The 72,089-nt window shown below is 33.7% G+C and overlaps 1 protein-coding gene and 2 pseudogenes across 1 annotated transcript; all 3 read left to right on the forward strand.

Annotated features, from left to right (window-relative positions):
- The first annotated feature begins 7,000 nt into the window (after positions 1-7,000).
- LOC143576150 (glutamate receptor 1.4-like) lies at positions 7,001-17,603 on the forward strand (annotated as a pseudogene).
- A 6,338-nt stretch (positions 17,604-23,941) lies between these two features.
- On the forward strand, positions 23,942-34,367 carry LOC143576146 (uncharacterized; annotated as a pseudogene).
- Positions 34,368-45,387: 11,020 nt separating this feature from the next.
- Positions 45,388-50,296, forward strand: LOC143576147 (PR5-like receptor kinase). Its single transcript, XM_077060315.1, has 5 exons — positions 45,388-45,443; positions 45,520-45,576; positions 45,653-45,661; positions 48,846-49,277; positions 49,360-50,296. Exons 1-5 carry the CDS (start codon positions 45,388-45,390, stop codon positions 50,294-50,296), a joined length of 1,491 nt encoding a protein of 496 aa, XP_076916430.1.
- Positions 50,297-72,089: the final 21,793 nt, after the last annotated feature.

Here is a 72,089-nt window from a genome sequence, read left to right on the forward strand (position 1 = left end):
AATTTTATGTTTTCATGTGCAAGGCACATGAGGGTATTTTTATAACTTTACATGTTTATTTAATAATTGAAACTAAAAGAAATACTATATTTATAAATAATATCTCTCTCTCTTCTACTATAGTGCTACCCACCTCCACCACAGTCAACCGACGTCTGCTACCCACCGCCACCACCACACCAGACTATCCATGGCATCTCCACAATCTACCCTACACATCACATCATCATCATACTCAGTATATCCCACGAATAACAAAACTATGGTAGTGTTTGAGCAGGGTAAAATGTAAACAGTTTTACCTCTACCATTTAGGAATAGAGAGGCTATTTTCGGTGAGACCCCGGCTCGATCGTAGTTTTGCATCAAGCCTTGGACATAAGGCACATAACACTCAACCATCGGGACACCGTCGATTGGTGCATGTACCCTTGTCTTTCGGCCATCAATGCCACCACATGATTCCTGATTAACCTTCCACCACTTTTTAATGTTATTTTCACGATATTAGTAAAATAACGTCAAAATTAGTGCAATTTCACTTTTGCCCACCCTAGGGTTCACACACATATACATTATATGCGCCCACCCGACACCTATAACTTAAACCATTGTTCACCATCACAACCTTTTATTTACCACTATTCACCACCACCACTCATGTATTAGCCTCATATCCGCCATAAACCATTAGACTTTGAATGAAAATAACCAACACCCTTTAATTTCTTCAAATACATCAACCAGATACACACCCTAAAAATAATTTGTATAGTAACCTCATCCTCCCCCTCAGCCCTCAATACACAACGATACCACTACATCGGCCAACCACCGGCACACCACACCACCAAACAACCACAATAACACCACTGCACTTAAGTTCCAAAATTAGGGTTTCCAGAATGCCTATTAGGGAGGAAATTAGGGTTTCCGGATAGCATAATAGGGATGAAATTAGGGTTTCCGGTGAACCAAAACCACCACGTCGTTAAGACCTGAAAGCAAAACCCTAATCGAGGTTTTGGTACACTTATCGTGCCTTCATTCGTTTGGTTGTTGGTCTGATTGGACTTCCAACCATCGTCTGATACTAAAATCATCACCAAACGCCACCAAACGGGGCTTATTTTGGTCGTCGAAAAACGGGAGGGGTTGTACCCACTGCTGTCATCGCAAATCAGCATCCTCAAGATGCCCAAACCCCATTACTACATACCAGTTTCGTGTCTGCCCCGGTGATGGTGGTGATGACGGTGGCAGGTGGTGGTGGTAAGTGGAGGTGACGGTGGCTCGGAGAGACATAGTTTAGAGAAAGAGAAGAGATAGGGAGAGAGAGTGTGGGATGGTTATTCATAATTTTTTTAGTTACTAAATAACCATGTAAAGTTACAAAAATACCCTCATGACTTGGAAAATTTTAACCGGGTTAGGGTTAAATTACAAAACGTGAGAGAGTTTTTAAATATAAAGGATATCTTATGTTATTAAGTTTGCTAAAGCACTTCCGTTGAAAAAACGTCCAAACACAAAGGACTAGTTTTGCTATTTTTCTTTTTTTAATTAACCCATTCCGACCCTAACCCCGTTCTGACCCTAACCCGTTTCGACCCGACCCAACCCATTTGTCAACCCTAGTTATCCTTAACTTTGGTCATCCGTATCATATTTGCCCATCAATAAAGAATTTGGCTATAGCCAACCAGTGAAATGTTATGATAGTTGATGGTGGCGATTAAACCCCTTATTAAGAAGCTCCATGGTTTGTTCTAAACAACAATTCACAATTTCATTTTATGAGAATTCACGTCTTGTGCTTAAGAAACACTTTCTGACTTACGACTAGAGATTTAGTATAGCCGAAATACTTTAATATCAAATGAGTCAGATGGATATCCGATTATTAGAAATTAAGGAACCTAGAAAAACTATAGTTATGGTTATAGAAATCCCGCCTAGGTGCCGATGAATTGTTAACCGGCATCCCACCAGCTTGTGGTCGATTAATCGCTATTTGGGTAAGATTGAAAAAAATATACATTAAAATTTGGTATTGTGTATATTTGAAAAGCTACATACAAATTCCAATTCAATTCATCCCTATTAATATCGATTAATCGCTAGTGTCTACCTCACCACCCCAAATAAAACCTAGTGAGTTCTACAACACAGATATGAGTTAAGATTCCAAGTCTTGTGGTTATGCATGTCTGGTCATGAGGAAGATTCCAAGTCATAGTTGGCTTTCTGGTCGACATAGGGTGATACGCATGGGCTCTATTGGTCTCATGTTTGAAACCTGCTTCAATGGAGTTTTCTATAGTAGTGGGTTTTCTCCTTGACGGTGTTCCTGGAAATCTGTCCTGGCGCTTTAAAATTAATAGGGACGTTAAACTCCCATCTCAGAAAGACTCACTCGAATAGTCCCAAACGATTTAAAATGGTAAAATAAAATTCCTAGTCAAGTTCGTTTGATAAAGCGCATACCTATAACAACATATTTCATTGACCATAAAATTGAACGAATCAGAAAAATCAATAGATCCCAAGTCAGTACGGTTTAGAATTGGAAATAGTCTATACTTACTTCTTAGACTACCCGTAACGGGCGATAAAGTTGGGCGATTAGGGCAAGCACCCCCGCCCCCTCATTTGTGGGGCGATAAGGGGTGGGGGGGAATATATTTATCGTCGCTCTTCCCTTTCCATTTTATTATTATTATATTGGATTGTGTGTGTGATATATATATGGAGCTACAACATCATTACACCCTAAAAACAAAAACTCACCATTTGCTGACTGGGCGCCACATGGCGCAAAACGCTCATTTATAGCCCTCCACTATATATAGCCTTACATAATTGTTAAATAACTTGAAATACTTCATTTATCACTTTTATTGATGATTATTCTTGTTATTTGTACTTGTATCTTACTAAGAAAAAATCACTTACAACTTTTAAAGATTATAGAATACAAGTTGAAAAACAACTACATCGTCAACAAAATTTATAAGATCATATAAAGAGGTGAATATTATGGTAGACATCATTATGATAGGCTTTGAAGTTCTAACATAAGTGATCATTTGTTAAAAATTTGTTGTAGAAATCATATAAGTTGGTCAAATGACATGAGAGTGATTGGTAAGGTGTGGACTTTTGTGGTTTCAGATTCGAAACCTGATTCATGAGGGTTTTCTCAACATGACGGGTTTCTTTCTTAACGATATTCCTTTAGTCCTAGCTGAAACCCCAAACAATAGTAGGTGAACTCATTTTCACACCCTCATTGGTTGATGAAAATATTCAGCTTTGGTTAAGTGGGTCCCCTTCGACAATGCAATGTACTAGGGGCGACTCCAAGAAGGGACAATGTAGACGTCAGACCGAGGCACAAAATTTTTTAAAAATTACCGAAATTATATACATATATATATATATATATATATATATATATATATATATATATATATATTTCTAGAATACCTGAACATTTGTAAGTCCACTACCGTGATAAACCCATTCTAATATCATGATTTTGCTAATTGTTATGTTTATTACTCTACTTTAATCGTCTTTTAAAAAACATTGTTTACATTATTTAGTTCGTTAAGGCATATGAAATATATTTTTTTTGGCTCGGCCTGGATATATATGTTTCTCAAGGCCGCCACTGCAATGTACAAACAAGTTGGGAGACCCAAATTTAACTCATGTGTAACCGTGGTTTCCCAATGGCTGCGGAAATATACATAACTGAATCAAACAAGAAGAAACATCCAATAGAAAAAAAAAAAAAATGTAAATCATAAAGAAACTTATAATCCTTAGAAATTAAATCTTTCACAAAATGGTACATTGTAAGTCTCAAATTAATAATCTTGTTGGTTATGAAAAATTGACTTAATATTACAGAATTCTCCATGCATATTCAAATTAAAAAATACAAAAAAGTCCGAGTCAAGTACTTGTGATAAAGTCTATACCTATGACTATATATATATATTTCGTTGACTATAAAAAGTAAACGAATTATTATCATCCAAGATTCCAAGTCAAGTACGATTTGCAATTTGAAAGTCTAATCAAGTTTGCCGTAAACATTGGAATAAGAACAAAAAGAAATATGACCGAGTACTAAAAACCGCAACACAGCCCGGCTTCAAGAACGGTTAAAAAAATTTGGACTGAAGTCGAAAATTTTTTGGGTCTTAATAAAAGGGGTATCTTGTTGGGGTTAAACAATTTAATTTTTAAATAAGTATTAATTTTTTTGCCTTATAATTTGGTTGTGTAAAAAACTTTTGTTTTTGTAAAGTATGGTTAAAATGCGTCAAGTGAGGTTGGAACCCATAACCTTCTGGTTGAAAGTCATACCCCTTTGCGACTATACCAGACTAGTGGTTGTGTAATTAAGTTTAAACATTATAGATACATATTTTTCATAAAAATATATTTATATAATTTTTTTTGCTAAAAAAATCTGGGCCTACCAAGGTGTCGAGCCAGGGTCTGTCAACCACCCGACCCTCCCTTATAGTTGGTCCTGCCGCAACACCCATAATAAGCCAAAGATGATACGAGAGGAACAAGATTTATAAATAGTTTTAACACGGATCTCAAACCTTTTGAAGGAAAACGAGTAAATTTAAACTAAAAAAACACATAAATTTACACTACTGGTCAAAACATCCGGGTCCCTATATAAGTTTCTCCTATGTCTATAACGTATATTACGAAATCACCGTAGCTATTTACTCATTTTTCTCTAGAACGTTAATTTTGGTTGCTAACTCTCTCAATATTGCAACATGAATTGTAGTTTAATGATGAAGTTTTTAGTTAACATCAAAAAACTAATTATTTTAAATATATATAGACGAGACCTTTAAAAGTTCTCTGATCGCTCTTCACCCCCTCTTAATCCACCAGATTTCTTTATTTGTAAATGGATGTCTCTCATGTGTTTGACTCGAATTTTTGGGTATGACTCTTACCAAACTCATATAGCCCTTAAAAGGGTTATAATATCTCATTAAATTAATAAAAATTAGTCTCACCAAAGATTTGATATGTAAATCCTATAAAATAGTGTTTGGATATATTAAAAATTAAAATCATATTTTTTTAAGAAAAAAAATATTATTTATAATTAATAAACAATTTTAGTAAAAATAATAATAATAAGTTGGTTATGGGTCTCACCAAACCTAGATAATTTTTAAACGATTTATAACATCTTATCTATTTGTGAAACTCTTTCATCATCAAACCATAATTTAATTTCTCAATATGGATTTAGTTAAATTAGTGATTTTTTTAACTTTAACTTAAATGAAAAGTTTCACAAAATAATATCCAAATTATAACAAATGAACATAAACGAGCAACTATAAAAATTAAGTAGATAATACATTCAATGTTTCATTAAAAACTGAGCATAACACAATATAAAATGAATCAAAATAGGTTCAAGTATATTATTAAATTCTTACAATAAACAAACTAAAATTCAAAAAAATGCATTCATAATATTAAAAACGAAATCAATCAATCAAGCCCTTTATATCCTACCACATAGCACGCTATCGGTAGGGTCAGGGGAGGGTGAGATGTAGACAAGTCTTTCATATATCCGTGAGAATAGAGAGGCTGCTTCCGAAGAGACCCCCGGCTCATAAAGCTACATACAGGTAATCAGAGTAAATATAGATCCTACAAGCAAAGATACTTAGCAATACATAGATAGCAAACTACCAAAAAAATAAGGAATCTGAAACCTACTCAGAATAGGACATAAGAATCAAAAAACAGCATCAAATAAAATATATACATAAACAACAAGGAGCAAGGCTAGCCAACTAGACCCTAAATAGAAAGCTAAGCTAACTTGGTACCTTCCCCTAGAAGTCGCTAACCTTAATCCTACGTCTCCACGAATCTCTATCCTGGACCGTGTCCTCAGAGAGGTGCAACTCTGTCAAGTCATGTCTAATTCTCTCATCCCAAGTCAATTTAGGTATGTCTCTACTCCTCTTTCCTTCCACATTGAAGGCTTCCACTACTCTAACTGGCGCTACTCTAACTGGCGCTGTTGTCGGTCTCCTCTTCACATGGCCAAACCATCTCAATCTCCATTCCTTTATTTTCTCTGATATGCTAACTATTCCTAACCTTTTCCTAAAGACCTCATTTCTAATCCTATCTAATCTAGTGTGTCCGCACATCCACCTCAGCATCCTCATCTCTGCCACCTCCTTGATAGCCTAATAGTATGTTCCATACAATATTAAAATAATACATACATAACTCTGGGCATTACTTAATTATTGTGCCCCGTCCAGTCACGGTCAAATGTATAGAGTCCATTAATTTAAAAAAGAACATTATACAATTAAAACTTTTAATATACACAGTAATCAAGACCAGTTGGAGCAAATTAAGCATGAATATTGCAAGGAGCTCAAAGTGCTTTGAAGGAGATCGATGCCAATGAAGCTCGAACAGAGTTTTCTACCTTTAAGTTTTAGTGAAGCTCAAACTAACTTTTTTTTTCTTTATCGGAAAAGCGGAATCTCAAGCTTAACTATTAGTAGAGTTTCTACTCGGCTCAACTCACTTATACATGTAGATTTATAATGATTTTTTTTTCTTTTCAGCCCATAAGGCGATGTTCATCACAGAATATAAAATTATTGCAACCACACATGTGCTGGTAATATAGTTTGCATATGTGTTTATACACATGTGTAGGTAATATAGCCTCAAAACTTAAGCCAATTTGGCTGATAATTCACCTTTAGTAAGGCGTAAGTACTGATATGAAATAAAGTTAGCTAAATTTGAATTGAGTCAAATAAGTTGGGCTATATTAAAACCTGAATATTCAAATTAGTCACTGTCTATAAATATTATCTTCTATTATATCCATAATCCAACCAGCATCTAAATTTAAATGTGGCTTAATACTGGCCTCATCAGTTGATATTAACAACCCATGCCCGCCATGAACACCAACCTTTGTATATTAATCTTATTCTTTTGTACTTTAAACCACAGATTATGCGCAGACTTTGTAGACGTAGACGTAGGGATCGTTCTTGACATGGAGTCATGGCTCGGTAAATCCATTCATAGTAGCATTATGATGGCAATATCAGACTTTTATGCTCGTAATCATAGTTACAAAACAAGGATTGCTGTCCATACAAAGGACTCAAAGGGAGACAGATTACAAGCTTTGTCGGCCGGTAAATCTTCCCCTCTAGCTATTATTTGATTTCAATATGGTTTTAAACTTTGATGAACTCGGAAAAATATATAGCATCCAACACATATACATCAGACATCTCGTATTTACAATATTGTGGCCGTATTGATCAAACTACTAAAACTGGAAGTTTGGAGACAAAACCCCGTCCCTAGACCGGAAAGGCTTTACAAGATCTATTAAACTAAACACAATCATAATCCTACTTTAAGTCTAGCTTAGTTAAATAAACAAATGAAGTCAACTAGATAAACCTAATCTATTTTTTAGTTTAAACGATTCCCTACACTTTTATTTTATTAAAATTAAAAAATTGATTGAAAATGGTTGATCAATTTGTTTAGGCCGCTTGTTCTGAACTTATTTTTAGAGATGCGCATTTTGCCAAGTTCAATGCTAGCGAGATTAGCCTAGAACGTACTCCACCAATTAGTAACCCATGATTCCAAACTTTATCTCAATCTTCTCACCTATTTGCCTTTGACTTCTTCTCCAATGATCACGAGTTGCAATTGCAATATGCTAATAAATATATACTTAATTCATACATGCTCACACAAAGGCTTTCTTTGATTTTGTATGTTTTAAAATCATTTGGGGAACAAACTGTTTGCAAATATTTTCAAAAAGATAGTCAAGTACTTTTTCAGTCTTAGGAAATAAGAAGAAAACGACAATTGGAAAAACGGTTACGTCACACACAGGAGAGTAAATTCATAACTAGAAAATCAGGAAGCTTCTTATTTTCTTAAGCAATAATGCACTAGTGGTCATGGCCGTCTATGAGGACACGGTTACCTCAAGGGCCTGTGCAAGGAAAAAAATTGGCTCATGTATATTGAACTTGTTTTTAAAGAGAAGCCAAATAAATTCTCGGATTAGTCTAGTTGAACAAAAAGACAAGTACTTATTGTTGTTTGAATTACACGAAATTGGAATTTTATAAATTTTGTTATGGCCTTTTACTTTAAAAAAACTATATTATATATATATATATATATATATATATATATATATATATAAATATATATATGATATAAAAGATCTTAAACAAACAAAGAAATTGACCCAAGCCATGAAAAGAAAAGAAAAGAACGTTGTAGCCCATTCAAGTTCAAGGAAAATGAGTGAAATTCAAGTTTAGAAAAAAAAGGAAAAAAAGAGTGTAGTAACCCTGAATGAGTGAGTCCACAGGTTGTAAACTGTTAGAAAATGAAGAAATATTTTATGGAGATATTTAAGGATCAGAAAATATTCATCATATCCCTTGTAAACATAAGGTGATTGGCTCACCAAAATTAGAGCCAATTTTTACGTATGCCCGATTGTGTTTCCTATTTTGTGACCATATGAAATTGTATTTATTCCTCCCAATGTAATTGTAATGAATAAGAAAATATAGAACAATTCTCTCCCAATTTCATATTCTCTGACTATCAATTCACAATATGGTATCAGAGCATGGTTCCTGTTTCTAGGACCGAATTGCTCATCATATACCAAAGCCTTCAACCAATTTTCCAAGCCTAATCGCCATGTCCGAAGATGGCAATTCAGGTTCAGAATTAGCCATCCAACTTGCAAAGCTGTTCAAGGATGGATTCAATCCTCAAAACTTCCAAACCCAAAATCCAAAATTATCCGACAACCTGCAGATCAATCTCAAACTCAATAATCAGAATTATGCCTTGTGGACCCGAATGATTCGGGTGGCTATAGGTGGAAAATCAAAGGCATTACTGAAGCATTTAACCACCGATCCCCCAAATATGACTGATGCAACGTATGAGCAATGGGAACAAGACGACCTAGTCGTTTTCTCATGGCTGATTCAAAACATTGAGCCGGTACTTGCAAGTAACTTAACTGAGTTTCCCACTGCGAAAACACTTTGGGAAGCCCTGGTGGTCACTTATAGTAGCGGAAAGGATAAATTACAAACTTTTAATCTCCATGTGAGGGCTAATGAGATTAAACAGAATGATGCCTCCCTTGAAAACCTGTGGATTACTCTACAAGGGATATGGGGAGAAATTGAAAGAATTGATCCAAACCCGATGAAGTGCCCGGAAGACATCCAAATCTATACCAAAATCAGGTCTGAACAAAAGCTATTTCAATTTCTCAGTTCTTTGGATTGGAAGTTTGAACCTGTAAAAAGGGAAATACTTCGATCAGAACCCCTCCCCTCTGCAGAGGAAGCATATGCAATAATCCGGAAGGAAGAAAATCACCAGAAAATTCTAGGAATAAACCCAAAAGATGAACAATCAGGGGTGGCGGCTGGGCTCATAGCAACCGACCCAGAAAACCCTAACGGAACCGGCCTTGCAGCAAAGGGTGTTCGCCGGCCACAGCCACCTAAACCAGATAAAACTCACCTGAAGTGCACCCATTGTGGTATGACCAGGCACACTAAGGAAGAATGCTTCAAGATCATTGGGTACCCCGAGTGGTGGACTGATGGCCACAAAAAGGGTAATAACAAAGAGGGGGAAAAACGGGAGCCACCGTGGACAACAAGACAGCCGTCAACGACGGCGGCTTCACCGGAAAAAAAAGGGGCAGTGGAGGAGGATTCGGGGGTCTTGCAGCGGTAGTGGAAGAAGAAGATAGCGACACAGGTAAAGGATTTGAGATTGATAACTCAAACCCTTTTATTAGAACCCCTTGTATTTCAAATAATTATCATTCAAGTCCCTCGTCTATCTTCAAAGTTGAATACTTTTCCATTGAATTTCGAAAGTTACTTGAAAACTCCACTCTAAATCATGAACTATCACCAAAAACCTTTCAAAAATCTATTTTGCAACAGAATAATGATTTGAAAACAATGAGAAAAGTGAATGTTGCAAAAGGTTGTGACGGTCTCAATAATTCTTGGATACTTGACTGCGGCGCCACAGATACAATGACATTTGACATTTCAGATATAAAAGCTAAGTCGAAACCAACAAAAAACCATATCCAGACTGCAAGTGGAGAAATGATTACCGTTAAAGGGGGAGGAACGGTTGAAGTGTCACCAACCTTGAAATTGTCAAACTGTCTTTATATTCCCACACTGTCACTTAAACTTTTATCCATTAGCCATGTCACGAAAGAATTAAACTGTTCAGTTCTAATGCACCCTACCTTCTGCATCTTACAGGATATCAGGACGGGAGTGATCATTGGGCGTGGCACTGAACGCCAAGGGCTGTACTATGTGGATGAAGTGACTCATCAGGGGACTGTGATGTTAGCTCATGGAAGTCTTGATAGAAAAGCATGGTTATGGCATAGGTGGTTGGGACACCCATCCACTGGTTACTTACATCTTTTGTTTCCAAAGTTATTTTCTTCAAAAAACACGTTAACTTGTGAAACTTGTGTTTTAGCCAAGAGCCACAGACATTCCTATAAGCCTAATAATACTCGTGTTGATGTTCCTTTTTCGCTAATCCATTCTGATGTTTGGGGACCAGCAAAGGTTGTGGGGGGGCAGAACTTTCGGTATTTTGTTATATTTGTTGATGACTGCACTCGTATGACCTGGATGTATTTTTTAAAGCACAAATCTGAGGTCTTTGAAAAATTCATCGAGTTTCATCAAATGGTCGAAACCCAATTCCATTGCCCTATACAGATTTTCAGATCAGATAATGGAGGAGAATTTGTTAATAACTCCATGAAACAATTTTGTCAATCAAAGGGAATAATTCATCAGACTTCTTGTCCCTACACGCCTGAACAAAATGGTGTGTCTGAACGAAAAAACCGAATTTTATTAGAAATAACACGTGCCTTACTTATTGAATCTCATGTTCCCACATCTTTTTGGCCCGAAGCCCTAGCTACGGCTACTTATCTCATAAATCGTCTCCCAACCAAAGCTCTTAAACTCAAAACCCCAATTGAAACTCTAACCGAGTTTACCAAACCCCCTTCACCACTTACTCTTGAACCTAAGGTGTTTGGTTGCTCTGTATTTGTCCATCTTCCAAAAAATAATCGGAACAAACTTGAGCCATGTGCAGAAAAGTGTGTATTTGTAGGGTATGGAGTTAATCAAAAAGGGTATCGTTGTTACAATCCGAAAAAACAGCACATGTATACTACAATGGACTATGACTTCCTTGAAACAGAATTTTTCTACAACTCCCAACATAGTGGCCAGGGGGAGGAAGTCTATGTTGACCCATTAAGTTGGTTGGTTTGGATGCCCTCGTCGGAAGAAACTACTCACAGTATTCAAAATACATCACTAAATTCCACACAGCCCGCTGCCAGTGTCACTGAACATGGTCCCCCCAACTTGATACCCGAGGTAAGTGAGTCTTCTATACCTGAATCTCCTATACTTGAACAAAATGATGATCCTTCATGTGCTACTAATCATGATGTTCAGCAAACAATAATAGAACAGGGGGAACAAACAACTAATGGTGAAGATCAATCAGTCCAAGAACCAACCGGTCAGTATGTGTTACCCCCGAGGGTAAATAGAGGAGTTCCTCCAAAACGGTACTCTCCAGAAAAAGTATCTCGAAGCTCCAGATACCCTGTAGCAAACATTGCCAAAGGAAACTTGTCCAAAGAAGCCAAAGCATTTAATTCCTCATTATATTCAGAAGAAATTCCAACAACTATTGAGGAAGCCTTAGCCTCAGAAGTATGGAAGGATGCAATGGAGACAGAGATGAAAGCCCTACATAAAAATGACACTTGGGAGAAAAGCAAGCTTCCAACAGGAAAGAAACCAGTAGGATGTCGTTGGGTATTTTCTATTAAACATAAACCCGATGGTACCATTGAGAGGTATAAAGCTCGACTGGTTGCCAAAGGGTATACACAGACATACGGGATTGACTACTCAGAAACATTCTCACCAGTGGCAAAACTCGACACAGTTAGGGTTCTTCTCTCTGTTGCCGCCAACAAAGGCTGGCCTCTTCACCAATTTGATGTAAAGAATGCCTTCTTACATGGGGAGTTAAAGGAAGAAGTCTATATGGAAGCTCCACCAGGCTTCATGACAGAGTTTGGAACAGAAGAAGTATGCCGATTAAAACGGTCTATCTATGGGCTAAAACAATCCCCACGGGCTTGGTTTGGGAGATTCACCATTGCTATGAAGAAATATGGCTTTAAACAAAGCAACTCGGATCACACTTTGTTCCTTAAAAAAAGGGGAACCCGTGTGACTTGTTTAATTATTTATGTTGATGATATGATAATTACAGGTGATGATCATGAGGAAATGTCTAGACTAAAGAAAAACCTGTTCACAGAATTTGAAATGAAAGACTTAGGAAGGCTCAAGTATTTTCTTGGAATTGAAGTTCTAAGGTCCAAGCAAGGAATATTTATTTGTCAGAAAAAATATATCCTTGATTTGTTGGCTGAAGCTGGGATGATTGATTGTAAATCGGCTGACACTCCAATGATTGTAAATCATCAGTTACACATGGAGGAAGGAGCAAAATTGGCCGATAGAGAAAGATATCAACGAATGGTGGGTAAACTGATATATCTTTCTCATACTCGACCAGATATAGCCTATGCAGTGGGTGTAGTTAGTCAGTTTATGCATCAGCCCCAAGTGAGTCACATGGAGGCCGTATGGAGGATTATAAGGTATCTAAAAGGTACAGCCGAACATGGTATTCTCTTTAGAACAAATGGGCATTTAGAGATTCAAGGATATACGGATGCAGACTGGGCAGGAAATAAAGATAACAGGAGATCAACATCAGGATACTTCACTTTAGTAGGTGGAAATCTAGTCACTTGGAGAAGCAAAAAACAGAAGGTGGTTGCCCTTTCAAGTGCTGAAGCTGAGTTTCGTGGAATCGCACGAGGTGTGGCAGAAGTTTTATGGTTACAAAAACTTCTAATGGAGATAGGCTTTCCTCCAAATAGAACCATTGAAATTATGTGTGATAATAAGGCTGCCATCCAAATTTCAGAAAATCCAGTTCAACATGATCGAACCAAACATGTCGAAGTGGATAGACATTTCATTAAAGAAAAAATCGAGACAGGCATAATCAAGCTTCCATTTGTCCCATCAGAAAATCAACTAGCAGACATCCTAACAAAGGCCGTCAACGGGAGAGCTTTCAATGATTGTTTAAACAAGTTGAGCTTTGGAAATCCCACCACTCAACTTGAGGGAGAGTGTTAGAAAATGAAGAAATATTTTATGGAGATATTTAAGGATCAGAAAATATTCATCATATCCCTTGTAAACATAAGGTGATTGGCTCACCAAAATTAGAGCCAATTTTTACGTATGCCCGATTGTGTTTCCTATTTTGTGACCATATGAAATTGTATTTATTCCTCCCAATGTAATTGTAATGAATAAGAAAATATAGAACAATTCTCTCCCAATTTCATATTCTCTGACTATCAATTCACAATATAAACAACATAACATACCATATCAGCTACAAGATTTGTAAACAATAAATTTATTAGAAAAAACTTCCGTTTGTATCTAATAAATTTATTGCATATCCCGATTTTTTTTTCTTTTGGGCCTAAAACTTTTTGGGTCCTGTGCGGTTGCACAGGCTGCACAACCCTTGGGCCGGCCATGCTAGTGGTATACCGTAAGGGTGGTGCGACACACCCTAGAGGTGCCCATGACCAATGGGCACTACATGGTTAATATCGCGGCGGTTTAGATGGCGGCACTTTGCACACACACGTCATCATGAGCTGCTTGAGAGCCGCCTTTACTATTTTGATTCATGTTAGTAACATTAATTTAACAACCAAGAGACAACGACTCATATTGGTTCACTATGAGGACCAACGAGTTGTGTAGCCAGGCTTCAAGAATGATAAATAAATAATGGTTCAATCTCAAACAGTTACGATGAGTAGACTTGTGGTTAGGGTTGACTAACATGAACATGCATGATGGCTTGTGCGGTTCAAACAATTTCGGAAACAAACAAACTCAAAAGTTTAAGATATTGGTTTTGGCAGCAAGCAGTCTTGTTTCAATATTCACAAGATTTGACATCTCACTAGTTCGTCCGAGTTATCGTCTTGTGCAAAAATTGATTAACAAATCTACACACAATGCCTCATTGTATCTTGGGAGAAATTGCTTTAAGGATAGAGATCACTCTTCTTCAAGTAACAATAAGTGGAACACATAAATCAAAAATAACCTAGAGGTCATGTAGCTCAGTTGGTTAAGGGGGTGTAAGACTTGGAACAATATAACCTAGAGGTCGTGGGTTCGAAACGATCCTAAGCGCCAACGCCTTGTCATTGAGTTAGGCTGATTTACCTTTCACGTGATAGGCCTGGGACGGTCTGGCGTTGGCCGATTTGCGTGTCCGGAACAACACGTTTGTGGAACAATGAATCAGAAATAGGAAACAACATAAACTAGATTGTTTGTTAAAATTTCATGGGCTTTTCTATGCTTTATAATATGTAGAATAACTAGATTATTTTTTTAATAACTCAATAACATGTTGACTTTTTAATCTAAAACTATGCATTTTTTTTCACTTGATTGAACAGTACTTGATCTTCTTAATCTCGTTAAGGTTAGTACAATCATAGGCCCACAAACATACATCGGATCAGAACTATTGGGATCCATTGCTGATACATCCAAGGTACCTATAATTTCATTCGCTGGTAAATCCCTAACGGAATATCCTTACCTACTCCATATTAAAGAAGACGAAGGTTCTTTGGCCAAAAGCATATGTGCGCTTGTTGAATCTTATAAATGGAGGGGCGTTATATATATGTATGAGGAAAGCGACCAAGGGTCAGAGTTACTACAAAATCTGTTTGAGTTGTTCCAAGATAAAAACATTCAAATTACTCACAGAATTCCCATTTCAGCCTCAGCCAAAAATGATCAAATCATTAAAGTGTTGCATAAAGTCATGAGTATTCACACAATGGTAATCATTGTAGATATGTCACCTTCACTAGCATCCAGATTATTTCCGAACGTGAAGAGGCTAGGAATGATGAGCAAAGAATATGCATGGATTTTAAGCCAGAAAACTACTGATGTCTTTCTATCAACAAAATTTGAAGTTATTGAGTCGTTTCAAGGAGTACTTGGTTTTAGATCTTATGTTCCAACAACAAGGAGACTGCATTACTTAACAAATACATGGAATAAGAAATTCTCTAGGAAGCTACATGTGCTTGCGATATGGGCATATGACACAATTTGGGCACTTGCGGAGTCTATTGAGAAGGTTGGGGTCCAACAAAATGGCACCTTGCTTCTACATGAGATTTTGAAAACAAAGTTGAAAGGTCTAAGTGGTGAATTTAGGCTCACTGAAAGAAATGTAATCTCTAATGGATTTGAGATTATAAATGCAGTCGATCATGGAGAACGAAAAGTGGGATACTGGACACTGTCAAAGGAATTACGAGAACACTCCTTCCATTAAACGACGCTGTTCTACACTATGGTACTGGTATGGAAGATGTTGTCTGGCCTGGAGGGTCTACTACCATTCCAAGTGATTCAACCAAGCCAACGAGTCTTGGTAAAAAGTTAAGAATTGGTGTTCGAACTGGACTAACATTTAGCTCCTTCGTACACGCAGTTTATGATAATCAGAGTAAAGTCACAAATGCCACTGGGTTCTGTGTTGATGTTTTCAATACTTGCCTTCAAGCTTTACCATATGAAGTGACTTATGAGTTAGTTCCATATATGAATGGAAGCTACGACAAACTTATAGAAAAGGTCTTCAATAAGGTACTTGTCCCTTGCTGGATGAATTTTCAAATTCATATTTAATGTGCATATAGTAACTCATAAATGTAACTAATTTTTATAAATGTCAAGCAGGAAATTGATGGGATCCTTGGTGACACAACAATCTTGGCTAAAAGATTAGAATTTGTTGATTTCACAACAACTTTCACAGACCTAGGTTTAGGAACATTAGCAAAAACCAATACAAAAGATATGTGGATCTTCTTGAAGCCATTGAATGCAAATCTATGGCTAACATTTACAGCTTTTCTTATCTTCAATGGCTTAGTTATCTGGGCTATAGAAGCTATGGATCAAGAATCTAAAAACTCGCCTTCTCAAGGAATTGGAACGATCTTTTGGCTCGTCATATTGACCATATTTTCTGCTCAGAGTACGTTGTCTTTCTTTCCCTTTTATATATATGTACAATATTATTGTCTTGAAACACAATCATTCCTATCTCTCTTTCAAGTCCTGGATCGATAATCAAACACGAACTAAATAAATAACTCTTCTTTATTAATCAGAAAATCTTACTCAAAAAATTTATTACAACTTTCAAACCCTAATTCGGTTTGAATCTTGACGAACCCTAACTTGGTAGCATCAACTTCATAACAATCCCTAACTTGGTTGTCCTATTTATAATGTTAACTCAACTTAGCTAAGAAGAAACCTAATTACCCCTTTTAATTCTTGGGCTGGCCTTTACACTCGGGCCAAACAACAATTGATCCAACACTCTTTTTGTGTGTTATGTTCCTATTGTAGAAGAGAAGTTGGTGAGCAACCTGTCAAGATTTGTGATGTTTGTTTGGTTAATCGTGGTGCTTATCTTGATTTCAAGTTACACGGCAACATTGACTTCATTGTTAACAGTGGAACAATTTGAAATAGCTTCAAAAGGGGGGATTGTAGGGTTTCATGGTGGCTCTTTCTTTGGAGGAGTAACGGTCAACAATACGAATTTTACAGGTTCTAACCAAAGGCCATATTACTCATATGAGAAGTATGCTGACGCGTTAACAAAAGGTGGAAAGCATGGTGGTGCAGATGCTATTGTTGATGAAGTTCCATATATCAAGATGTTTCTTGGCAAGTACTCAAATGGTGACTACACTATGGTCTCTTCTGAACCAGTGACTTCCGGATTTGCATTTGTATGTATCATATAATTTCTGGGTTGTTTTTTCTCCCATATACACTTATAACTGACATCTTTATCATTTAGATATTTTCAAAAGGTTCTCCTCTGGTAAGGTAAAAGATATATCAAGGGAAATCGCTAAATTAAGAGAAGATGGAACTCTAAAACTTTTGGAGAAGAAGTGGTTTGACACTGAATTTTCCGTGTTACCAGAGGATTCTTTGTCTACAATACAGCCTAAAACCTTGAGCCTTGAAAGATTTGGTGGTTTGTTCGTTATAAGTGCAGCCTCTTCGTGTTTAGCTTTTTTCGTCTCTTTAATTTACTTAATCCGTGCCAAAATGAACATCCTTATTATTGTTTCGCTTTTAGGGGGACGAAATTTAATGTCCACCGTAAGGTATCTCTTGCACAGAAAGGTGATTTATAGATAACTTGGAATATAATTTTGATACTACTAACCCAACATATTTGTTGTAAAAATCGTAGCTTTATAATTGGAGATGTATCTTGCCAAGCTAGCTAGCTTAATTATCATTAAAGATGTATCGGCCATCAGATTTATTCAGCTACTGTCTAGTTGACAATTGGTGGATTGTCATTTTGTACATGTTTTGTGACTGAAACAAAATTAGATAGTGCTTGTTTGGGGAAGTCGGGAAAAACCTTTACCCTTCTATTATTATTATTGTTATTGTTATTATTATTATTATTATTATTATGAACTCGCACCCACCATCACTTCGTCTCTTTCAAGTCTCGTTTGGATATGAATACTAAGAAATTATAATTCAAATTTGTAAGAACTTATTAAATTTATCTAGTTAATTAACACTTCATTTAGATCTATGAATACTACGAAATTAGGATTCGAGTTTGTAAGAACTTACTAAATTTATCCATTTTAACACATAATTAGCTTAGAGTATCAATTTCTAAGACTCATGTAGAGCATAATGTTTCTTGAACCCGTTTGGATCAAGCACATAAAAACAATTCGATTTTGAGCCACAAATATCACGACTCACCGAACACCTTATCTAAACCTAACCAAACACGTCCAAGCTTATTCTAACTCAAATTCATTTAAACTAGCAAATAATGAAAGAATTGCTAAATGTAACCCAACCGATAAACACAAAAAGAAAGCTAACCGAGAAACTCAACAACAACTAACCAACTCAAACTCTACAATTTTAACTTAATTCAGCATTAACCCAACGTTCTCCCCCCTTATTTTGAATAAGATTTTTTCTTCAAAGTAGCATCGAGTCATCATCTTCTTGAACTAAGCTTGCATTTTCCTTCCTTCGCGTTAAGTTGGGATATTTGTACAAAAATGCATAATCCTCCTACACTCGTAGCACCTCAAGTTTCTTTAACAATTTCCTATATGTCATACCTTCTTCCAGTCCAAATCTTCTTCCTCTGCCATGGAAGTCACAACCCTTCCCCTGAGGTTTTCTTGCTCATCGCTTCCATCATCTTGCTGCCTTTCCATATTAGGTTCTTCATGTCATCAGTTTTACCGCCTTAGTCCATTGGTTTTTCCTTTCTTGATCATTACCTCTCCCTTGATCATCCTCCCCTCATCATATTCCTTCTAGTTATGGCATTCAATCCATTCTTTGTAAGCTTACAGTCGGTCTATTTATTCATCAAATAGTGCTCTCTTAATATCTGAATACTACTCAATGGATGCAACAATCTATAGGTACTTTCTTGGTATAAAACTTAAGATTTTGTATGATCATTGTTGTCACACCCCAATCCACGACGGATTATACGTCAGGGCGTGAACGGTGGTGGTTCATAGCACATGACACTGATTAAAGTTATAATATTCATTCATCACATTAAAACATGTCACGCATTATATGTAGTTTCAAGGTAATAACAAAGCATAAAGATAACACTGCTTATTGTTTTATTAGCCTAGGTCCATAACGGTACTACATTTTGAACTTCAAAGCAAACATCAAACTTGTGTACCTGCATCATGTATAAAATAAGACGGTTAACTATATGAATAGTTGGTGAGCAACCATAGATTGATATATATAGTAGATTGAAAATGCAATTCAACATGCCAAATGTTTATCTAAGAACGTATGATTGAGTAAACCATATGATGTGTGATCAAACCTTGTTGACTTGATTCCATCACTCGAGGTTATGCTAAAAGTTGGTTTCGATCGTCCAAATGCCAAAACTGGTCAACTTCGAACGGGCATCACCCAGATAGATCTATCATCATTACCAATGGCTTGTTAGGTTAATGATTCACACTTGATTGATTGAATACCCACAACATAACACATAGCATGAATAGACATAACATAGATTGAATTGCACGATTAAAAGAATAACAAAACCATGATTGTATAATACAGATACATGATACACCTCAAAGTATTTAAAAATTGTATGAAATTATGTTTCGGATACATTTGGAGTATGTTTTGGATTGAACCTATTATTGAAGTTATAATATACGTATATACATTTACAATTTTATTGAACTTTTATTTTATATTTTATATTGTATAATATAGAAAAAAAAGTGCCACTAAAAAATAGTATGAATATGTAACTAGGATTACTTTTTATGGGCACAAAACTTATGCCACGGAAGTCTATTTGATATAGTGGCAAAAAAATAAGTGCCACTAGAAACCAAAAAACTTTGTGCGGCATATCAAAAAAGTGACACTAAAAGGCTTTAGCGTCACCACTTCGGGTGACACTTATTTTGTGTGCCACACATTCTTATAGGAGTCTTTAGTGACATTTTTTTGCTTTTTAGTAGAACTTTTTGTATGTCACTAGATGGCATTTTTTTTTGTAGTGTGTGATGATTAATAGAATGTTAAGAGATTCCTAAGACTTTATAAAAAGCATGTTTATAGATTTCTTTTATGAACATAAGTATTAATATTAACAAAAATCATAACAATATAAATATATAATTGTTGCCACTTTTTAAATAACCAATCCAGAATAACAAAACTATGCCTACAATTGTTTATGGTTAATAATGAAAATTCTATAAACTATGCCTGCAAGAATTTAAAGTATTTTAGACGATACATTGTTGTATGCATGTTAAAGATTCAATAAAATTTGATTATTTGATTAATATGAATAGCAAAAATATCAATTTGATTATCGATTATACAAATCACCAATTAGCTACGAATCTTACAGAAAGATGAAGTAGATATGGTGAAGCTAAGATAATCTAACCACAAAGATGATAATTCTTCTTCCTAGTTGAGTAGAGACCTTTCAAGCCTTCTAATCAACTCCAATAAGCTTGATTATAATAGCAAAGTGTGTGTTTGTGTGTGAAATTCCATCCATTTTGCAATGAACATAAGTTCTCTATTTATAGGTTGAAAACTCGTCAAACACAACCCCGTGCTTTGCAAAAACATGCCCTTTTCATTTGAGGTTTGCATGCACATTTAATGCTTGTTAGGAAGTACATTTGAGAACTTACCACATGGGCGTGGAAAGAGAAGCACGACCTAGTGTTTTGAGGTGTCAGGACCACATTTTGTATTATTCAAGAAAGGTGACCACGGGGGCGTGGAAAGGGAAGCATGGCCCCGTGTTTCAGTGTTTGGAAGTTTGAAATTTGGCATTTTCAGTCCCTAGACTTGTTGAATACCCAAAATAATGAATATAATAAACTTGATTGTGACACATGGCTGAGTTGATTTATCATGAATAAACATTAAACCACACAATATAACATAGCATCCATCGATTTATTGTTCGAAATACAATATGCATCGGTTTACTAATGCGAAAAGTTGACGAACGTCACAACTGCATGCTCGAGACTCCAATCCTAGGCTATTGATGAGTGAGTTAAATACTGTGTTTAATTATAACATTTAATATCATGATTATTAATTGTTTTTATTCGTGGCACACAATTACTTTGTTCAGTTTTTTGTGTGTAGGTGAAAGAAGCTTAAACGAGCGAATGGACGCGCTAGTGATGAATACTAAGTACGAACCTGAGAAGTTAGAAGCACACGGAGTGTTGGAAAGTTAATCTGTAGTAAAAAAGTATGAAAACCACCAAGAATTGGGTTAGGGCGTAGCCTCCGCCCCTACGATGTAACGCTACACAAGTTTTGTTTTTTTAAACATAAGAAAAAAAAATTCAAATGTGGGATTTTGAAGTAAGGGCGTAACGCTACGCCATCACAATTTAGGTTCCCTATGGTACCTTTATTGACTAGCTATACAAGGGGTAAAACACCTTAATTGACTAGCTATACAAGATTACAAGGGGTAAAACCCTAATGCCAAAACTTCTACATCAAATTTTCTTCCATAGATTCAATATTGAAATCGATTGGTAAAGTGTTCAAAATGAATATGCAAGGCAAAAACCCTCAGTGATCACCTCCGAGTGAACGATTCTTATAAAACATTTTTTGGTTTCAGTTTGTGTTTGGTTCTTGATAATGGGTTTTGTAATCTTTTGATTTCTTTAAAACATAACTTGTCATTTGACAGTGAAAAATATGATATTTATATTTGTTAAACGGGTATAACTAATTAGATGGATGATTTAAATAATAGAATCAGTTAAGTTCGGTTCCTCAATTATCACTTTAAGTTAGATTACACATAGGGTCCCGGTTAAGAATGTCCCATTGAACGAAACTGTATTTAAAGACTTGCAAAAGCTGAAACCCGGAGTATTCACTCCTTTTTACAATTTGTTTTACAACTTAAAAGTTAATCAGTTTTCAAAGTGTTTTCACAATTCCAATCTTTAAGCATCGCTTAACATCATTTGTCTCATTTAATTAAGTTAAACAATAAACTCGAATAACATTTTCCACTGATTCCGTGTGAAAACGTTCTTATAATGAGGTACGTTCAAGGAACTGCGAGTTACGGGTTAAATTATGAACGTCACGGGTTATGAAGTTAGTCGGATATAGTGATAGTAGTCACAACATGGACGAAGATGATGGATGGAGTACCACGGTTTATGGTTTCTATTACGAGTACTCTCTTGTTGCATGGCTATTTAAAAACAACCAAATGTTGCTCTATATATCTTCTTGTGAGGTCGAGTACATGGCAGCCACCATAACGACGGGTTAAGTTGTATGACTTCGAGAATTATCGAAAGAGATGATCAAAGAGCCGTTACAAAAGATCGTGTTGAAGATTAATAAGTCATAAGTAGTGTAAATAATCAATCACAAACACCCCATAAAATTTTAACCTTACAATAACAAGTCTTAACCTTCTTATCTTTCAAAAAAACAGTTGTCAAAAAGCGGGTTGGTGTCAAATACAAAGATACCAACACCGGTGTAAATGTATTTTATTTTAAGGAAAGTTCAAATGCATTTATAACATTTTGTTTCACAGTGTATGTCTAGTGCTGTCTAGTGCATTACCATGAGGGGTTTTCAAAAAAAAAAAATTGAATCCGTATCCGAACTATCCAAAAATTCGGCTATCCGAAAATTCGAATGCAGTATCAATTTTGAGATTTTTAGGATAGTTCGGATATCCAAAAGTTCGGATTTGAATACAATATATTAATTTTAATATTTTTAGAAAAAGTTTATATCCAGTATCCACTATCCAGAAATCCTAAATCTATTTCAAAACATACATCTTTCTCTTTCTCCTTTCTTAATTCTTAAATCGCATCTAGCCTCCACTCTTCTCCACAGATCCAACCTCCACTCTCCTCCACCACTTACCACCAACGTCCGACTCCCCCCAACTCTCCTCCATAGATCTAGCCTCCACTCCACCACGTCATTCGCAAGTCGCAGTCTCTCCATTCTCGATAAGGTTAGAAGTTTTTCATATTTGTTTCATAGATTGTTAATTACTGGTTTGTCAAATTGTTAATTACTTATTTATTGTTTGATTGTTAAATATAAGGGTTGTTTCAAAGATTTTTTACTTACATATCCATATATGTTACTTAACAAAGTATTACAGACTGTTACTTTGCTAGATTGTTAACTGTTAACTATTACTTTGTTGGTTATGGTATACATTAGATTGTAAGTTATGTTATACATTAAATTTGGTATTAATTGTTATAGATTGCTATTTGACATTAAATTTTTTCTTTACAGATTAAGTTGTGAAATGGAGGACAATACTAAAGCAAATGATTATGACTATGAGCAATTTTCTGAAAATGAGGCGATGTCTAACACTTATCAAAAGAAGCAAAAAAAGAAAAAAACGAAAAAAACCTCAAGTGTACCTTTCATTGTAAGTGACTCTTAAACCACTCATATGGAAAAAACAAGATATAAATGATCGGATCACTATAATAGGCTTTGCAAAAAGTGAGACTACTATTTTGCGAAATTACAATAAGACTTGCAAAAAGTATCCTCCAAATATTGATAAAAGACAAAAACTAATTAAACTTGAGTCGAAAACACATGTTGATGAAGATAGTTCCGTTGAAATCGTTCCTAAGTTATGGGAGTTTAACCAAGAAATAATTAGGAGAGCTTTAACAAAAATATCGATTCTTGATGAGTTACCTTTTTCTTTTGTGGATCGAGAAGGTTTTCATGAATTCTGCAAGGTTATCAATCCATATTTTGTTGTACCTTCATGTTCAACCGCTACTAGAGATTGCTATAGACTTTTTTTTTTATTTATTAAAGGATCCAATTAGTTAACATCTTTAAAAGTATCCTCGAAACTATCTTTAACTACAGACACTTAGTCTTTGGGTCAAAATTTATCGTATATGTGTTTGACTGCACATTTTAAAGATGATGATTGGCACTCGCATAAGATAGTTATATATTTTTATCCAATTGTTGGTCATTCGAGGGTTTTAATCGGGAGAGCGGTCGAAAAGTGTTTAGTTGAACGACGCTTAAAAAATGTTTTGACTACGACTTTAGATAATGCTAGCTCAAATGATGTAGTTATTCAACATTTGAAAAAGGTTTTTAACCATTGGGAATGTGGTGTGTTATATGGAGCTTTTTTGCATGTGAGGTGTGCGGCTCATGGGAATGTGATTTGTTTGTTTTGGGAATGTGTGGTGTTCATGTAAGTCCCCCCGCGGGGCGTCGCCGATCGATACGAGATCCGCACGAGGTCTAGGAGTGCGGAATCCTCCTAGACTCGTTTAATGGTGTAGAAGACGAAGAACACAATTACACACAAACACATACACGAACAAACACACGAATGGGATGAACACATCTGCAGATCTTTTCATATAATAATCATAACTCGTTACATACCAAACACGAAAACAAATGACGGCCGACCCGAGGTGAGCTCTACCTCGGGTCGTCCCACACGACTCACCCTCTCGGTTTCTCTCTAGACAAATGAACTGATCACAAAACACTCTAATTTTCTGGATACGCAAACCTAACCAAGACACATATATATATATATATATATATATATATATATATATATATGAACAACTTCACGGGCTTGGGCCTGTAGGCGAAGTTGTTACAACTTCGCCTAAGGCGAAGTTGTTACAACTTCGCCTAAGGCGAAGTTATTCTAACTTCGCCTATGGCAGAATTTGTTACAACTTCTCCTATGGCGAAGTTGTTACAACTTCGCCTACGGCGAAGTTGTTTTAACTTCGTACTTCGTTTCCGCTGAACAGAATTGCATAGCGACGGTCACAAAATGCACCAACAGACTCCCCTTTGACCGTTGCTCTCAATTCTAACAAACACAAAAGATCATCTGTTACAAAACATGCACCAACAGACTCCCTCTTAACTGATGATTTTCTGTTTGCTCTTCAACCAGCCGTGCCTGAAACTGTCTTGTAGCTTTACAAATCTACCAATCACCCAGCGTCTTCCATATCAGATCTCCCCTTCAGTGTAAGCTTCTCCGACTATATAGATTGAGGTCTTTGAAATACATGCATCCCCGTGCCTAATTGATCATCTCAACCAATCACGTGAGTCCTTCTGACTTCACCAACACGTGAAGTTCTTCTAACTTCACCAACACGTGAAGTTGGGCTCCCTCCACAACTTCACCAACACGTCGGCATACGATAAGGTTTAATCTTCAACTACTCAACATCAAGTGATCAATTTCATCACAAAACCACCTTGATAGAATCTAACACACATGACCATTAATTAATCCGAAGCATCTTCAATCACCAGGGATAACGATCAAGAACATAAACACTTTAATTTCCGATTAAATCCAACTTGTTCCAGAATTCACTTTAATAAATAAGCATCACGTTTCAGGATCCAATTCTTGAACGCCTTGAAAATAACATAAATAATATGCTCTGACCGCAATCCAGTAATGACGAAAACCTTCAGTTCAATTTGACTTTCTTCAGTTGGTCAACCTCGAACAACAACAATTTCATTGCCCACAAACACCCAAATATGTGTCAATATCCAGTTTCAATCAATATCCCATTCACAACCTCAACTCCATATCCAGAGTTGACACGTATTTGTTCACACATAAGACCAAGAGATAACAAGTTTCACTCGTTGATGGAACAACGTCTTAGGTCTCACAATAATCGTGTACACCAGGCCATACAGACGAAAACTCCAAACCACTTTTTTTTTTTTTTTTAACTTCGCCTAAAGTCAACTTCGCCTAAAAGTCAACTTCGCCTGTATTAAACTTTACAAAACAAACCCCTATAATTTGAACAATTTGCAATTAAGTCTTAAAACATCCTTCATATAAGCGATACGTGTTTGCACGTAATTGCAAATTAACAATTTGCAAATTGTTCATATAAGTGGTGATCAATTATCCTGTTATGATCAAAGCTATTGATTATTGTAAAAGTCAGAGACTTTTACAAAACAAACCCTGCCTGTATTAAACTTTATATAAGCAAACACACGTTATTATCATCTGTATTAAACTTTATATAAGCAAACACTGCCGTAACCTAAACACGTGCCTAATTGATCATCTCAATTAGGATGAATTATCCACGTCTCGAACGTGGATAATTGTAATCAAAGGTCGTTTCGAGCCGGATCTACACGGAATATCTCGTTCTACGTAGGTGCGGAATCCCTACGTAAGACGTTACGAGCGTAGAAGACGATATATGTTAACACGATCAAACACACGTTACAATAAACAAAGACACGTTGTATTGCAACTGGAAACACGTGATTCACTGATCACCGATTACACAAACTCAATAACTCGTAAGCTGAAACTCTAACTCTATTCGTTCGATAATTAATAAACTCTGTCGTAACCTAACAGCTTATAAAGCACGAAAACTTCGCCTAGCATGTTTAGGCGAAATTGTCCCTAACTTCGCTTGTTCCACAAGTTCGCCTATATCAGCAACATGCAATGATCAGAGCTGTTATGGATAAGTTGTAAGTTGTTGAGTTTTAAGACGTGGTATCAGTGGTATCAGAGCATATTTTACAATGATCATATAAGTGGTATCAGAGCAAATTGCAAATTAATCGCAAACGAACAACTTCGCCTAAACTCAATAACTCTGCCTAAACATGTGATTCACTGATCACCGATTACACAAACTCAATAACTCGTAAGCTGAAACTCTAACTCTATTCGTTCAATAATTAATAAACTCTGCCGTAACCTAACAGCTTATAAAGCACGACAACGTCGCCTAGCATGTTTAGGCGAAGTTGTCCCTAACTTCGCTTGTTCCACAAGTTCGCCTATATCAGCGAACTGGTGAGAACTTCGCTTACATACAAAACACAAATCCAACTAACTCGATTACAGACACTATATACTGAACTACTGACATCATGCACCAACAGTTACCGGTTCCTTACTTTTGACGTTGGATTTACTCATAAACACAGTTCTAAATATTAGAGTTAATTAAAACATTCACGGAATATTAAAACCTTTCATAAACATTACAATAAAATCTATAACTTTGTCTTTAACAAACATATTGTCTTTCAAATCAAAACATTAATTAAACACTTCTTAGGTCTTCAGATGCCAGACTCTTATTCTTTTGCCATGTGCCCCCGCTCAAGCCAGCTGTCTCATTCTACTCACCTGCGTGCATACTAAAAGTCAGCTACGCTGAGTGAGTTCTAGTTAATCATACCACATACAACATGTTCATAACTACATACTTTCGTAAATACTTCGTACTTTCATACTTGCATAACCATACCTTACGTTTTAAAGAGCATTACGCCCTATAACCTTCACATATATTATTAGGGTATGCAACCCTTTAACCTTCGCATATTATAACCCTTTAGCCTTCGCATATATTATTAGGGTATGCAACCCTTTAACCTTCTCATATATTATTAGGGTATGCAACCCTTTAACCTTACCTTACCTTTCATTATCATCTCCATTATCACATCCATACATCTAATATCATACATATCGTAGTCGCACATACTTTCTTATTCACATTCACATATCATACATACTACACTATACTTGCCTTAACAATACGTGCAATACCCGAAGGTCCTTCACGTACTATCAAGCATACATCCATAACTATCAAATTTGTCATTAAGACATACACATCGAGTATGCACACAGCCCCGAAAACATAAGGAAATGCGGCTAGAAACTCACCTGAATGCGGTTATGTTCACCATTTATGGTAATCCCTTTCTTGAGTTGTGCACGACTAACTATATAACAATTACACGTATCAGTTAACTATCACTACCCATATCGTCATTCTAGTTCAATTATTACCAACAACGAACGAGGGTCTGGGGGCAACGCCCCTGGTAACGGGGTTCTATGGGCGGCAGCCCCTAGCGGGGTCCAAGGGGCAAAGCCCCTGGTTGGGGTTAAGCTGGCAGGTCAGCTTGGAAAAATTTTATTTTCATTAACTGTCTTAACACATTTTACTTTAGGATTTTAATTTATTATCCAATTCGCTAGCTCATTTTCCATAATGAATTAAGCCTATTTCATTAGCTAATTCATTATCTTTATATCCTAATTCGTCATCTTTTCATCACCTGATTCGTCCTCTAATTCGTTACCTTATCATAACGAATTGGGTAAATAACGAATCACTTAATTCGTTATCTTTCCATAGCAAACTGGCGGGTAACGAATCACTTGATTCGTTATCTTAGCATAACCTAGTTCGTTACTTGAACATAGTGAAAGGGGGTGAATAACGAATCATTTGATTCGTTATCTGAACTTAACGAATGGCGAACTAATTCGTTATCTAACCATAACGAATTGCGTAATTCTTATCCAGACTTTGACTCGGGGTCAAAGTCAAAATTGCCAAGAACAGCAAATAGTCAACAGAAACGGATTTATGCCATTAAATCCTCAAAACTTAACGAAACAACACGATTTTGGTATCCATGAACTCGTAATCACATCGCCACAACCCCTAACCATTCAATCCTTCAAATATTCGTATTTATATGGTGCGATTTAGGCATCTATATAAACGGCTCATTTAATCAAACAATTAAACCATCAAATGTTAACGAATTTCATTGTGTATTGGTTTGTTTGATTCGTTTTCATTACTTTTATGCAGATCTAGGATTTCCCCAAACAATCCGAACCCTAATGAACGATCTCTAATTATAACGTACCTTAAACGAATCGGTATACAAACACGAGCTGGTCTTTGAAGTAGGTTCGGTTCGTCACAGCGTTCTAGCACCAACAATCTCGGGTTTTCAACTTCGGATCTAGGCTCGGGTTAAAGGATAGCCTACCTACCAAGGATAGGTTGGGCATATTGGAAAAACCTCGGGTTTCTCTAACAAACCCCTATATAAAAGCTCAAATATTATAATTTAAGAAACAATTGAATTATAATACAATTTCAAACGTATCAAGCAATTTTACCGTCTCCATTCCGCGTCAATGGTAATAGTGGTCCCCCTCCCTTAGGAAGTCGAGAATTCAAATTTCACAATAGACCTGTTAGATAGATTTAAGAATGGGATGATGATGCGGGTGGTGCTGCAAATTAGATTTGTTTTGCATTTTATTGCTTTTTTTCAAATCGATGTTATGTATTTAATATTATCATATAAATTTGGTTTTGTTTATGTTGTTTCGTTTGATCTGTTAGATGGATTTAAGAAGGAGACGATGACACGGTGGTGCTGTAGTTTTTTGTATTTTATTTCTTTTTTTCGAACTCGTTGTTATGTATTTAATATTATCATATACATTTGGTTTTGTTTATGTTGTTTTGTTTGATCTGTTAGATGGATTTAAGAAGGAGACGATAATGCGGTGGTGCTGCAGTTTAGATTTGCTTTGCATTTTTTTTTCGAACTTGTTGTTATGTATTTATTATTATCACATAAATTTGGTTTTGTTTATGTTGTTTCGTTTCAATTTTAAAATTTGTTGTTTCGTTGTAATTTAAAACCGATGGATTGAAAACCAAAAAAATTGAAAATAATAATAGGTTACACCACACTAACACAAAAACAAAACAAACAAAATAAAGAAATAAAAATAAAGACAACAAAAGACAAAAAAAATAATAAAATAATTAAAAAAAAAACAACAAAAGGACAAAAAAAAATACATTAATAAAAAACACCCACATATCTGCCGCGGATAGCCCTCTCCACCGAGGATAGGTTGGGTATTTTGGAAAAAACTCGGGTGTCCACCCATATAATAATTTAAGAAACTGTTGAATTATAATACAATTATCAATTAACTTACCGTTTCCATTCCGCGACAATGGTAATAGTGGTCCCCCTCCCTTAGGAAGTCGACAATTCAAATTCCACAATAGAACTGTTAGATGGATTTAAGAATGGGACGACGACGCGGTTGGTGCTGGAGTTTATATTTGTTTTGTATTTTATTTCTTTTTTCCAAGCTCGTTATGTATTTAATATTATCATATAAATATGGTTTTGTTTATGTTGTGTCGTTTGACGGTTAGATGGATTTAAGAAGGAGACGATGTCTCGGGTGGTACTGCAGTTTAGATTTGTTTTGTATTTTATTTCTTCTTTTCGAACTCATTGTTAAGTATATGATATTATCAAATAAATTTGGTTTTGTTTATGTTGTTTCGTTTCAATTTTAAAATTTGTTGTTTCGTTTTAATTTTGAAACCGATGGATTGAAAACAAAAAAAAAAGAAAATAATAAGTGGTTACACTACACTAACACAAGAACAAAACAAACAAAATTAAGAAATAAAAATAAAAATAAAGACAGCAAAAGACAAAAAGACAAAAAAATACAATAGAATAAAATAATAAAAAAAAGACAACAAAAGAAAAAAAAACATTTTTTCAAAACACCCACCTATCCGCCACGCGTTAGCCCTCTCCACCGAGGCGTTTTGGAAAAACCTCGGGTTTCTCTAACAAATCCCTATATAAAAGCTCAAATATAATAATTTAAGAAACTTTTGAATTATAATACAATTTCAAACGTATCAAGCAATTTTACCGTTTCCATTCCGCGTCAATGGTAATTGTGGTCCCATGCTTTAGAAAGTCGAGAATTCAAATTCCACAATAGACTTGTTACATGGATTTAAGAATGGGAAAATTACTAAAATACACAACTTTGACCATTTTTTTCAAATATAAGCATGTCAAATATTGCCTATAACTCTTCAATAATTGGTTTTTTTCCAATAAACAAGCATCACATCAGGAAAGTCGGCCATACCTTAGCAGACACTTTTTAGGCACTGAAATTTATAAAAGATATATGAAACCACTTTACAAATACACTTTTTAAGCACTAAAGTAGCCATGCTCATTTTAGAAAAAAATTAGTGAAGGTTGTCTATTCTAGGAATTTTCCCATTTAACTAGTAATTTTCCCATTTAAGAATAGATTATTGTCTATTAAAAAGTACATTTCAATGAATGGACCCTTGATGTAGGGCATGCCAAGAATTTAATGCACAAAATTAAAGTCGTTGGCTGACGGGCCTTGATTCCAATTGCGATGTCCCCATCTGGTGTAAATTACGCAAATAGAGATAGTCTTAAGATATTCTCTTTATCTCTTAATTAAGTAAAGCACACTACTAGTGGAATATCTGACATTGCCCGAATTTTCTTATTTCAAAATATACAGAATAATAAGAGGAAAGCTTATCCGCTCAAGTATAAATTAAGATTACAACACACAGCACGTCATTTTTCAAAAACACGAAAAGGCAAATAATATTGTTCTGTTCAAACTTGTTACTTTTATCTCTTGCTTTACTAATCATCTCACGTTCGAAGTTTGCTTCTGCATCTTTAGAAGAAGCCAATGCTCTTCTTAAATGGAAAGCAAGTCTTCAAATTCCAAACAACTCCCCACTATCATCTTGGACAACCCTCCCTGTGAATTCTATGGATTCGCAATGGTACGGCATAGTTTACAATGATGATTGGACCATTAAGAGAATGAACCTCACATATTTTGGACTAGAAGGTAAACTTAATCAGTTTCCATTCATTTTTTTGCACAACCTCTTTAGTTTTGAGCTTAGTTTAAATCACTTTGTCGGTCCAATCCCTGCACAAATCCGACTCCTGTCCAAACTTGTTTATCTTGATCTTTCAAGGAATAAGTTTTCTGGGGTAATCCCGTCGGAAATAGGGATGTTAGCTAATATCCAAACCCTCCGACTTTTCGGAAATCAGTTAAATGGGTCAATACCACAAGAGATTGGTCAACTAACCTATCTGTCTGATCTTACCTTGAGTGATAATTCCCTTGAAGGAGAACTGCCTCCAACATTAGGCAACTTAAGAAACTTGGCTTTCTTAAATCTTGATAATAATAGGCTTTCTGGTCAAATTCCTCACGAGTTTGGACACCTTGTCAATCTTGTGGTACTAAATGTCAGTCAGAATTCTCTGAGTGGTCCTATCCCTCCTACCATTGGGAAGCTGTTGTGGCTAACCTCTCTTTACCTCTCCCAAAATCAACTCTCAAGACCCATTCCTAGTGAACTTGGAAATCTGAAGTCTCTTACTGAGTTGGTGCTTAGCGGAAATCAACTCCATGGTTCTATTCCTTCGTCACTAAAAAACTTGAGAAAGCTACAGTACTTGTATGCTCATTCGAACAACTTGTCAGGACCTATACAACAAGGACTGGAAAGTCCCGTCATGCTTGAGCTACATACGGACAATAATCAATTTTCTGGACCTTTGCCCGAAGATTTGTGCCATGGAGGAATGCTTCAAGTTTTAATACTAAGTTATAATCAACTCACTGGTCCTATACCAATAGACCTAATGAATTGCTCCAACTTGAAAAGAGCTTATTTTGATTTTAATAAACTAAGTGGAGATGTGTCAAATAGTTTTGCAGTGTATCTAAGTTTAGAACTCCTTGACATCAGTCATAACAATTTTTATGGGCAGCTGTCTCAAAACTGGAGTCTCTACAAGAATTTGACAACCTTAGTAATGGGATATAACAACATCAGTGGTTACATACCACCTGAGTTGGGAAATTCAACTCAACTTCAAAGGCTTGATCTTTCATCAAATAATTTGGCTGGTGAGATTCCGGAGGAACTTGGAATGATGAAAGGTATGTTGTATCTGTCCTTGAAAGAAAACAAACATTCAGGTGTTATACCTCAAGAGCTTGGGTCACTTAATAATCTCCTTGATCTCGATCTATCTAGTAACGGACTGAGCGGGTCAATATCGAGATATGTTGGCGAGTGGGAAAACATTGATTACTTAAATCTTAGTAATAACAAGCTTAACGGAAAAATCCCTTCCGAAATTGGTAAATTAGGCCAACTCACCACACTTGATTTCTCTTGGAATTCACTCACGGGAGAGATACCATATGAAATTCAAGGTTTAGGAAACGTTGTATGTTTGGACCTTTCACACAATAGATTATCTGGATCAATTCCTAAATTCTTTGAGACATTTCCTAGTTGGATTGATATCAACCTGTCTTACAATGAACTAGTAGGTCCAGTTTCCACCGCATTTGCAACTTTCGGGAATTCATCCATACATGTATTCCAAGGCAATCAAGGATTGTGTGGAAATGTTACAGGATTGAAACTTTGTGAAGGTCAAATTTTGAGGAAAAAAGATAATTCTAGCTTTCATCATAAACTCATCCTTCTAATAGTGCTCCCTCTTTTCGCAGCAATTTTACTCGGCTTAATATGGAAATGCAGGTGTAGAAAAAGGTGAACTACAATGTCAGGGCTGAAATTTTCCTAAATAATAATGAATTGCTCGCTCCAAAAAGGTTCTCTTTTTCAAAAGTCCAAAAAATTACAAACTTCTTTGAGGTCAAACTAGGCCAGGGTGGCTTTGGAACTGTGTACAAAGGAACATTAAGCAATGGAAATTTAGTGGCAGTGAAAGTTTTAAGTGAATCAAAGGGTAATGGTGAAGATTTCATTAATGAAGTTTCCAGTGTAAGCAAGACGTCCCATGTTAATATTGTCAATCTTGTGGGATTTTGTTTAGAGGGTTGTAGAAGAGCTTTGATATATGATTTCATGCCTAACGGATCCCTTGATAAGTTCATATAAGTTCATATATGGTCAGAGGTCTTCATGTATTAGTAAACTTGGGTGGGAAAAGTTACACCAGATTGCTATTGGGATTGCTAGAGGTCTAGAATACTTGCATAGGGGTTGTAACACACGAATCTTACATTTCGACATAAAACCCCACAATATTCTTCTGGATCATGATTTTTGTCCTAAGATATCTGACTTTGGCTTGGCAAAGTTATTCCCTGAGAAGAGAAGCATGATATCTCTGTCGTGTATGAGAGGAACACCGGGTTATATTGCTCCTGAATTATTTTCTAGGAACTTTGGTCCAATCTCTCACAAATCAGATGTTTATAGTTATGGGATGATGATTCTGGAAATGGTTGGAGGGAGAAGAAATGTTGAGGTTGAAGTTGATTATACAAGTGAAATATACTTTCCTCATTGGATATATAAGAAAGTTGAATTAGATGTAGAACAACTTGGACTGCATGGGATTATGAGCGATGAAGGAAACGTGATGGCAAAGAAGATGATTATCGTGGGTTTGTGGTGCATACAAACCAATTCATTTAACCGTCCATCAATCACCAAGGTGTTGGAAATGCTAGACGACGGCTTAGAGTTGTTGGAAATCCCTCCAAAACCTTATATATTTTCACCTGAAAGATCAGTTGATTTATCAACTACTGAGTAGTTGTGCTCTTATTGTTTATCACCGAGACTTTATGATTTTTTTTCATTAGAGTATTGCTATATATGTTAATTAATTCCTAATGACTGTTGAGAGAATGTGTGTATAGACAAGCCAATACTACAATTCTGTTGTGTTAGTTACTTCCAAGTGATCTTTCACATACATGTCAAGTCATATGATGCATGTGTTAATTCCGTTGTGTTGTATGCCATATGCAAAATCACTGCACTGCACTCTTGTATCAAAATGGAATGCAGTAAATGAACCATTTCTCTTCATATCTTTTATTATTCTTAGGAAAAGTCATTTACTTATTCGGAACCGCCGCCTAAATTGTTCATCCATGAAAGTCGGGTTTTTGGCAAAGTAGTCGGTTATCAAACATTTGTGTGCACCCTTGCGATATCAATTTAACCGAGATTTTCTTGTTCATGGACACGATGTATGCTCATCATCGAATAGTATATCAACCGTACACTCCATTTCTTAAATAAAAAGAATTTGTATCGTCAGTGGCGGATCTATGTATACGAGACCGGGTTCATGGAACCCACTGAGCTTCGGATTTTATATAAAATTCCTATCTAACAATACTATTAAACCAATACATATTATCGACATGTCATTCAAGTAGCCTCTCCACATCAATTGTCCACGTGTCATTCAACTAGCCTCTTCACATCAATGTCACATCATTGCCAACTCATCTATTTTCTTTCCTATCTTGTATATTATTAAATCAAAAATGATGTTAATGATGGGAATCGAACCCCGGCATAATCCCTGGATGAAAACTTAACAAATACAACAATGACCAACCAACCAAGGACTACTGATGTTCAATTGGTTGAAATACAAATCCTATATATTGAAAGAACCATTGTAAATGGAAGGTTTTGTAATTATGGAAATGGCTGAATTTCTCAACTGTGATATAAGTAAATTGTCCATAAAAGACTCATTGGCTAAAATAGAATATATCAATCAATACATGATCAATAATCATTTGAAATTTGAACTGTTAACCGACATTAGTTATTATATATATATATATATATATTAATTATGACGTCATCCGGGTTAATGTCCGGTCCAACCTCTTGGGTCGGTCCGACTTGACCCGGTAAGGCGTCCGGGTCTAAAAACATTGATTTAAACCTTAAGATTTTCCACCATAATCATTTTAATATCTCTCTCTCTCTCTCTCTCTCTCTCTCTCTCTCTCTCTCTCTCTCTCGGCTTACTAACTCCACCATCCACCATCTTCTATATTCCGGTAATGTAGATCGGGATTAATCGTTTCCGGTAAGGTTATATATTATCCTCGAATGGCCAACAATGTTATATGATTTTCCGGCAAGGTTATATCTTTTTCCGATATGGTTTTATATTTATTTCAATTGTTATATGATTTTGTGGAATGAATCCAAAAAATATGCCACAAAAGATTTTACCATGTAATATGTTTGACTTTTTATCTTTAAATTCTCTGATTATACCATACATTATTGCACTAAAAATTTAGTCATAATAAGTTTTCAACCCCAAAGTATTTTCCAAAATTGAAATAAAATATTCCATTTAAATTAAAATCCATGATATGATGCATTTTTTTGTGAATAATTATATTAATTTATACAATTTATTCAACAATATATAATTTTTGTTACTACATAACTTTAATTATAATTATATGTGTAAAAAGTCTTAGACAATATTTAATAATTTTAATAACATTTAATATTTCAAATATATTCAGAATTTAATTACAAATTTATAACTCAAAATCAGTATCTTCATGCTGGTGTTTTTATTTCACATAATCTTTGTATGTTTCTATTTATTTAATATGTTTATATTTTGTTAATGTTTGTAAAAAGTTATTATTTATACTTTGGTTGGTAACATTTAAAAAATTATAATTATAAAGACAATGTTTTCTTCATTAAATATGTTATGGTTATTTAATAAGTTTTAATAAGATTTAATTTAAATTTAAGATTTCAATTATGTTACATTATTTATCTACAAATTTATATCAAAATACTATTTCAAACACATATTTAAACACAAAATATTTTCCATTATAATGAATTTAACTCTTCCTTAATTTAAGTTCAAAATAAAATTGATCTTAAAATTAATTAGCAGTTATACCCATTTTTATTTAAACAAAAGTTAACAAAAATAACCATATAATATTTATTGACTATATAAGCGACATATCAGCCATGCATTCTTCAAAGTGTTCAAATCATCTATATCTTCACAATTTCTCTACAACCAATTTAACTTTTGTATGATGTATTTTTTTTGTTTCCCAACTTATTAATTTATTTCCAACTTATCAACGATGAAATTCGAAAGTTTGACAATTCTTGTATATTAATATTTAAGTAATAACAATAATATTAAAAACATGAATTCTAAATGTTCCAACTTATGGTAATTTAAAGAAAACAATATTTGATAGTGATACCTGTAGATAAAATTAATTTTCACAAGACATTGATGATGAAGGTTCTGTTGCAAATTGTTGTGGCTATTATATTACCGAATGTTAATATTACTTTATTACTTAAATATTAAAGTCTTGATTGTATTTATAAACTTATTTTTGTTGAATGTTTGAATCATTTATAATTAAAATAATTTGTTTTCAAAATGTCCACATTTAAGTTATTCATTCACGTTTATATTTATATTTATATTGTGTATATATATTATTTTGTTGTGATTTGTTTAAGAAATTTTACCATGTTTTAATTTGTGGTCAAAATTTTGAATTTCAAAAAAGAACAAATTAAATTCTTGATTGTTTTTACACTATGTTTTTTAAGCAATCAATAAATTAGTTTAAAACGGATTTGACATTTCCATAATAACAAATTATATTTCAAAACATTTTAGAGTTGAATACATTTTTTTAATGGGTCAGCCCGGGTTTTATTTTCCTTTTAACACACACACGCACACAGACACACACACACACATATACTTATTTAGCAACCGATTTTATGATAAAAACACCAAAATACTATTATTACCCCATATATTTACTAATATGTTTTGTAATTTTTTAGGTCCCGGACTTCATGTATGTTAAAATATTCCTTATAGATTACAATTTTTGGATGTTGATTTAATTAGATGCTTAATTTTTAATTAATATGTGTTTTTTTCTCTTGTTAAAAGTTATAAAAATGTTTTAACTTTTTATTTATCTTTGTTAGTGTTTGTGTGTTTTTGTATTTGAATTTACATAATAATTTAGTGTCTCATAATTTATGTAAAATTATTCTTTTTTATACAAATATGACATTTGCAGTTTACTAAATTTATAATATATACGTTAACCTAAAATACTTTCAAATTTTAGGGTTAAACATCCATTATAATACAAATTAATGGTTACATAATATATTTGAAGTTAAAAATCCGTCAATAAAAATATTCTAATATCAAAATACTATCAAGATTTTCTTTAAATTCCATTAAAATACCAATTAATGGTTACACAATTCTAATTGATAAAGAATTCAATATTTGTTATAATTTTAAGAATTAACACAAGATTAGTGCTAAAACTTGAGAACTTTAGAAAATTTAGTAAAGAGAGAAAGTAGTGAAATGTATCACTTATGAATTTGTATGTATGAGGTGCATCTTCTCCTTTACATTGAGCTAGTATTTATACTACAAAAGATTAACCTTTTCTCTAGACAAGATTAACTATTTGATGGTCATGTAGTATGGGACATTATCAATAAGTTTGACAAAGAGCTCATCCACTTGCTTGGTAGATCTAGATGGGTAAATCTTGATCTTGAATAATAGATATTCATAACACTCCCCCTTGGATGACACTTTGCAAACTTTGGGATATTGAATTACTGCCTCATTAAAAACCTTGCTAAAGGAAAACCCAATGGGAAAAAACTTTAGCTAAGGGAAAAAGAGTGCAGTATATAGCTCCCCCTCAAATTGCAGGTCGTTACATTGTTCGTACATGGCGCATGCCAATATCATGAACATGTTTCCTGAATGTTGCTGTGGGAAGTGCTTTTGTGAAAAGATCAGCTGAGTTGTTGCTGGACTGGACATATCTCATTTCAACCTGATTGTCTTTAATAAGGTCTCGAGTATACTCAAAGTATCTTGGTGATATATGCTTTGTTCTGTCACTTTTGATATATCCTTCCTTCATTTGCGAGACACAAGCTGCATTATCTTCATAGATAGGAGTTGGAATTCGATCTTTCTCTAGTCCACAAGAAATCAATATGTGTCGTGACATAGATCTTAACCATACACATTCTCTTGAGGCTTCATGCAATGCAATGACTTCAGCATGATTTGAAGATGTTGCAATGAGTGTTTGTTTTTTAGAACGCCATGAAATCGCAGTTCCTCCATTCTTAAATACATATCCAGTTTGAGATTTTGCTTTATGGGGATCAGATAAATAACCTGCATCTGCATAACCAACTAACCCTTCTTTTGAATCGTTAGGATAAAATAAACCTAAATCAACAGTTCCTTTTAAATACCGAAAAATATGTTTAATGCCATTCCAATGTCTTTTAGTAGGGGATGAACTGAATCTTGCCAATAAATTAACTGCAAAAGAAATGTCAGGTCTTGTACAGTTAGTAAGATACATAAGTGCTCCAATTGCACTGAGGTATGGTACTTCGGGACCAAGAATCTCTTCATTATCTTCGCAAGGACGAAATGGATCATTGTCAACATTGAGTGATCTAACAACCATCGGTGTGCTTAAAGGATTTGCTTTGTCCATATTGAAACGTTTTAAGAGTTTCTCAGTATAAGTTGACTGATGCACAAGTATCCCATTATGCATATGCTCAATTTGTAAACCAAGACAATATTTGGTTTTTCCAAGATCTTTCATTTCGAATTCTTTCTTTAAAAGAGCAATTGCTTCATTAATTTCCTTTTGTGTCCCAATTAAATTTAGATCGTCAACATACACAGCTATGATCAAATATCCTGATGTTGTCTTCTTGATGAAGACACATGGACAAATAAGATTATTTGTGTATCCTTTGCTTATTAAATAATCACTCAAACGATTGTACCACATCCTTCCAGATTGTTTCAGTCCATACAAGGATCTTTGTAATTTGATGGAATACATTTCCTTAGGCTTTGAGCTTATTGCATCGGGGAGTTTAAATCCTTCGGGAATTTTCATATAGATGTCACTATCTAGTGATCCATACAAGTAAGCTGTGACAACATCCATAAGGCGCATCTCTAAATTTTTAGAGACTGCTAAGCTGATTAAATATCTAAACGTAATAGCATCCATGACAGGAGAATACGTTTCCTCATAGTCAATTCCTGGCCTCTGAGAAAAACCTTGAGCTACAAGTCTTGCTTTATATCTTGTAACTTCATTTTTCTCATTTCGTTTTCTCACAAAAACCCATTTATATCCTACAGGTTTCATTGACTTTGGTGTAATGACAATAGGTCCAAAAACCTTTCGATTGTTTAGTGAGTTTAATTCAGCTTGCATAGCATCTTTCCATTTGTTCCAATCTTGTCGATTTTTACAATCATCTACAGATTTTGGTTCAGGGTCATCATTTTCTTCCATGATATCGCTTGCCACAGAATAAGAAAATATATCATCAATATTTTTCATTTCATCTCGATCCCACATTATATGTGATTTACCATAGTTTATTGACAATTCTTTATTGGAATCATTTATTTCTTCCTGAGGAAATGTTATATCATTTATTCTTTCCTGAGGGAAGGTTTTGTCAATCATTCCTTCCTTAGGGTCAGTATCCTTCTCAGAACCCTTTCTTTTTCGAGGATTTTTATCCTTTGAACCGATTGGCCTTCCACGTTTTAAACGTTTTTGAGATTCATGAGGCGCATTATTATGGTTTTGCTTGCTTGGAATCTCAACTCGAGCTGGAGCATTAGCAGCTGGTATATGAGATTTAGTGACCCTGTTTATATCAGTAAATGCATCAGGTAACTGATTTGCAATTTCTTGTAGATGTATTATTTTTTGAACCTCTGTCTCACTTTGTTTTGATCTTGGGTCTAGGTGTAACAATGATGGCACACACCATGATATATCTCTTTCTTGCTTTTTCATTTCTCCCCCTAATGCTGGGAACACTGTCTCGTTAAAATGACAATCAGCAAAACATGCTGTAAATACATCACCTGTTAAAGGTTCAAGGTATCTTATGATGGAAGATGTTTCATATCCAACATATATTCCCAACCTTCTTTGGGGACCCATTTTTGTGCGTTGTGGTGGTGCAATAGGAACATACACAGCACAACCAAAAATTCTAAGATGAGAGATATTTGGCTCATTTCCAGAAACAAGTTGTGTGGGAGAGTATTTATGATTTGCACTTGGTCTCATGCGGATTAATGATCCAGCATGCATAATTGCATGACCCCAAATAGAAACAGGGAGTTTTGTCCTCATTATTAATGGTCTAGCTATTAGCTGAAGGCGTTTGATCAACGACTCGGCTAAGCCATTTTGTGTGTGTACATGAGCAACAGGGTGTTCTACAACAATTCCCACAGACATGCAATAATCATCAAAAGCATGTGATGTAAATTCTCCCGCATTATCAAGCCTTACTCTTTTAATGGTATAATCCGGAAAATGTGCACGTAATTTGATAATTTGAGCAAGAAATTTTGCAAAAGCAACATTACGAGTCGATAATAAAGAGATATTAGACCATCTGCTGGATGCATCTATTAAGACCATGAAGTATCTAAATGGTCCACATGGTGGATGAATTGGTCCACATATGTCACCTTGAATTCTTTCAAGAAACATTGGTGTTTCTTTATCGACTTTTAATGGCGAAGGCCTTGTAATTAATTTTCCAAGAGAACAAGATGTACATTGAGGCATTTTATCTATTTTGTGGATCTTTTGACCTTTCAGTGGATATCCATGTGTATTTTCAATGATCCTTTTCATCATTGTGGATCCTGGATGGCCTAATCTGTCATGCCATAAGTTTATGATACCAGAATCGCAACAATTTTCTTTGACTGCCATATGTGCTTGAGGCACATTTATATATGTATAATGCAAACCAGAATGGAGCATTGGCAATTTTTCCAATATTTGATCTTTGCTTATGATATACAAATATTTTTCATTACTAACAGTCCTTGACTGAGTATCATATCCATTATGATATATGTTCCTGAAACTCAACAAATTTCTTGTTGATTTTGGGGAAAATAAAGCATTTTCTATTTTGAGCTTTGTACCATTTGGTAATGCTAAATTAGCTTTTCCCACTCCTTCTATCAAGTTTGTAGGACCTGATATTGTATTGATGATCCCTTTTGTTGGTTTCAGTTCATAAAAATATTTTTAGATCTAAGTATAGTATGCGTGGCTCCACTATCCGCTATACATATATCTTCTTCATTTGTTTGATCTTGTGCTCCGGTGATTTTCATTTTAAATCTTGAAAAATATTAAGAGAAAAAAAAATAAGTGTATAACGAAGACATATGATATTTTAATAAGAACTTTAATTGAAACACAAGTAGTACATGGAAGAGAAACTGCATAATTAAAGATAATGAGAACACACTTAATAATTGCATCTAATTATAGTAGTCAAGCAACTTTGTTTCAAAGTTCCATCCTAAAGTCTTCAACGCTCAGCTCAGCATTGATATTATTAAAGTTATCAACATGGTTCACTTCTTTCTCTTTTCCTTTTAGAGAGGCTTGGTACAGTTCACACAGATGTGGAGCTGTGCGACAAGCCTTTGCCCAGTGGTTTGTACTTCCACATCTAAAACATGAAGTGCCATTGTTTTCGGACCTACCAGCTTCATTCCATTTATTTTGGTGGTTGGAATTGGTATTGTGTGGGACATGATAATTATTGGCTCTCTGGTTACGACCACGACCACGGCCACGACCACGACCGTAAGAGTTATTGTTCCATTTGAATGGATGCTTACGATCATTAAAATGCCTTTTGTCAAAATGACCACGTCCACGTCCACGGCCTCGTCCTCGACTTTGTTCCCATTTATGATCAGAATTTTTATGAGAACTTTTGTGAGCAACATGTGCTTCTGGTATTGCTAATGAACCCGTGGGACGAGATTGATGATTTTTCATCAATAATTCATTATTTTTCTCGGCTACAAGGAGTAATGCATTTAGATCAGAGTATCTCTTAAAATTCTGCAAACGATAATGTGTTTGTAAGTTTATATTTGATGCATGAAACGTGGAGAAAGTTTTCTCTAACTTTTCTTCCTCTGTTACGGAATACCCACAAAATTCTAGCTTTGAACAAATTCGGTATAAAGCAGAGGTGTAATCATTTACCCTCTTAAAATCTTGGAACCTAAGACTGTTCCATTCATCTCTAGAAGTAGGAAGTAAAACTTCCTTTAGATGACCGAATCTGCTTTTCAAATCTTCCCATATCATATATGGGTTATCATAATTAAAATACTCATGCTGTAGCAATTCATCAATATGTTTATGGATGAAAACATCAGCTCTTGCTTTATCCTGGTCAGAGCAATCATTGTATTCTTGGATTGCGTCTAACACATCCATAGATTTTAAATGTCTTTTGACATTTGCTGTCCAAGACATATAATTTTCTCCAGAAATATTGAGTGCTGGGAATTCGAGTTTTGCTATATTTGACATTTTGTTGCTAAACATAATAGAGCAAATAATAAGATAAATATTAGAATCCATATATATCAATCAACAATGAGATACAATACATTGGTAGTGCTATAAACATATAAAAGAAAAAGAACATGCCGAACTCTTCAGATGGGAGATTAAAAATTAGAATGAGAAGTAGTATAAGCATTATAGTGACCAACATCAAAACCGGGTGAATCATTTTGAGAATTTTATCTTGGATAAATTTAATAAGAAGAATGTTTGTTGTAAATGAAATGGGGTTAATGATTGTTATTTATAGTGGAGGTTTATAACCCATTTATAACGGTTATATTACCGTTTATAACGGTAATATTACCGTTTGTGTGTGTGTGTATATATAATATATAATATTAATTATTTTAAAGTAAGATAATAATTAAGATATTAAATACAGTTTATTTTATAAAATATATATAATTAGTATGCACAATAATAAGAATAGAATTGTTAGTGTAAATAAATCTAACTTCTAAATGAGATATTAGTGTGCATATATAAATAAAAGTTAGAATAGTTATCAAATTTTAATAACAATGTTTATACACATTATTGCTATTACTCAGTATATTAGTTAGTATATGTATATGCATAGATATATATCTAATGTACATAATTAAAGAAGTGTTTATGATGCTTATGTAGATACCTTTGTGTCTATTACCTTTCTTGGTTAGGATATAAGCGGCTCGTGCTGATAACGTGTTATAATTTTAAGAATTAACACAAGATTAGTGCTAAAACTTGAGAACTTTAGAAAATTTAGTAAAGAGAGAAAGTAGTGAAATGTATCACTTATGAATTTGTATGTATGAGGTGCATATTCTCCTTTACATTGAGCTAGTATTTATACTACAAAAGATTAATCTTTTCTCTAGACAAGATTAACTATTTGATGGTCATGTAGTATGGGACATTATCAATAAGTTTGACAAAGAGCTCATCCACTTGCTTGGTAGATCTAGATGGGTAAATCTTGATCTTGAATAATAGATATTCATAACAATATTATATATATATATATTAAAAGAGAACTTCTTACTGCATTGTCACATGTAATTCATGCATTAAAACTTTTTTATGCTATACAATCTGTACCTTTTGTGTATACCACGTGTGTCCCAACGTGTCAGATTACACCGACACTACTGTTTACTTTTCCCTATCTTCTGTATATTCTATTTACTAACTTCTATCTTTACACCTCCTGCCTTTTCTCTCTTTCTTCATCTACGGTTCCACCTTACAACCATCATCTATTAGGAAACCCTAGGTAGCGGCGATGGTCTGATGATCTTTTAGTGTCGGAAGGGGGTGGATTTGGAAACCCTAGGCGTAGTGCTGGTGTTTTGCATCTGTGCAGGCGCCATAGTTCGTGGTGGTGGGAGAGGCGGCTGACCAACTTTGGCCTAAGTTTTGCCGCTTCCTTTAGGATAATTTGCTCAGGTGAGTTGTTAGGGTTTACAAATTGTGTATTAATTTTTCTGTTTTGCTTGGATTCTTTGTTTTCTTGGTTTATAGTGTGCTAAATGCAGTTTTCGTTTGTGTCTTGAAATCTAATTTTACATAAATAGAAAATGAATTCATGTCAAAAAGCAAAAATTTACAATTTTTGAAGCTATGCCTTTCATGAGTTTTGACTGTGTCTAAGTGGTCTTTTGTTTGTGTCTGGTTTTGTTTCTGTTAAAACTTTACATGTGTTGTGTATATTTGTCCTTTTTTTAGATATGTTCTTGACATTCAAGAGTTCATCCATGTAATATTTGAGCTATCTAAACTTTGAAAATGCTAAAAATAGCCACTTTTAGTGTCCAAAGTGTCATGATATTATAAAATAGTACAAGATGTACCATGAGTTGATGTCAAAATTAAAATTTTCAGTTTTAGAACATTACCTTCCATGAGTTAAGGCAGAGCGATACAGTTTCTGTTTGTGGTTTATTTTACTTATGTTATGTTTTCCATGTTTTTGAGTATCTTAGAACTCAATGACAAATGACAAGTTGCATTTTTTTAATATGCTAAAATGAATCTTAAAGTTGAATAAGGCAGGAATTTGTGTTCACGGCCAACCTACTACTGCCGGGTTCTTTTTGGGAACCCTAGGTAGCGGTGGTGGTCTGGTGGTGTGATCAGATCTATTTGCTTTGTGTCCCTTTATGTGGTTGTTGCCGAAGTATGTCTATTTTTGGCATTTTTATAGTGTTATATACACTTTGTTTTAGCTTGAAGACGTCGGTAATTAAAATCTTTAACATTTTTGGGTTGATAAAGGCTATGATGTTGAACTTGGCTTCATCTGAGCTTCCAAGTAATCAGGAAGATGCAATCATGTTTGTGTTCAAAGTGTGAATTTACATGATCTCCCATAACAACATCTTAAACCATCATAATTTATTTTCTATGAAGTGGCATTCTTTTGGTTTACACATGTTGGGCTGAATGGATGGATATACCGTCAAAATGGTAAGTTGCTTGATATATACAAAAAGTCTTCTAAAATATAGTTTAGATATCTGACATTTTTTTTGTTTTAGTGCAGGGTCATGCAGTAAGCTCTAGAGGCATGTTCTTCACACCGCACTTTTGTTCTTCATGAGTTATTTTCTTTTTAAACATTCAGTTTATTATTTTGTACGTTTTGTTCGTCATTTAAAATTTTTATCATTCGAACGGTTTTTGGCTTTATGTGTGTACGATGTGTGAGGAGTGAGCCGGGTAGATGTTTGGTCACGCTCATGTTGTAACGCAGAGTTCTTATGTATCATTTGTATTTAAAATGTTCTCTTTTAATGGTTTTATGGCGCCTCCCCACCCCCGCAACGCGGGGGTCGTAATACTAGTTATAATAATATGTTAACTATGCCAAAACTATTGCTTGAAATAAAACCATTTGTTTATTAATTTATGCATAATTTTGGGTATAATAACCTTTTAATTATGTCAAAGTGGATATTTAAAATAAAACTCGCATTAAAAGTTTTTAAATCTCAAAATACTTTCTAGGTTAATGTTTTTTGAATAATTCAAGATTGTATTAAAATATTTTAATTATGTCAAAAATATTCCTTAAAATAAAACTCTCGGATCCTTATTTTATGCATAGTTATGAGCATAATAGTAGTAAAATAATAATATGATGACTATCTCTATATAATTCTTATCATAAAATTCATTCATTCCAAGGATGTACATAGAGATTTATAATTTTTTATAAGTTTGTGAATTGTATTTGTACCTTTATTTCTCTTATAAACAACACATTGAATTGATTTTGTAGTGATTTTAGTTTTCTTCTTTGTAAGTATAAAAAATTACAAGACATTTCTTTCTATTTTGATGATTGTTTAATAAACAAGACTTTATGACTTCATATATCATGATATAGTTTTTATTGATATATCTGTTTGGCTTCATGGATTAATTAAGAAAAATGTTTTAGTTATTTTTTGTTGTATGTTATTTTATTTTAATAAAAACAACAATGTAATACCTTATAATGAATGTAAAATTATGTGTTCTTATAAATATTACACTATCAATTCATTATTATTATTATTATTATTATTATTATTATTATTATTATTATCATTGTCGCTATATATATTTATTATTATACCTTTAATGTTTTTTGAATAATTCAAGATTGTATTAAAATATTTTAATTATGTCAAAAATATTCCTTAAAATAAAACTCTCGGATCCTTATTTTATGCATAGTTATGAGCTAATAGTAGTAAAATAATAATATGATGACTATCTCTATATAATTCTTATCATAAAATTCATTCATTCTAAGGATGTACATAGAGATTTATGATTTTTTATAAGTTTGTGAATTGTATTTGTACCTTTATTTCTCTTATAAACAATACATTGAATTGATTTTGTAGTGATTTTAGTTTTCTTCTTTGTAAGTATAAAAAATTACAAGACATTTCATTCTATTTTGATGATTGTTTAATAAACAAGACTTTATGACTTCATATATCATGATATAGTTTTTATTGATATATCTGTTTGGCTTCATGGATTAATTAAGAAAAATGTTTTAGTTATTTTTTGTTGTATGTTATTTTATTTTAATAAAAACAACAATGTAATACCTTATAATGAATGTAAAATTATGTGTTCTTATAAATATTACACTATCAATTCATTATTATTATTATTATTATTATTATTATTATTATTATTGTTATTATTATTATTATTATCATTGTCGCTATATATATTTAATTCAATTTCACGCGTATGATACACAGGTTACTAACCATTGAAAGATATTAAAATTTTACATTATTGTTTGAGTCTTCGTCTTCAATTCTTCCAACGTTATATAAATACATTTTTAATATGTGACAACATTTTGTTCTAAAAGTTATTTTTATACACATAAAATGTATAATAATATCGTATGAATGTTTTTTTTTAAAATAAATCAAACACCAAGGTTTGGTTTGCAAATTATAGTTTATAATTAATAGTATATAAATATATCAAAATCTTATTATAAAAGTAATAAATAAAAATCATTATATAATATAACTCAATTTACGTATTACATGTTATATATATTTTTTATTTTTATTATAACTTTCATCCGCGTGTAACACGGGCTTTCATTATTAAACATGTTATATTTTAATGATATATTTAATTTGGATAATATTGTTTTTTTAATTTTCAGGCGGTGAAGCAAAATGAGTTTCTTTTGTTAGAATATTTGAAGAAGTTGATGATGGTTTAGTATGAAAAAACATGTTTAGATCTTTTTGTTGATGTTTTTTTTGTGGTTTGGTGTACACTAACTTATTGTAACCTTAAACTTTTAATATCTAGACATTGTAAATTGTTAACGTTTTGGTCCGAAAGTTGAAGAAGTTTTGTATGATTGAATTTGTTGTTTAAATTTATTATGTTTGTTGACATGTTTTTCCACCCGTGTGTAACACGGGTCTATACCCTAGTATAAAATATGAGAGTGAACCCATATATATTTAATAAGTGAACACATGTCCAAAGTGGAATTTTAGTCCAGTGGTAAACATTCCAACTTGCTAATCTAAGATTCCGTGTTCGATTCCCGGTTGAACACCATTTTTTTTACTTTTGTATCGTATTTTTATATGTGATAAACCTTAACCACCCGAACCGTTAAAACGACCCGAAATCGTCAAACCGAACCGAACAATGAACCCACTGAAAAAAATTCTTAGATCCGCCATTGTGTATCGTTGGATGAAGATGTTGGATTCATGATTATAGTTTATGTTAAGGGTGATAATTTTTTAGATTGTTTCGTTGAAAAGGTTTAAGATTGGTTTGACTATTTATATAATATATTATATATCTTTAACGCCACTAGCAAGCTCCCACGGTCGAATGAAGCTCTAACGGTCCAAAAAGACATCTGTGTGGTCTTTGTGGCCTAGCCAAGGGAGACCCGGTCATATGTGACGCGGAGGGGAGTGGGGCAGTGTTCCGTGAATGGGCTGAGCGCCACGTCGGCACCCACCCAGTGTGGTCACCGCCCATGTATACTGCATTGCCTTATGTGTTGCATTTGGGTCATGTTTGTATTCGTATCTAGCTATACTCGCTAAATTTTGTATCAATAAAATTCAAAATTTTGAATATTCATCTCCTTCGTTTTTCTGTGTTGACTGTGGGTTAGTATTAGTATGTTACCATCTTTATATGTTACATAATACAAAATTATTTAAATTTCACAGTGTGGTCGATCATAAAGAAGAAGGTGAGAATTCTCTGAGTGGTCCTATCCCTCCTACCATTGGGAAGCTGTTGTGGCTAACCTCCCTTTACCTCTCCCAAAATCAACTCTCAGGACCCATTCCTAGTGAACTTGGAAATTTGAATTCTCTTATTGAGTTGGTGCTTAGCGAAAATCAACTCAGTGGTTTCATTCCTTCATCTTTTGGTAATTTAACATCTTTAAATCTCTTATACATGTACCAAAATGAACTCTCTGGGCCAATCCCTAGTGAGCTAGGGAATTTGAAGTCTCCAACTCAGCTGGTGTTGAGCCAAAACCAGCTCAATGGTTCTATTCCTCCATCTTTTGGTAATTTAACATCTTTGAATTTCCTATACCTGGACGATAATCAACTCTCTGGGGCCATCCCTAGTGAACTAGGGAATTTGACGTCTCTCGCTCAGCTGGTGCTGGGAGAAAACCAATTCAGTGGTTCTATTCCTTTATCACTAAAAAAACTGAGAGGCCTACAGGTATTCCTTTTCACAAATCCAGAATATTACAAACTCTTTTAAAGTCATACTAGGACAGGGTGGCTTTGGATCAGTGTACAAAGGTTCATTAACCAATGGAAACCTAGTGGCAGTGAAGGTATTAAGTGAATCAAAAGGTAATGGTGAAGATTTCATTAATGAAGTTGCCAGTGTGAGTAGGACGTCCCATGTCAATATTGTCAATCTAGTGGGATTTTGTTTAGAGGGTCGTGGAAGAGCTTTGATCTATGAATTCATGCCTAATGGATCCCTTGAAAAGTTCATATATGGTCGGGGCTCTTCAGTTATTAGTCAACTAGGGTGGGAAAAGTTGCAGCAGATTGCTATCGGGATTGCTAGAGGTTTAGAATATTTGCATACGGGTTGTAATACACGGATCTTACATTTTGACATAAAGCCGCATAATATTCTTTTGGATCAAGATTTTTGTCCTAAGATATCCGACTTTGGACTTGCTAAACTATTCCCTGAGATGAGAAGCGTGATATCCATGTCCCATATGAGAGGAACACCAGGGTATATAGCTCCTGAACTATATTCTAGGAACTTTGGTCCGGTCTCCCATAAATCAGATGTGTATAGTTATGGTATGATGATCCTAGAAATGGTTGGTGGAAGGAGAATCGTTGAGGTTGAAGTTGATCATACAAGCGAAATATACTTTCCTCATTGGATATATAGAAAAGTTGAAATGGAAGAACTTGGACTAAATGGCATTTTGAACGATGAAGAGAACGAGATGGCAAGGAAGATGATTATTGTGGGTTTGTGGTGCATACAAACTAATCCGTTGCACCGCCCGGCTATCACCAAGGTGCTGGAAATGTTAGAAGGCAACTTAGATTTATTGGAAATCCCTCCAAAACCTTACATGTTTTCACCACCAAGATTAAGTGATATCTTAGCTACAGATTAGTTGCATTCCTATGATTTTACTTTCACCTTATAGTGTTTGTTTCATTTAAGTATGGCTATTATTACATTCGTCATTTTCGGTTCGATTTGTATTTGTTTCCGTAACGTAAACCCGATCCGTTTTGTTTTTCGTATATTTAGATATTAATAAAACAAAGAATATTATGTTATAATCACGTTTCATACTTGTCGTTTCGTTCCAAAGTTTTTCACGGTGTTCATGTAAGGCCCCGGTTCTGGTGCCCTACTTTAGCGTTGGATTTACTCATAAACACAGTTCTAAATTTCAGAGTGAATTAAAACTTTCATGGAAACATTAAACCTTCAACCATATATTACATAATCATTCTTCTCAAGATGTCAGCCTGTAACAACTCGGTTTCTCCAAACTAATATTTATTTATCCCGACTCGTTTTTATATTCGGAAAATTTTATCCGTAAAATATCATGTCTATCTAGTAATTATTATATAAATTTAAAAAGTTTATTATATCTATCTAATATCTATAGTTTAACTTTGAAATATATACATCTTCAACCCAAAACTATACTTTAAACCTATCTTGTCTCCACCTCAATACTTCAGGGACTAATATGTAAATCTGCCATATATATTATAATATTATAACTCTACATGGTCCAACCAGGTACCCATACCCGACCCACATCACAACCCGGACCCCTTCGTTTTCCTTGAACCATAATTCTCGTAACAGTTTTGGTAATTAAATCATGGGTATTGATCCTCATACCATAATCGACGCACCGACACCTTTAATTTCGTTATATCAATCAAACTTGATCCGTTTTCCATATTAACCAAACCGACATCAACTCATTCTTATTATACATGATAACAATCATAATAACCTAATTAAACCCACTGGAATTATCTTTATACCATCGCCGTCAATACCCCCTTACTGAATTAGATTATAATTGACGTCTTTATCATGTTCTTGTTATGCTTCAAGTCGTCGCTGCCGTGGTCAATTAGACATACGCAAGTCATCAGTAAAGGTAATTGATGTGTCGTTTTTAGTCGTATGTGATCCAGGTTCCAAAACCCTATGAATGATTGAGCAATCAACAACTGGTTTGATCGATTAAGCAATCTAGGGTTTCTATGTTTTCTGGTTCGCGTTTGGTTTTGTATATATATATTCAATTCTTTGCTTTAACCACTTAACACCCTAGCTCTGTTGGCTACGGTGGTGGTGTTGTTGATTCAGACCGCTAGGGGTCGCAACTTCGAACCCCCTAGCCCGCGTTATTTGTTATTTTTTTGATATTTATTCATTTAGAACATTTGTATTAATATAAATAACCAAATAAATTAATATTATTAATACTATAAGATCATAATCAATTTATATTTTGTAAAAGCCGACACTTTAACTTGTCACGTTTTCAAACTTTAGTTAAAACTATATATATGTATATGTTTATATGATACCACGTAAATTAATATTTGGATTTAATATGTATTTAAGATGGAAATTTTTATACTTATATATCTCACCAAATTAAGTAATTTGAAAAGATATGTTTTACTCATATACGAAGTATTTTTTATAGTAAAATATTTTATATCATCTTTATATATAATTTAATAAACTAATAATTTCACATATAATATCTTTAATATAATTATATTAATTGTGATTAAAGAATATAACATGGCTTAATAGCTTTATAAATATCGAACTCGCTTATCTGTTCTAGTTTATTAACTTAGCGTATCTCCGTATTCTTTTTCCTTATTAGGCCTTATCGTCAACGTGCGTGATCCGCTTTCGTCATTTTTATTGTTATCTATTCACTATTGTTCGTCTATTGAGGTGAATACCACATTCCCCTATTTTACTTGTTTTCCACGTTTTGGGGACATATGCGTAAATATATTTCTCATATATAATTATACACAAAACTACAACTTTGTCTTATGTGTTAACAACTTATACCTTACTTGTTTATGTGCTTATTTGCTTTGTATGCTTCCGCATTCGGAGAGGTCCAACATAATCTCAGTCTAGTATGATCATACGCCAGTCGTTATAGCCTTTGTGCTTCTCGACATCTCAGTTATACTTGCTCATTTGGTTATTTTGTTATTCTCATGTGACTTGTTGCAACTATATATTTTTGTTATATACTATATGTACATTTAAACTGGTGTGTTGCTTACTCAACATTGTGTTGACAAACTATATTATTTTCAAAGCATATGCAGGTTATCGTGTGACGTGATTATCAAGACTGTTTGAAGCAACTTAGGATGCATGTTAGAGAAAAGATACAAGAACTTAATTTTGGATGTTTAATTTAATTGTTTATTTATAACATTGATGTACATGAATATTTGTTTTATTTGAAATTATTAAATAGATATTGAAACTTATATTGTGCATGATAGTAACCTTGAGAGCTGTAAAAATCAGTTCGCGCCCCGGCATTTCCGCCGTAGGTTGGGGTGTGACACAGCGTCTTCAGTCCAATGTCATGTGTCTACCTCAAGCTACCTGCCTTAGCCTATTTACATGCGTGCATACTAAAAGTCAACTACGCTGAGTGACTTTTAGTAAATCAGGTAATATACGTTACGTTCACATATATATGTATCCAAAGACACGTATTGTATACTTAACTTATCTTTCATTCATACACACTTGCATTCTTACTTTATTCCTTTCATACATTACTTATTTCTTGCGTTATCTTACTAATACATACATAAATATCTCTACGTTGTAAAGAACATTTCGCCCTACTTCCTTAAGTATTATTAGGGCCCGGTTCCCTTCCTGCCTCTGATATTATTAGGGTCCGGTTGCTTCTTACCTCGGATATTATTAGTGGCCGTTTCCTCATGCCTCGGATATTATTAGGGTCAGATTCCCTCATTCCTCAGATATTATTCGGGTCCGGTTCCCTCTGCCTCGGATATTATTAGGGTTCGGTTCCCTTATGCACCAAATAACCATACCATACCATATACATACATGTGTTCATATACGTTTACTTGTATACTTCTAATTCTTTCTACTTTCAATATCATTCATATATCATCATTAAACATACAAATAGCATACACTTATCACTTAAAGTAAGTTCATTAACAAAATCACATTAATTATGCACACAACCCCGAAAACATAACAAGAAAATGGGGCTAGAAACTCACATGGGTCCTGTATCTTTTATAATTTATTGTAACACCTTTCTACAGCTGAGCACGACTAACTGTATAATGGATACATGTGTTAATTAACTACTTCCTATATAAGTCTTTCTACTCAAGTCGTCAAGCTAATCTATCTTACGGCTAAATGAATCGAATCGAATAGGCTAAACGAATCGACTCAAGTTTAGAAAACAAATCGAATTGAGTTTAGAAAATGAATCGAATCAAATATTCAAACTAATCGAATCGACTATTCAAACGAATCGAATATTCAAACGAATCGAATGTTCAAACGAATCGAATCGAATTTTCAAAAGAATCGAATAGAGTATTCAAACGAAACGAATGTTCAAAAAAATCGAATCGAAACCCATTTTCTAACGAATCGAATCTCATTTTTCAAAAGAATAGAATTGCATTTTCTAAACGAATCAAATCCCACCCGATAACTTTCTTATCACCAAGTTTGTCCGATTTACTGTCCTACCAAGTTTCATGCAAAACCGACTTCGTTTACCCGTCCTTTTCACGAACTGAACACTACTCGTTTTACCCGAAACAAATCAACGTGCCGATTTACTAACAAGTTCATTCTTTATCAATAATTGTGACCCGATCTATCATTCTTCCAAGTTTCATGCAATACCGTACACGAAAAGAGAATTTTTTTTTAACAAAATCAAACCTTTAAGGTTTATGTTCGAAATCACTCAAATAGACCAAAACCATATCAAACGAACTTGGAATTGAGTGATTCCAGTGTCTACAGAACCTTCTTTCCATGATCTAAAAATCCATCTGCTCTTCGTCACCGGAAACAGCCGCTAAAGTCACCGAAAAATCAAAACAGTTGCCGGAAATCTTCATTTTAGCTGTTATGGTTTTGCTTATAAAAGCCGGACTTTCTGAACTCTGATCGAAGATCTGATCAGTCCGAATCTTCATCTATATTCCATGAACACTCAGTTAAAATTTGAGACTGATCTGATGGTTAGATTTTCGGGAATTATTGGATCTTTGTGGGTTGTTCTCTCAAAAACTGGAATTTGGGTTTGAATGAGATTGGAGGTTAAGAAGATTATAATGAGATGGTGGCTACATTTATAAGATAGGGGTAGAGTTTCATGTATAACTTTTCATCTAATGACACTTATCCCCCTCATAGTTTAGATAATTACATTTATCTTCTATAATTTAATTGACCCAAATCATTTAAATACCGACAAAACTTGGGATGTTATAAGTCTACCCACATTATAAGAGGTTTCGTCCTCGAAACATGCTTAGTCATAGTAAAAGGAATATTTCATGTATTCACATCGCTTTTTACCGGTTTATCCTTTGTCTCACAATCATCGAGTGATGTTCATTAGTTTTAGTTGTCCACGGTAGCTTGTCCTTGAAGTCCTCGATGATACATTTCCTTATCCAGACTTTGCAAGTCCGTATCATTTCCTCAAGAATGCTCTTCTTTATTTTCCTTTAAATAGAAACATTGCACTTACTATCATCACACTTAGCACTGAATGAACCTTCTGTCCAGTTACAACCTTTAGCAAATATATTGATTTTCAATGCATTCAAAACATAGTAATTTCTTAAAAGGAAGCCCTCCAGTTTTCTCCTTAAGGGTTATTTCTTGAATTCCATTTGTCCATTCCTTAAGATAGAATAACTCTTGCAATTCTTAAATACAACTGTTAGCAACTTGGCGGATAACTCCTTAAATCGCCATTTAATTCTTCTTCCATATTTAGCTCTTTACTAACACATAAGGTTCACGAGTTATAGCTGTCTAAGGTAGCTTGATCATGAAGTCCATGCTGATAAATCTTCATTTTCTTGACTTATCAACTCTCGTCTTGTCCTATGAATCCATTGTTGTCTAACATATCATATCTATTTAACTTATCCAACTGTCTTCCCGAGCATATCCTGACCTTCATATGGACATTTATATATTATACTATCTAGATGACTTCCCTCTCATGATCACATGATTATCAGTCACAACACTAATCACTCGTGTTAAGACTCAATCCAAATAAACGTAAGTCTAAACCATCGCTACACTTTTCTTGCATGTCTTTCCATATTTTGTCCTTGGTTCTGGCATCCTCTTACGATGTGACTTTTGGCTCCACATTCGTAACACTTATGGGTGTTCTTGTCTATGTAGGCAAAGTATCACGTCCTCCCACAGTTGTCATATACCATGAACTCATCTTCACTTGACATATGCTTAAGGCTTTCACTTTCATCAGTATTTTCCTTAATGGTAACCGACATCTTTCCTTTCGAAGCCTCAATGCAAACCGAGTATCTAGACTTATGAGCTTCATCTAGAATTTGGCCTTAAAGATCTCCATGACGTGGAACCCTCAGACGACCAAATCTGATTTTCATATCATAAATATTATCTTCCAGATCTCGGTGTAACCAGAAAATTCATTTTTTTTCGTATTGCTCCCATCCTTTATAACTTCTATTGCGCCTCGCAGATCTTGATCATGAAGTCTGAAGTTCTAACTAATTTAAACAACTTAATTATCGTGATAACCTCTTCACCTTTACGACTTAGTACGTCAGCGACCGCATTAGCCTCACCAGGATAATACTTTATTTCACAATCATAATCATTTATCAACCCTAACCATCTTCCCTACCTCATATTTAGTCCTTTATGTTTGAAGAAATACTTCAAACACTTATGATTTGTATAGACGATACACTTTGAAAGCTCAACATATAGTTCATTTTTCTTCAACGTCTCTAACACTTCTCTCAAGTGTTTAGCATGGTCGGACTTATTCCTTAAATATGTCTAGATTATCATAAATAAAGACAATGACATATTTTTCCAACATCGGATGACATATCCTATTCACCATAACCATAAATGTTGTTGGAGTATTCGACAATCCATACGACATCATGAGAAACTCATAGTATCCATATCGAGTCCGACATGATGTCATAGGGATGTCTGTCACTTTCACTTTCAACTGATGATAGCCTGCTCTGAGGTCTATTCAAGAGAACCAACTAGCACATTGCAATTGATTGAACAAATCATCAATATGTGGCAACAGATATCTATTCTTCACCGTAAACATGTTCAACTCGCGATAATCTATACACATTCTCATACTTCCATCATTCTTATTAATGAACAACACCGGTGCGCCCCACGGGGATAAAACCTTTGTCACGGAGTTCTAGCAGTAGGAACATCACTTCCTTCATCTCGGAAGGCGCCATGCGGTAAGGTGCTTTCGCGACGGTCTGTGCTCCTGGTATTAAGTCTATCTGGAATTCTACCTCTCGCTCTAGTGGCAACCTTGGAAGGTCCACAAGGAACACTTCTGGATAATCACACACAATAGGAACATCTTTCACTTCTTTCGTCTCGGCCACAGCTTTGACAGCATATGCCAGGTAGGTACTGCACCCTCGCCTTAACATACCTTCAGCTTTTATTATCGAAATGATGTTAAGCCCTGAACTTTCTTTATCACCATACACCGACACAGTGGCGAAGCTTAGGCGAGTTCGTCGGGGGGGGACTCAAAATGTATTGTAAAAATCATAAAATAGGGGGCCCCACCTCAGATTTTCGGTATAAAACTGGTAAATTTAAACTACGTATACAAATTTTCGGACGAAAAAACAGTCAATTTACCGCGCAAAAAAACTGGGGCCGGGGAAGCTTCGCCCCTGCACCGGCACTGTACCGCCGTCAAAAGATTTCAACCTTATCAACATACTCCTACACACTATCTTAGCCTCAAACTCAAACAACAATTTCATTCCTAAACGACATCGAACTCTCATAAGGTCAAACATATAGAGTAGCAAGGGACTCACATCCCTCAAGTTCTACCTTACAATCCTTAACCACCCTCATAATTTTTACAAAAGTATCTCTAGTGGTCTCTTTCATAAAGTCTTAGGTACACAACTATATTCTTCCTAACGTCCTTCTTTCATATTCACGGTACTGTGTAGCCTCATCCTTTCAAGCCTTTTTCCAATAAGGATACTTTGAAAATCACTAGTTCTTCTCGATTACCTCTACTTTCTCAACATTCACTTAGTTACTCACGATCCCAGTAAGTTCCCTTATGGAGTTAAGTATTTCAAGCACATTACATGTCTTGACTTATTCTAGTTTGGTTACCTACGTTTCTTTCATGTTGCTTCCACTTGGATTTCCCAGTTTGGTTGCCTTTGATGCTTCAACGAACATTTTCGGCATTATAGTGCGAAACAATTGAGCAACGCACTTAGTGTATTTTCCATTACTTTCTACAGCATTTTCCATTACTTTCACTTAGTACATTATAGTGTATTTTACATTTTCGGCATTATAGTGCGAAAAATGCGATCCTTTTCCATTACTTTCTCAGTCGAAGCCCTACTGCTTTCGTATATCGTTCTATCACACATTTCTTCAAAAGGTATCTGGTTAACACGTGTCTTACCACAGCGTCCGGTACGACCTCTTCGTGCTCGCCCCTTTGTAGCAGTCATCTATCTTATATCTAAGGAAACACAAATGTTATCACTCTAGGAATTATTTAGCACATGATTCGTATGGTAAGTAGTTAATGACAGTGGCCAAGTGTAATTAACTATTTACATTACTCCTCAGATCCTACATACTTCCCTTTATGATTTCACTTGTGCTAGTTTCAACTATTCACGCAATCATGCAAACATACATATAGCCTACAATCTTATCCCTAGCAATTAAGCTAACATTCATACATTCTTTTACTTTTATATAACATGCATATACAAACGTTTCTAAATCTTTACATGAACTTAATCACGTACCTTACCATTACAGAACTTGCTTGAGCAACACATGGCTTTCTTGAATTGGCACCTCTTTTTTTTTTATTCTTTTAGTCACATTCTCTGTTCGAGTCTAAGCATATAGGATGCTTAATTCTCTCGAACTTTATACTATGATACCAACTTGTAAGGCCCTGGTCCTGGTACCCTATTTAGTGTTGGATTTACTCATAAACACAGTTCTAAATATCATTGTGAATTAGAACTTTTGCGGAAACATTAAACTTAAACCGTATATTACGTAATCATTCTTCTCAAGATGTCAGCTTCTTTAGTCCAAAGCCATGTGCCTTCCTCAACCTAGCTGCCTTAGCCTATTAACCTGCATGCATACTAAAAGTCAGCTACACTGAGCGAGTTCTTGTTAATCAGGTAACATATATTACGTTCACATATATATGTATCCGAAGACACGTATTGTATAGCTAACTTATCTTTCATTCATTCACACTTGCATTCTTACTTTATTACTTTCATACTTTACTTCTTTCTTCTGTTATCTTACTAATACATTCATAAATATCTCTATGTTTTAAAGAGCATTTCGCCATACGTCCTCGAGTATTATTAGGGACCCGTTCCCTTCCTACCTCAGATATTATTAGGGGTCGGTTCCCTATTGCCTCGGATATTATTAGGGTCCGGTTGCCTCTACCTTGGATTTTATTAGGGTTCGGTTCCCTTATGCACTGAATAACCATCCAACCATATCATAGACATACATGTGTTCATATACATTTACTTTTATACTTTTAATTCTTTCTACTTTCAATATTATTATGTGACAACCGTAAAAATAAAAGGTATTATAATATTCAATAAATTAATATAAGATGTGTTCAGACTAGTTTAAATAAATTAACTAAGTTTTTTGTTCCATAAGGTACGTAGTAGTATTATCTAGGATCGCTTCATTTAAATATTTATGCATCGTATACTTTTCGTGTAAAATATATGATCATTCGTGCAAACATTCACATGTGGTAATTGTGGATAAATGTGTGTATTTACTTAAGAGCTCGAACCAAATACTATCTTGATGAATAAAGTTTATACGTGAACCTATAATAATCACACCGAAAGTACGTTTGTCTATATATTTTACTTGTTTATCCGAGTTTGAGATTCCCAAAGATAAGTTTAAGATACTAAGTGTGAATGTTATATATATATTTTTATGGTTCTTATATAAAAATTCATTTAAAACACCAACCCATTTATCATACATAATAATAATAATAATAATAATAATAATAATAATAATAATAATAAGAGTACAAGTGTTAACCTTTTACCTACTTGCCACCATTTAACACCTACATGACACTTATTATGATCAAATTCATCCACCTCTTCAACCTACGTATGCCGTGGCTTTCCTAAACAACCCCCCACCCCCACCACACACACCACCACACACACACCCCTTTTGCATTTATTTGCTATATAAAGCACATCAATGCTATTCAAAGTATTTGCAAATTTTTTGCTTCAAGTATTTGGTCAATAGTTTTAAGAGTAAGGCTAGGCATGGTGTTTTAATATCCATTTGTAGCAATTTAAGTGTTCAAATGATGAACACTTCTTTTTTTTTTTCATGTTTTATTTCATGTTCTTCTTGATAAATTTGAATGAAAAGTTTAGTGCATAACATGGTTACTCTTGATTACACTCAGTTACTTTGATCTAATGATCATATGTGGTGAAAATAATCAAGAACAAAACATAAAACAACCATGTATAAAAGTGGTACATGTATGAGTTATTGTAACTTTTTATAAAGAAAACTTTTATAAACAATGTTCATATATATGATCATATTTTTTAACAAAACTTTATATAAACATGTCAATATTTTAAAATTTCCAGAATTTTGTGTTTTGATTTGTAAAATTTTATGAATGAAAAAACAACATTAAATGTACAATCAGTTAAAGCATACATATACTAGTTTGAAAAAGATTCACACTTTTGATCCAAATAAATATTTTTGTTGTTGGTTTTGATTATTTTTAGTTGTTTATCAGTGAATATTAAGTGTTTATTGAGAAAATTGAAGTGGTGATCTTTGATGTTTCAGTTTTAAAATTTAAACGAAAACAAACCGTTATAATGTCGGATTTAAAAGAAAAATAAAAAATTTACCTTTTGAGTTTTGGAAAATGTTTATCAGTTCATCATGTAAGCAATGGAAAACATGATAAATAGTAAATCTTTGAACCTAGTATAGCAGTGAGAGTAGTAACCGCAACAGAGAAGAATGTAGACGGCATGGTTGTCAGCTCGGTCGAGTCCCCATCCTTAGGATGTATAGTTAAAGATGGTGTAAGGGTTCTTGAGAGAAACCGGTTTAGGAGAGATGAGGCACACAGAATTGTATGTGTGTGAGATTAGGTTATGATGTTAATATTTGTCTCTCTTTATAAACACCCACGGGGAAACCCTTTATTAGTTAATTTAGGTAATATGGCCATCAACAATTACTTAACTAATATATAATAAGGTATTACTTAACTAATATATAATAAGGTATAGTTAATATATTGATCTATTATAATATAAATGATTATAATGGCCATATATAAATATATATAATTATATATTAAATCTTACATTCTCCCACTTGGCCGAGTAATCATTTATTATGAGTATTAGATAAGCCTGATTATGATTTAACACTTAGTTTAGCTTTAAACTTAAATTGGAGTAGAAAAATACAGTCATTGAACTGAACATCAGCTCAAGACCCTCATTAATCATACTGCAGTCCTTATATAAAACCTAAGCAGTTATGATAAAAATTTTCAAGTAAGCCCTTCAGAACGTTTGATTTGTATAATAATTTGTCTATATGTCATTATGCATGTAGAACATATTAAGAGACATACAAAATCAAAACTAGTGAAGAAATATTAATAGTTAATCGTTCATAGTACGATATGCAGTTGTACATGATCATCAATAAACCCCTCATGATTATAAGCACTTTCATAATACTTACGGGTAGACCTGTAGTTATAGGATCCTTAAGCATATCATGAATGTATTCAATACAAAAATCTAGATTCCTCGAAATGTTCATAAACGAATAATTAGTTTCATATCAAAATTTAATGCAGCACCTCTCAAAAGTGTTACTGTTTGAGAAAACATGGTAGCTGACTTTATTACTGTAAGTCTTCAATATATAATTTATATGGAGTCCACTGATAAATTTTCAACAACATTTATTGCTAATTGCGTTGTGATTAATCAAGATATTATGTCATTATAACTTAGATTGTTGTTATCAGTTCATTATGACTCCTCCATGAGATAGATTTATCTGCTGACATGAAAATATATCTCGAAATTTACATTAGGTTATCTTTGAATATAACAAAGTTTAGAGTAATTTACCGTTTTGAATTCTCACTTCTTCTTTTAAATTATAGTCTTTTGTTTCTTTTAAAGATATTTTAATAGTCTTTTAAATGCTTCACATTCATCTAGACATATCTAGTGTGTTGCAATTTTGAGTAATATCTGAACGAGTATAGACTTGAACCTATATAAGGCTTCTACTTAATGAAGCATAAGGTAATAATCTCAATGATCCTATTATCCTCTATATAGAGCAGTATTGTTTGTTACATGTGTAAGGAATATCTTCGAGATCTATAATATCAAAGTATGTGTGAACAATGCTTAAACTTATGTAACATATACTTGTCAGAAGAATGTCATCTATATAAGGACAAATTTTTTTTTTAGTTACTCCCACTCATCTTAAGGTAGGTACATCAATCCACTTGTTTTTGATAAAAATAATTGTATAAAGATTTCATCACATTTTGATGTTTGCATTAACCCATATATGAATTTTATTGACTTATAGACTAAATGTTCTTTGATATTCAGTTTGTAACTTTTAGGTTATTTTATGTACAAATAAGTATGCAAGCCGATTGTTAGGAAAAGTTTTTATAATGTTCATCTAACGTAACTCTTAACTATTATAAGCTACTAGAATAATAATGATACTTAAAGAAGTAATACAGGTAAGAAGATTCTTTGATAATTTATTCCCTCTTGAATATAACCTTTAACAATCAGTTATGCTTTTTAGTGTCTTAACGTTTGTGTTAGGATTTAGTTTAGTTATGAACACCTTTAGGTGATTCAACCAAATCTCAAAAAGTTAGCCGAACTTATGGAGTCAATTATGATTGATGCTAATGGTTTAATTATAAGGGGTAGGATCATTAAACTTTCCAACATCCATTTCAACTTAGTTAGGGAGGTTACATAATCATCAAAGTTAGTAGTTTTCAAAACCTAGATGACCTCCTGAGTTGATTATTGGGTTTATTTGAAGTTTCAGTCTCATAAATTAGCTCTTGTTTAGGTTGCTATCATTTTCAGGATTCTAAGTGTGTAAGAGTTGGTATAGTATGGTGTACAAGAGGTGTAATCGGAGTTGAATTCGGAGTAAAATTTAATGACTCTCTTCCCCCGTCTCTTATACTTTTGTCAAATCATTATAAAGACTTTTACTGCTCTCACTGACCTCAGAAACCTTTAGGAAATTAGCATGCTTAGGGTCAATATTTAAAGACCAATAGATTCTAATAGAGAAATAAGTTAATAATATAAGTTATTGCAGTTTCTCTTGGTGAGGATTAGCTTAGTGAGAAATCTGAATTTGCCCACGTTTAAGCAACAATGAAACTTTTGTAATAGTAGTAGTAGTAGTAAATTCTAAAGATATAAGTTTTGATGAAATAGTGTTGTGATGGAGCAGTGTCTTGTACAAAAGGTGTAATTGAGATAATATCAAGTTTTCACTCCCCCACCTCTTGCAAATCTTGTAAGTTATGATTGAGACACTTAAGGCTCCCACTGATATTTTAATATCTATAGAAAAACTACATAAGGAGTTTCAATTATGTACATGATGTGGGAATTTCTCATATATATGTTAGACTTGATTTGAATTCATTAACGTCCAGATGTTATAATAAACTTAGGGACATATTTAGAAGAAATCGTATTAGTTATATATGAATAGATCTCTATAAAACCATGGACCATAGAAGTAAGATTAGATACAAGTAAATAGCCTTTCAAATGATAAAAGAATTATGTCTGAATATTCCATTTTGAATAAGTTCCACGAATGTCAGTTAATATAACTTATGGTGGACCCATACTTATTCTTTAAGCCAAGTAATGTTTAGGGCATCTAACGCATGATTAAAGTCACTAAGAATGAGATTAGATGAAAAATCACCCTCATAAACCATGTCATGATTTCTCATGAAATTTGGTTTTAATATATGGATTTTATAAGTCTCATTTGTCTTTTGTTAAATTCTTATTTGCATGATAACAAAAGTTGTGAAAGTATGTAGTATCATCTAATTCTATTTTATAAATGTTTCAATCCATATATTGATAACAAATAATATGAGATTTTAAAGTAAGAGTGACTTTATGTTGGCTATGCAAACCTTACAACTGTCATAATATAGCTTAAGTATTGATACTAATTCTGATTAATCTTCAGAATATTTAAGGTATCATAAAACGTAATTACAATTTTTCATGGTTCTAATAACCTTAACATTTAAATTTGTCATTAACACTCATGTTAGTTATTTGTTGATTTCGGGTAAACATATAGAAGTAGACTCAAATAATCATATGATAATGAGAATGTTAGGATTAACATACATAAATATCATTAATATTATACAACTATCAATTTTAGCCGGTTGTTCTTTTTAATTATGGATAGTCTTGTTGCTTATGCCTAATCTAATGACACATTTTTGCAATGAGACTTCTCCTTAAAGAACTTAAAGCTGAAGTAATACTTGTATTTTGTCTATGAACCTTATAATTATCCTCTTTTAGGTTTAGTGGTTTGAGTTGAATAACATCTTATTTCAGTACCATACATTTATTTTCTTGTACATATGCCACCGATCAACATACTAGTTTTCCTTTTGTACTTATGAGTGTTATAGTTGATACTTAAGGCAACAAATTGTAATAATTGAAAATTTTAGTATGTAATGCATTAGAAATATTAGAGTGGATGATTTGGATGAGATAATTAAAACTGAGAAGTGCTAAATATTATTGAAACTTTTTATGATATAAAACTTATATTATGCTTTAATATTAGAGTGGATGATTTGGATGAGATAGTTACTTATAGAAGAAAATTATAGTGAGTAATGCTATGTGATATTAAAGTAAGATGGTTTAAAGTTTATAATCACTAGATTAATGAAGGACACATTTTTGCAATGAGACTTCTCCTTAAAGAACTTAAAGCTGGAAGTAATACTTGTATTTTGTCTATGAACCTTATAATTATCCTCTTTTAGGTTTTAGTGGTGTGAGTTGAATAACATCTTATTACAGTACCATACATTTATTTTCTTGTACATATGCCACTGATCAACATACTCGTTTTCTTTTGTACTTATGAGTGTTACAGTTGATACTTAAGGCAACAAATTGTAATAATAGAAAATTTTAGTATGTAATGCATTAGAAATATTAGAGTGGATGATTTGGATGAGATAATTAAAACTGAGAAGAGCTAAATATTATTGAAACTTTTTATGATATAAAACTAATATTATGCTTTAATATTAGAGTGGATGATTTGGATGAGATAGTTACTTATAGAAGAAAATTATAGTGAGTAATGCTATGTGATATTAAAGTAAGATGGATTAAAGTTTATAATCACTAGATTAATGAAGGATCATTAATGTGGGGATCATTATATTTTATTGAAGATGCGATATGTCTATTATTAACATCAAACTAATAGACTATAAGTAAAAGTTCTACTTAAACAAAAAATAAATCACCTTTGGACAGAATTAAACTTTATTTAAGTATGTGTGCAAAACAATTGTAACACATCACCTTTGAGCAGAAGTGAGACAATTATTTTAATTATGCACATGCTAGTTTTGCTAGATAAAAATGTAACACATCACCTTTGGGCAGAAGTGAAACATTTGTATCATGTTAGGCAAAAACTAACAAAAGCTTTCGGTGAGACTTGAATGATATTGTAAATGTAACTCATCACCTTTGGGCAGAAGTGATACATCAAAATTAACTCAAGTTAAGCTTTTTATGATTTGTAACATTTTATAAGATTTAATTGTTTACAAAACATTTAATTAGGAACAATTTATAAGAAAATTAAAGTTCTCGGGAAATTAGTTATCGAGACTTTTGAGTTCTTGGGAATTATGAGTTCTTGGAAATTTTAGTGAGCCCGTCTTTTAGGGGGTTTTCAGGATTATGAGAGTTTTGGGGTTTTTTTTGTAATAAGTAATCTTTATTAAATGTAAAACTTAAAGTTTTTTTTTTAAATATTATAAGTTACTGAATTAATAGTTTTAAAATAAACAAATTTATTTTATAAAAATAAAGTTAAACTTGTTTTAAATTTAAGAAAATAAAATTTTTATAACTTTTATGAAATCGAAACCCAGCAAACCATTTTCGTTAAACTAACAAAACCCGACATTATATATACTTCTAAAAACACCACTCTTGTTTTATAAAATACTTTTATTTGAAAGTATACTTCATGGAATACGTTCGGTTAATAACATGAGTAACCGTTCATATACCTTTTTCGCCCTTTATGTCGTTAAAGTCATGTTTTGTGTTTTATCATCATTTCATTTTCAATTTATGAGATGTTATAGCTTCGAACCTATTTACGCCATATTTGGGTTTTATACTCGTGATCAAATACCTATCAGCCAACCGATCGCTTTACACGCTCGCAATTGAAAGTGAGTTTCTGTGGACCCCTTTTTAAATGTTTTTAAACTATTTTGGGGGAAAACATGGATTATTATTGTTGAAGTTTGAAAGTTGATTTATATGCATTAATGAACTTAATACGTAATTAAGCTTTTCATTTGTATACCAATGAAATTCCCTGATTAACACGAAGCAATTAACTCTGTGAGAGTCGTTAAATAACGTGAATAGTACTATAGGGCCTGACAAACTCCCAACCTGATTGGTCGCGTCGGTCCTTGTGAGTGTACATTATTTACACAACTTGTTATGGTATAGACAAGTCGAAGGGTAAACAAGAGTAAGGGTTTGCGACGTGAGTTTATTAGTTTAAATGGTTTGTTTTCATATATATATATATATATATATATAATGGTTCATGCGAGAAGTAAAGTTATAGTGAGAAATGCGAGAAATTAATCATAGCCATTGATATTGTTTGATCAATGGACTATAATGCGAATGACATTATTGTGATAATGAAATCCTCATTTAAATGCATTTTAATACTAGAAGGGTGAATTGGTATATTTGTTTGTATAAACGTATTTATGAAACGTATTCTTCATAATTGTAAGCCTAAAATATGGCTTAACTCAACTCTCAAAGCTTATATCTCTCACTCTCCATAAATCCTCAAAACTAGTAATCGATTTCCAATTCTTTATTAATATATTTGTAGATTAATAATCAAATCTATAAGAAAGCCATGCTCTATTACTCTTGTTGAAAGTAATTGATTTTTTGTAAATTGAATAATCAAAATTTTAATTTTATTAATTGGGTAAAACTTTTAAAGTGACTGTGTTGGATAAATTATGGATAATTATGCTATTTTTGATATTTGATCATCCAAAGTTATTATTTTTTTTTTACAAATGAAACTTCTTAGATTAGTATGCTTGATTTATGTGTAGGTATGCTCGATTCATGTGTAGGTACACTCGCTTGTTATGTAGGTATGCTCGACTCATGTGTAGGTACGCTCGATTCATGTGTAGGTACGCTCGATTCATGTGTAGATAAGCTCGAATCATGTGTAGGTACGCTCGAATCTTGTGTAGGTATGCTCGATTCATGTGTATATATGATTGATTCATGTGTAGGTACGCTCATTTCTTATGTAGGTATGATGTTAGATTAGTATGCTCGATTCATATGTAGGTATGATGTTAGATTAATATGTTCGATTCATATGTAGATACTATTTAGAATGATGTGAACATTCAATGAGTCTATGTGATATAGTATTGGAATAACTTTTGTGGGTGTATAGTTTTGGTGAGAAATATTTATTGTTTCTTATATATTCACACAAACTTTAATTTACAAAATCAATCTGCGTTGATTCACAAAATCTTTAATTTAATGAGATGATTTAGTTAAGAAGGGGTTTAGCCGACACTAATCATCGTCGTTTCATGTCAATGTAATTCAATTGTTTTTTTTATTCAATATCTCACATCCTCTCAAAATATTGTTAGTTGTTACATACCTACATTCGAGTTCCCTTCATAGTATTTATCACTAATATATCACATAAGAATGTTTGGATAAAAGTATAGACTTTTTTTTAGTAATTACATGATTTTATTTAGGATAACTCTATAGGAACTATCCATAATATGAATATCAAAAGTTTTTAAAATGCTATATCATGTATAAATATATGAAATGGTCTATGTATTCAGATTACTTTTCTTTGAAGTATTAATGTAATGGGTTTGATATATAATTATGCAATTTAAATTTGGTAGTCTGTGTATAAATAAGTAATTTCAAATAATATTCACCTATTTATTTGCTAAGTTGGTGAAATAAATTTTAATAATTATATGAATAGGATATAACAAACAAAACCCATCGTAAGGTTTGCTTATTATAAGTGAACTAAAACTCCATGTATTTAAAAAAATGTATTGACAAACTGAAATTGGGGATCATACATTGATTATTTTCTAAGAAATGGAATAATAGTATTGTTAGGAATAGATTGATTATTTAGTTATTTACTAAGAAATTGAATAATAGTTATTATATCATAATAATAGTTATATGAAAAACCCAAAAAAGTGTAACTTATCCCAGATTTTTGTTGCTTACCAGTTTTAGATATTACTGTTTGTACTAAAACACCCCTTTCATTAAAATAAATCATAAACAAAATATATATTTTGATTGGTTCATTTGACTTCTCGCATTAAGAAACACTTAAGAAATGAACCTATTCCTATATATATATATATGTGTGTGTGTGTCCTTTAATAACTTGTTTTGTTTGAATGCATTACATAAAACCTACAAGCTCACCAACCCGTTTGGTTGACCGTTTTTATCCATGTTTTTCAGGTCAAGAATAAACGTAAGTATGGTTATGTGTATTAAGCTTGGAAAGAATGTTGAATACTTATAATAATTTTGTAATGTAATATAAGGCTTAGAGCCCCCACGTTTGTAACCGTTATGTTTTAGTACTATAATAAAATATGTGCGTGCGTATGTTTATCTTTATAAGCATACGCGATGATATCATGTTTCTTCACACTTCGTGTTTCTGCTTTAGCGGGGTGTGACACATTCATATATCATCATTAAACATACAAATATCATACACTTACCATTTAAAGTATGTGTATTAACAAATCACATTGAGTATGCACATGGCCCCGAAACATAACAAGAAAATGGGGCTAGAAACTCACCTGGGTTCTGTTTCATTATGAAATGATTGCGACACCTTTTTTCAGCTGAGCATGACTAAATCTATAACGGATATAAGTGTTAATTAACTAGTTCCTATCTAAGTCTTACTACTCAAGTCGTCAAGCTAATCTGTCTTAAGGCCAAACGAATCGAATAGGCCAAACGAATCGAATCTAGTTTAGCAAATGAATCGAATCAAGTTAAAAAGATAAATCAAATCAAATATTCAAAGGAATCAAATTGACTATTCAAACGAACAGAATTGAATATTCAAACGAATCGAATGTTTATACGAATCGAATATTCAAATGAAATGAATTGAATGTTCAAATGAATAGAATCAAATATTCAAATGAATCAAATTTTCAAACAAATCGAATCAAATATTCAAATGAACAGAATCAAATATTCAAACGAATCGAATCCCATTTCCAAATGAATCAAATCTCATTTTTCAAACGAATCGAATCGATTTTTAAAAACGAGTCGAATCCCACGCGACAACTTTTTTTTATCACCAAGTTTATGTTTTACCTACATGTTAGGATCCAATTTACTATCCTACCAAGTTCATGCAAAACTGACTTGGGTTACCCGTTCTTTTCACGAACCAAACACTACTCGTTTTACCCGAAACGAACCAACTTGCCACTTACTAACAAGTTCATTACTTTATCAATAATGGTGACCCGATCTATCATCCTACCAAGTTTCATACAAATCCGTAAACGAAAAGTAAACCTTTTTAACAAAAACTTTACGTTGAGGTTTATGCTAGAAATCACTCTAATTAACCAAAAGCATATCAAACAAACTCGGACTTGAGTGATTTCAGCGGCCATGGAACCTTCATTCCACGATCTACAAAACCATCAGCTCTCCGTTTCCGAAAAAACTGCTACAGTCGTCGGAAAATCAAATTAGTAACCCGAAATCTTCATTTTTAGCTGTTACAATTTTGCTGATAAAAACTGGGCTTTTCGATAACTAATCGAATATCTGATCAGTGGGAATCCCCAATTATATGCCATAAACACTCAGGTAAAATTTGAGACCGAACCGGCTGTTAGATCTTTGGCAATTATCGGATCTTTGTGGGTTGTTCTATCAAAATGAGAATTTGGGTTTGAATGAGGTTGGAGGACAAGATGGTTATAATGAGATGGTAGCTACATTTATAAGATAGGGATGAGTTTCATTTTTAACTTTTCATCTAATGACGCTTATCCCCCTAATACATTAGATAATTACATTTATGTCCTATAATTTAATTATACCCAATTCCTTTAAATATCAACGAAACTTGGGACGTTACAGTTTAAAACGCTTATTTGGCTTAAAACGACCTAAAACTTTCTATATGGACTAAAATTGCGAAAAACAAAGTTTGGCTGACAACCCCACCTCACGTGGCACGTAAATCTGGTCTCAGCCTGTTGCACAGTAGCCAACAGATTAGTTCAACATAAAAAAACAGTTTTTTTAATATGTTTGGTTCATTTAAGCTCGTTTAAAGCCCGAACTCATGTTTTAATTATCCAAACCAACCAAGACTCATCCCATAATTATTCTAGAACCCACCAAAGTTGATAATATCACTGGATATAATTTATTTAACTTTTTAACTTATTTTTAAATAAAGAATCTAAGTGTACCGATTACCAATTGGATAAAAGTTTTATCCAACCCCTCAAACCTTAATTCTCCCCCATAAATACCCACTCATCTCAGCCATTTTTCCCAACACAATTTTACCATTCTCTCCCAATTGTTTGAACTTGCAAGCTGCGCTAGCTAGTTTTGCTTATGTTTGACTTTAAAAGTAGATGGAACCGAATCTTGCATTTCAATCTGTTTCGGGTATATGTTTTTGTTACTTTCAGTTTTTATAAGTTAATTTATGTTAAGAAAACCATTTCCATCTTTGTTTAAGGTTTTTTGACCTTCAAATACTTATTTTTGCATTTTAGGTCCGTATGGGTCGTTTTCGGGAAGTTTACTTGCTTAACTTTCGTGTTTTTAGTTCTATGGTATTGGACATGTAATAACCATCCTCGGTCTCATAACGAGTCAATGGCTAAACCAAAACGAACACTCGTTTAAAACACTTTAATTAACTTTTGAACAACCATGCTGCATGAAAACATTCAAGATATGAGTTTTAATTTATATTTTAGTTCTATGGTGTTGGAAATGTGGTACCATCCTCGGTTTCATATCGAGTCAAGGACCGAACCAAACCGAACACTCGTTTATGCACTTTAGTTAACTTTTAAACAAATATATTGTATGGAACACTTTAGATCTGAGTTTTTCTCTATATCTTAGCCATTATATGGTTGATATGGAAGTGTAGAACAAATATTGGCTTGAACCAAGTTTCGGTTAAAAACCGAGTCAATATTAACTCAAGAAATTTCAAGATAGGATGCACTCGTTACAACGTCAACTCGCTTTCTAGAAGTATTATTCTAAGTTTTTTTCATCAACGTCACGTTGTCCAGGTGAGTATTTTCATCCCCGTTTTTGCTTTTACACTTTGGGGGTATCTTGCTTACTTACTTAAACAAAAAAAGATTTAAGACTTGGATTCTCAAACAACAACTCTAGTTTATGTGTTACTTAGAATAATTGTTCGATTGTGTGTTATATGCCTCATATGATTAACTGCTAAATGTTTAATGCTTTTGTTGGTTGGCCTCATCCTGATGCTCAATAAGAATGATCATACACTCGTCCTTGTAATTTGGTATTTTTACCTATTAGAAATGAGTCTCATTTATTTATGATTTATATACTACTATTGTTATTATTTATTGTTTCACATAAGAATTGTGGATTTTGCCTCATATTATATATACAAAAATCATGGAATTGCTCACCGCATTCGTGTTGACAAAATATATTTTATGCAACATTACAGGTTTGATTATCGGTTGAATGAAGATTTGAAGACGTTATATTTATTTTGGACTGTTAGGTTATTAATTAGTTATATGAAACCATTTTTTGTCTTGTACTTTATTTTATATGTAATGAACAAGCTGTGTTATGTTATGATGTTAAATGAAATGAATTTGTTGTTTAAGTATCGAAACAATAATAGTGTCATGTACATTGAGACAATCATGTCGCGCCCCCGACATGTTCCGCCGCTTTTGATCGGGGTGTGACAGATTGGTATCAGAGCCCAAAACAATAGGATAGGTGGTTAGA

The sequence above is a fragment of the Bidens hawaiensis genome, unplaced genomic scaffold (genome assembly GCF_021521415.1).
Source record: "Bidens hawaiensis isolate Kalapana, Puna unplaced genomic scaffold, B.hawaiensis_p1.1 tig00028004_1, whole genome shotgun sequence".
Classification (NCBI taxonomy): Eukaryota; Viridiplantae; Streptophyta; class Magnoliopsida; order Asterales; family Asteraceae; genus Bidens; species Bidens hawaiensis.

Coding starts and splice junctions, on each gene's coding strand:
- LOC143576147 (XM_077060315.1), top strand. CDS start 45,388: ATGATGTTGAACTTGGCTTCATCTGAGCTTCCAAGTAATCAGGAAGAT. Junction 45,444..45,519: donor AATCAGGAAGATGCAATCAT/GTTTGTGTTCAA, acceptor TTTTCTATGAAG/TGGCATTCTTTTGGTTTACA. Junction 49,278..49,359: donor AGTGAACTAGGGAATTTGAC/GTCTCTCGCTCA, acceptor AGAGGCCTACAG/GTATTCCTTTTCACAAATCC.